At 40.7% G+C, this 72,089-nt stretch overlaps 1 protein-coding gene across 3 annotated transcripts; it reads left to right on the forward strand.

The window, feature by feature from the left end:
- The first annotated feature begins 13,777 nt into the window (after nucleotides 1-13,777).
- Nucleotides 13,778-51,519, forward strand: SLC35B3 (solute carrier family 35 member B3). 3 transcript variants are annotated; one of them, XM_075921276.1, is made up of 10 exons: nucleotides 13,778-13,903; nucleotides 23,337-23,627; nucleotides 25,075-25,196; nucleotides 30,025-30,179; nucleotides 31,960-32,067; nucleotides 34,411-34,508; nucleotides 39,112-39,204; nucleotides 39,599-39,710; nucleotides 49,846-49,915; nucleotides 50,864-51,519. In XM_075921276.1, exons 2-10 carry the CDS (start codon nucleotides 23,427-23,429, stop codon nucleotides 51,012-51,014), a joined length of 1,110 nt encoding a protein of 369 aa, XP_075777391.1. In that variant the 5' UTR covers nucleotides 13,778-13,903; nucleotides 23,337-23,426; the 3' UTR covers nucleotides 51,015-51,519. The 3 variants fall into 3 exon arrangements, with proteins under 3 accessions (XP_075777391.1, XP_075777392.1, XP_075777394.1); XM_075921277.1 differs by having other exon boundaries at nucleotides 13,845-13,976; XM_075921279.1 differs by lacking the exon at nucleotides 13,778-13,903 and adding an exon at nucleotides 14,088-14,106.
- Nucleotides 51,520-72,089: the final 20,570 nt, after the last annotated feature.

A 72,089-nucleotide genomic window follows, 5' to 3' on the forward strand; every position in this document is an offset into this window, starting at 1 on the left:
GGGACTGTCACACTGAGTGCAGTATAAAAGGCAATAAATTTCAACAGATTAATTAACTCTTTGGTTACTGGGGCTCTGTGTCACCTATCCTGGCACCTAATAAAAAATCCTTTAATGCCAAGACATAAAGAAGGGCCTCTTTGGAAATGAGTTATTAACAGCATTTCGTGAATAGATGGAGAAATTGTAGCCCAGCCATTTAAGTGTCATAAAGTGCAGCAAAGGCTGCTGGAGGCCTCTGAGGGACGCCAGGCAATACCATAACAATCAAATCTGAGATGGAAGAGGGATTGAGCTGTCCACTCAGAATTTTTATATTGTCAAAGAGCAGCGAGGAAATAATGTGATCAAGAAGTGAATTAACCTTATGTGTGAAAAGAAGGGGATGATCTGATGGAAAAGGCAGTAAAGTAAAAATCACTCCATAATGCCTACATTGCAGGCAGTCATGAGGGGCTCCTAATGTCTGCAGGCTGTCAGAGAACAGATCCAGCCCTCTAAGTACCATAAACCCATTACCTGCATTAGTTTGTAATTGGAATATATTTTGTCATGCTTTCTAAGTTCTTACAGTCCTGGTGTTGTAAGTCCATAGAGCATCAATTTCTATAAACGTTCTGTTTATAGACATCCTTCTGAGCAATTAATACTCAATAAAGGATAAAAGACTTATGTATAATATAACATTTGTATACATTTCTGTATGATACCATAGCACCTAATCTAATTTCATGAGTGTCAACTCCCTAAAACCTCTCCTGGCATTTCTAGTAAATACTAAGCTGCAGAAATACTCAATATTGGAAATGGAATTGATGCAAACCAATCTGAGCACTGTATCAAGGCATACTAAGCCTAGCAACGTTAATTTGACCTAAATGCCTTCACAAGGCACAAGCACAAGGCAGTGAACATCATGTATTTGTGTCATGTATTTGTATATCAATTTTTTATTACACAACAAAAGAATGTCTTTCCAACACAGCTTAATGCTTTTGGAACTGATCTGTATAGAAAGTGATTATATATAATGAGCACAATCCATCTTTCATATACGCCTGTGTAAATCAGAAGTAACACCACTGAAACCCACTGTAAATGAGAAGACAATCTGGCTTAATGAAGCAGGTCTTCTGAGAACAGCCCATAAAAGAGTTTCTGAGCTTATGTATATGGTGTGTCCATCTTTGAAATTTTGGGTTAGTAGAAAATGTTCCCCCTTCATATTGACACTCTATGTCATCTTGAATTATGTCTTCAGTAGCTCCACAATATCAATGCTTATAATAACACAATGAACTAACCAATGAACATCTACATGGATGATTGTGGCATCACTGCATGCAGAAGCAAAATATATATTTAAAAGGCCTCTCTTTACACATCACTTTCTCAATGATCAGAAGTAACTTGAATTCAGAAAATTGTAGACAAGTTTAAGGGCGACTTAGCAAAATAGAGTAGGCTATTGCTGTCCTGATATGTTTTCATGAGCAGAGAAGAGAAAAAAAACCTTTTGCGCAAGAGCCCTATTCTTCAAAAAATTAGGTTTACAGGCTCTTGCACAAAAAGATTTTTTTTCCCAACAAATGACCCCATCTACACAAGGCTTTTTATCGCACAAACCTCTTCCACATAAAGGATTGGAAGAAGATGTGCAAATGAAAGTGTGAGATATGCAAATGAGCTCTACATTTGCATTTCCTCTTCCGCAAAAAACTCACAGTGTAGACGTAGCCATAGTGATACAACGGAGAAAAAGTACCATCACATTAGAAAAAACATTTGCAAAGGAATAGATCCATGGTAAAATCCTTTCCAGGTTTGCAGAGCTACAAAGATTATCCAGCAAACGTTGGACACAGCAAACTGTAGTGAGCAGTGCCACTAGTCAGTATGTGCAGCTGTGCAAATTCCATGTAGTAACACGTGCAAAAAACATTTTTTTCATCCCAGTGTTGCAATTAAATGATAGATGAAGTACACTACTGTGACCATTGTTAGTAATGCGGTGTTTATAAACCAGTTGACTGGCTAGTGTAATTATTTTTCAGAGCAATGTTAGTTACTAAGAGAAAACTGTATGGGTTAATGATCTCATTACTGTATGGACAACATCCATACTGTATTTTTCACAATCTTGTGTCAGTGATTGACATATCTGATTCTTTACATCACAGATTTTGACATCTAAAGTCAATGTTTTGATTTAGTAATACAATTATCATCATTCTGATTTAATCCCCCCATTAACAGGTATTTGAACAGAAATTAATACTACCATCCATCCCCGCTAAACTTCAGTCATGGCAGCACAGCTTTCATAGTTCTGGTTAAGTCATTAAGTTAGACGAACTAAAATGGATGCTCCTAAATAATAATTTAAAAAGTATCACCCCTAATAATCTTTACATTCCTAAACATTTCTTCCAGAAAGATGACAATCACATAGGGCAAAATTCTGACATCAGTAATGCAACTCTATTAACTTAGGCCATGTGAAGAAATTAGGTCAGGTTTTGTATTATCAACCCCTTCCCACATACCTCCAGTCAAACCCTCTCTGATATGAAGGTGGTCTGACAGAATACATACATGGCTGAATATAGAAGTAAAGAGCTCTAGTACTGGATCTGCCTCATATTGATTGTGTGGACTTGGACCAGTCAATTCATTCATTATCTCATTTTTCAGAAGAAAATACAACTGGATGAGAAATGTGCTAGAAAGATTACTTAAATTAATGTTTGCACCATCTTTTGAAACATGTGAAGTGCTACATAACTGCTAAGTACTATTGTTAACTAGCTGAACATATGTAGAACCCTGCAACTCTGTGGATATCCACTTTATATCCATGGCTCATTTTTGAGGATCTGGATACAAATTTTGTATCTAGACCTCAGTAACTTTGCAGATAACTGCAGGTATCTGCATCTATGGATGCAAATATCTGTGGATCATTTTTGCACATGCAGATGCAGATACAAATTTTAAATGTATTCTGTGAAAAGACAGCACATCTACAAAGACAATTCTTTTAATTTAAGGAGCAAAGCAAACAGAACAAAGTTTTCATTCTTGACTAATGCATATATATAATCAATTGATGGCCTGGATCACTAAGCATCACTGTTCAGAATGCTTATCGCCATCATGTACATGCGTAACATATTACTTGTAGTAGATTTCTATTTTGTCATGTTCTATAATCAAGGAATTTAGACTCTCTTTCAGCTCATTCATTAGCTTGAACAAATAAATATGTTGAGCATCAATAGGTTGAAGAATCCTAGATAAAATGACATGGAGGAAAAAAATTTCAGACTAAAAAAGTCTAAAATACCTATTAGCTTTGAAAGACTGATGGAAATATGCCCAGATATTTCAGCCAACAGCAATGACACTGGTTAATGAACTCTGGAACAATTATATTGGTTAATGAGCTTTCATTCAAAGAATTCCTAATGGAGAAGTTCAGCATGTGCACAACTCCAGATACCTAGTGTCTTCCCATCAATAATGGCCTTTAAAGGTATTTGAAGCATTATCTCCTCCAGGGAAGGGACCAAAAACTGAGCACATTCATAGAAACAGGTGCTCCTGATAGTGCTTTGCACTATAGAATAGTGTCAAAAGAATAGATTGTGATTAATATTTGAGCAATTAACAGAATGATAATCTAATGTGCTCACTAGTCACTCAGCTATGCCCACACCCATGGTCTGAGCTGCTGGTGTTCCTTTCAATGCATCTGCAAAATACACCTTGTTTCTCTTTAATTTCTTTTTTCCTTACAATATAATACATATGAAAAATGGAGACATAGCTGTGCTTCAGGATTTAATGCAATAGGTACACAGTACCTAAACGATACATTTTTCTATTACAGTTAATATTGTCACATGTGGTCTTAATTCTCTCTAGTGAACCCTGCCGGTTCCTGCTTTGGGAAGGCATTTCTGTAACCAGCCTTTGTGCCCCAAGTAATGTTCATTTTTCTCACTAATATTTCTCCTGTTCCAGGTACCACTAAATACTATAATTAATGGAGCCCCACTGTAGTGATTCTGGTAAAGTTTAGCTTAATCATGTTGTTGCAAAGGGATTTGGATCTATAAGAACATACTGAAGGTCTTAGTAGAATGGATCAAATTCCCTAAAATAATAATGCTGTAGATTTAGACCAACATTCTGCCACAGCAAAACCAGGCCATTGGGAAAAAAATGCTAATAATCTTAGAGTAATTATCATGATGTAATTTTACTTGTCTGTGAATATTGATTTATGCTGCTTATCAGGAAAAAAGCTGGATGGAAAAAAGATAGACCACAGGAAAAAAAGACTACAGAACATTGGACTAAATTCAACAGCAGAGTTAGCAATTTATGGACTTGATTTTCACCTTCACAATAAGCCACTAACTACTGCAATAAAAAGGCATTGCATTTTATCATATGGAATAATATTGGTTAGCTACCAAAGGCATACTAAACATGCTTCAAAGAATAAACAATACACATTTACATAGCTGGGTAACAAATTCCCTTTTTTAAAAAGGCATTTTTGTTTAGATGATGTATTTAGCAGACTTTAAGCTGTCTTTAAACTAATGTATGTGGCATTGTTTTCAAAAGCTCTTGCATATGTAATGAGAGGACGAGTATTGTACTCTATATCATACTGTCTTACCTTGATACTGTTGACCTGTACATATAAATTTGTCGTTGGAACAATTTTTATAGTGGGGTTGTTGAAATCCATTAAACAAAACTGTAAACCTGGCAAATGATAGAAACTTCTTTAAGCCAGGGAGAGCTAATACATCCCTAGCACTCCTGCTTCTTTTTAGTCTATTCCCACAGCTGTAAACACGGACTACACCTCTCTGCCGACAGAGAGATGTTTATTAGGCACATCAAAATTGCTAATGAAGCGGGGATTTAAATATCCCATGCTTCATTAGCATAAAAATGGCCACCGCTTTTTTTTCAGCATGGAGCTTTGTCGGAGAAAAGCGGCAGTCTGGAGGCTGATCTTTCGAAAAATAAAGCCTTTTTCGAAAGATCCCTTATCCCTCGTGAAATTAGGTTTACGGGATCTTTTGAAAAAGGCTTTATTTTTCGAAAGATCAGCCTCTAGACTGCCGCTTTTCTCCAACAAAGCTCCGTGCTGAAAAAAAGCGGCAGCCATTTTTATGATTATGAAGCACAGGATATTTAAATCCCTGCTTCATTAGCAATTTCAGTGTGCCTAATCTACATCTCTCTGTCGGCAGAGAGGTGTAGTGTAATCACACCCCTTGAGACTACTTTATGCATAGAAGGATAGCTGCTATTTGACTACAGTGATGAATGTACAAGTGGAAAATTAAAAATATCCCTGCAATTTTCATCCCTTAAAAGAAAGTTGTAAAGAACTGTAATATATTTTACAATATGTTGAAATGGGATTTCACCTACTGTGGAATTAACAATTTAATACAAAATCGTGACCCCTTTTTTCCACTTAGTGTATGAGTTGTTAATAAAAATGAATAAATAAATACAGCAACTCTGATCATTCAAACACATAAAGGAATGCAATGTTTTCCACAATAGTTCAGTCTCAAAGTAGTAACTAAATTGCTATAAGGTTGCAAATTAAACAGTAAAAAGGGGCTTTCAAAGTCAATATAAATAACATCAAACTCCTCTTGAGTTCTGCTCTAATACTAAAGTACTTGCTAGATTTCAGCATCCAAAGCAACTCTGTATTGTATCCTCCTGTTGCATTCAACAAATATGAATATATATGCCATGAATCATGCCCACTGGGATACAAGTCATTCTGCACAGATTGATTTCTGTAGCTGCATGGAGTCTTGGTGAAGTCAATGGGGCTTTGTACAGCATGGTACTTGTTAAGATCTAGGCCAAGAAGCCAGAGGAAACTTTTGGCTAACAGTGCAGTTTTGCCAGCTAAAGTAGTTATAGAACACATCATATTTCTATAGGAACTTTAATAGGTGAGCATGTACCCTCTCAATGTTTCCTGATGGAACTTTGGGAATTAGCTCTTTTCCTGCTCTTTTGCCCTCCCCCCACTGGTGGCATCCCACTCTCTGTTCCTCACCTGTCCTCCTGAGCTGGACAGCCCTTAGCCTAATCACCGATGATAGGACAAGAAGCAATGGGCTTAAACTTCAGTAAGGGAGATTTAGGTTGGACATTAAGAATAACAAACTTGACAGGTAGGAAGTTTAACACAGGAATAAATTGCCTAGATAGGTTACAGAATCTCCATCACTGGAGATATTTAAGAGCAAGTTGGATAGACATCTATCAGGGATGATCTAGACATTACTTGGTCCTGCATGAGGTCAGAGGACTGGACTCAAAGACCTCTCAAGGTCCCTTCTAGTTCTAGTATTCTATGATTCCATGAAAGCAAAGCAATAATTGATTAATTGGTTTTCTCAACCACAGGCATATACAGAATGTCCCTATCAAGCCTATTAAATGCACAAGTCAAGATCAGGCCCAGCCCATGTGAATTTGGTATTCTCTAACCTAATCTTAAATATATAAATTTTTGTCCACCAATACCACCTTCTCAGTTGGCACCCTTACAATGTCAGCAGGGAGACCAAGAAACAAACATGCATATGCAGAGACTGAATTACCCACTTATCTCTTGAGTTGGCATTTCCAAGCCAGGAAAGAGGCACAGACATTAACAGTATAGGAAGTTGAAGCGCTTCAATTCTCCCACTGCCGTTGTTTGCGCTGCAGAATATCCATTTTGTGGCTAAAAAGAGAACTTTGCTCTCCAGAGGTGTGAGTACAGTGACTTTCATAAACCTTAACTTCATTTTAAAAAACTATAAGAGAAAATGTAATTTGCTTTCTGGCTTTATCAGTACTCTGTATCTGTGTTCATATTGCAGACAGCAAAAACATCTGTGAGATCAATAACAAACATTCTACTTGTGGGTCATACTTACACCCAATTTAAAGAGAATGTCTTCCAGCATATGCCTATTTTACCTTACAATTTCCAGTGTGGCTGAAATGTTAAAGTAAAAAAATAGCATGTTCCTAAAAAATAGACAGGGCACTTAAGGTTTGTTCTTATAGGACAATGAACAAGCAGACACATTTATACATTTGATCTAAAATCTACATTAAAAGAATGTTAGGGTGGCAAAGTAAAAAGCACTCAAAGGTTAGGAAATACCATAATTAAGTTTGCTTGAGCATCCCTCCTACTCCCAGTCTCTCCTCTATGCACCAACTCTTATTTGCAATCGGGGCCTGCTTACCTAGCCAGTCCCAATCTCCAATCCGCTCAAAGCTTCGCATCCCAGCCCAGCCACTCCATTTTTACCCCATAACCTGCTACAACAGCTCCCAATCTGCCCCCACAGACTTTCTTCTGCCAATCCATCACCCATTCTAAGTCTAGCTTTTGTCCTCTCTACAACTGCGTGAGAGTTTCTTCTACCACACTGCACTGCAGAGTGCCAAAGGCAGGAGAATTAAGAGCGTGGGGCACCTCAGCACCTGCACCTCCCCAATGAAACATGATTAAATCTTTGGACTCTTATAACACAAAGCACCAGGCAACAATAACTATTGTGGGAGGGAGCACTACCAGTTCCACATAAGACACATTAATTTGTTAGACTTGTTTGATTCAAAGGACAAAAACCTTTTAAAATCTCTCTCCATATATAAAAAAAATTGCTGCGGGATGACAGAGTGACGTCATCATGTCACTCTGCATCCCGCTGCCTGCCTCCACCCTCAGCCGTGTGGCCTCCTCCCTCCATCCCTCCCTCTCCTGTGACCGGAGGGAGACCTGGGGCTGCAACACCACGGCCTTGGTCTTCCCCAGTGCCCAGGGTGGGGGGAGCCAGAGCTGTTGCGGCCTCAGCTAAAGGCCAAGGTGGGAGGAGTGAGAGCCAGGGCTGGCATGGTCTTGGCCCGACAGCCGGGGGTGGGGGGAGGAAGGGCCAGGGCTGCCGCGTCCTCAGCTGAGGCTGCTGTGGCCTTGGCCCGATTTGGGGGTGGGGAGAGCTGGAACTGCCTCAGCCTGGGAGGAAGGGAGAAGCTAGGGCTAGCACGGCCCAGTCCTCTTTGGTGGCCGAAGGGGAGAACCATGGCTGTCTCGGCCCGGCCCTCCCCGGCAGCTTCTGCCTATCCCCGAAAGACGGGGGTTGTTGAGTGTAAGCGAGCAAGGGGCGCAGCCTCGTAGTAACATTTTCAATATAAAAAATAGAAAAATATTTTCCAAGAAGTACAGGACAGTAAGCTACATAATTCTAAAAACAAATTAAGTTCACATTTTCAAACGTATATCTTATTCTTTCTCAAATCAGTTTTCTATTCTAGAGTGACAGCCCAGAAATATATTCTATTCAACACTGCAGCAACTGGTACACTAAAAACAAAACAATACTACTACCATAGTACTTTAATAACAGAGTCAGGTCACATGGCATCCACTCAATATAAAAAAAATTGAAATAAATATAGGGGAAAGACTTACAGGCTCTCTTCCACTTTCATATCACCTACAATGCTTTTCATAATGTACTTCAACCCTCCATAAGGTTTTTGCTTCCATCTCAAGCAGTACATACCCCAGCTTCGACCACAGTTCTCATGTACTTAATTATACCAGGCCAGCACTTCTGTTAGGGTGTGTCTAGACTACAGGGTTTTATCAACTTTTGTCGACAAAACTATAGCTGCGTCTACACTACTGCCGAATTCTGTTGACATAATGTCAACAGAACTTGACAGTTTTGTCGACAGCGGTAAACCTCATTCTACGAGGAATAACGCCTTTTGTCGACAGAGTTCTGTCGACAGAAGGTGTTATTGCATCTACACTGTCCTTTGAGTCTACACTCTCATGTCAACAAAGCAGTTTGCTTTGTCGATAGAACTGGATGTAGTCTAGATGCTCTTTGTTGACATAAGCTTTGTCGACAGTATCTGTCAACAAAGTCTCTGTTGACAAAAGCCTGTAGTCTAGATGTACCCTTAGACATTCCTTGCACTTGGGAAGTTTAACACTGCTGAAGTCACTGAACTTTCCTGTAGGCTATAATGGCATTTGGCCAGAGTCCACCTCTCTATCGCTCTGATAATGCGAGTTCATCTTGGTGCCCAACTTTGCAATTGTAGCTAACGTAACATACTCTATAGACAAAGAATGCCTACATATAACTAGTATTTGAGAACTCAGGACACAAGAAGTAGCAATGTAAACAAAAGCACAAATCCAGTGCTTCAGGTTTCTTCCAAAGAGGTTACCAAAAAGTATGTGTCAGAGAGAGAGGCAGGCAATCAATTCTATAAAATTACCAAAGGGGAAGATTTTAAAACTCAGAACAGTCTCTCTGTATCTTTTATTTTTTCATTAATTTTTTAAAAATGATAATTTTAGTTCTGTTAAGACTAGCCAGCAAGGATTTATGCAGCTTTGGGTCTCAAAGAGGAAAATCAATTCAGATGAAAGAGAAATGAAGATGCTAAGCAAGATGCCCATCTTTGTTTGTTCACTTGAATGTTGGGATAGCTTTCTGTGGCAAAGGAGACAACTATGTGATCCTCAGAATAACAATTAGTAATGAACACTGTTTTAACACAAATGCACAAATTTGTTTGCTATTTATGTATTTTGTAATTCCCTATTCTTTATCACGTTATCACAAGTCTTGTGATTTTGCATGTTTTCTGGAATTAGATCAACTGAGAATTTCATCTTTCATTAAAATAAACTCTTACGTTGCAGAGAAAAACTTGAAAAAGTGACCCCCAAATGCGCTAACATCAGAGAATAAATAAAAATCCAGAATGTATTATTTTTAAATCTCATGATTTTTCAAGTCAATTTTAGGATTGTGTTTTGAATGGTTAGGGATAACTATTCATTACATTTTTAGGACTCCCTTCTGTGAAGTATTAATAACGTTGGAAACACCACTAGTTAAAAAACATTGTATTGATCATAATAACACCAAAACTACCTTGTATTCTCTTTAACTCCCTGGTTCCTTTTAACCTATGCACAAGACAGGCTTGTCTTTTACGAACTTTTTTCCCCTGGCATGCTTTCTGGAGCTAATCCTTTACATTTGGCATAGCTCAACTTCAGCCTCAAAGTACCTATTGTGTAACTTGCAATATCTCTTTCTTTCAGCCAGTGAGAACCAGCTTTGTTTCGTTTTAAGATAAAGTAGTACATTGTCACAGACCTGATGCAAAATGACATCTTGATATGGATTGTTAATATTTACATTGTATATTAATTTTCAAGTAATTCTATCTAATCCATATTTCCCTGTGAAAGTGTTTCTATCATGTTTTGCTTTTTTGTGACAAAGGTCATTCTTCTAAGCAGGTATTTATCTGTTGTTTTGTTATTGTTGCTGTATCCTCAAATGTATGTGCTCATTTGGTTGCCTTTCAGTGCCTTCATTAAATTGCTTTTCAGAGTTTTTGTCTGCATCCACCCTCCCCCCCCTTTTTTTTTGTTCATGTAATACCAGGAAGACTGATGCTTTTTGAACAGCTAATTACCTCTTGTAACTTTTATAAAAACAGCCTTATGTTGGTGATCTATTATTTGTAATAGAATCCTTTTCAATACATTCAAATCTCAAGGGGGATTATCATAACAAAACACTACCTTACTGAAAAACAGCTGAGCCTGTGGCAGTTAGGTAGTAAGTAACTTAACACTTTCCCTCATACTCACCTTCAAAGCTCCATGGGGGTCTCAGAGATATTATTTATTTCCAGTGGCATCCACAACATAATTACACAAAGCAAAGACCTATTTTCACAATCAGTATCTCATAGTTTAAAGCCAAACAAAAAGAAGAAAAGGGATACAAGATGAGATCAAAGTGTTGACTAACTGGTTTAGTGATATACGAAGTTATGTTGACACAACTTTTTAATCAGGAGATATAATCTAGTCTTCATTAGCTTTCAAAAGCTACAGCTGGGGTGTCTTTCCTCCTCCACCAATACATCTCAGGTAATGAGCATGGCAAACTTGACTTTTAGCAGCCATGTTGGTTTTGGGTTATGAAACAAGGTGGCGAGGTAATATTTTTATTGGATTATCTTCTGTTGGTGACCTGAAGAGCTTCAGGGAGGTTGAAAGATTGTCTTTGGCTCACAGATGGCCCAAAAAAAGATAGTATCTCACCCACCATTTCTTTCTAGGAAAAGTAGCTAAATTGAGGTTGGTCTTGGCTAAAATACTAGCAAAATCTGAGCTTAAACTAGACCTTTTTCTTAATATAGTTGCAGAATTATACCTACTTATATTGTATGAGAGAATTGAGCTGAGGTGCACCTATGCTAAGGGTATGTCTTTGCCACCAGAACATCTATTTACAATAGCTATATGCAAATGCTAGTCTAGAGAAGGAAACATGATATAGCAGTAGTTTTAAAGCAGAACCTCCATTTTATGAACTGGAGATTGAAAATTCATAAAAGTGAACACCTTAAAGTTACATACAGTGCATAACTTGCAGTATGGTGCCTGGCATTGCAAAATTCTCATCCTGCACACCATAACAATTTCCAGTGCACTGAAAGAACCAGGCTGTCAGCTTGCTCCTCATAACATCATTTTTGTTATGGGATTCTCCCTGTGCCCCATCTGCTGGGAAAAATGGTTCATGTAATTGATTGCTTATAAGACTGGTGTTTGTAAATTCAATGCCTAACTAGGTGAGGTAAAACATGCTAGGCCTGCCCATCATATATATTTACCTGGACTCATGACAATGAGCTGAACTCAGCCTGTGACCACATCTACACTGCAGGCTTTTTGCGCATGAACAGCTCTTCTTGTGCAAAAACTTGCAGAGCGTCTACATTGTACACGTGTTCTTGTGCAAATAAATATACAGTAAAGCATTAGAAAAGAGGGTTTCTGGCGCAAGAGTTATTCCTCTCCCCTTGTGCAAGAAGGCAGTGTGGATGGGTAACAGGGGGTCCTTGTGCAAGAAACCCCTATGGCTAAAATGGCCATCAAAGCTTTCTTGCACAAGAGAACGTCCACACCGCCATGGATGCTCTTGCACAAAAGCACATCTTTTGCGCAAAAGCATATGGCAGTGTAGACACGCTCTTGCCCAAAACAGTTCTTGCACAAGAAGCCTGCAGAGTAGACGTAGACTGTGATTATACAAGGCGGTGTATCTCCTTTGAAAAAACAACAACAGGTGAACCACCCTTATCTCCCTAATACATGGGGTTGCCTGTATGGAGGCACAGTTGGAGCAAGTGTGATAATACTGTGGGAATCAGCCACCCACCAGGCTGTGTGTCCAGGTACATTGCTAGGGCACTCCCCTGTAAGAGTCAGAGGGGGTTTCCCCATATGGAGTGTTTCTTCTATGGTAGAGCTGCTTAACTTTGGAAGCCCCGGGGCCACAATGATACTCACAGCACAAGCTGAGGGCCACAACTTAAGTGTGGTTACATATATATGCAAATAGCTTATTTCACAGTGATGGGCATGAATACGAAGATTAAGCCTTAAGCCAAGGCGCTGGACCCAAAGGTGGCCAGTGTGAACTAATCACCACAAGGCTAAGCAGCCAGCACTTCCCACAATGCCCTGACTCTCCCACCACCTCCTCCCTGAGGGCTAGAAACACCCAAACACCCTACACCTGTCTGTTCCAGCCAGCCCGTCCACTTGCCTCTTTCAATGCTCACCCTGCCCCCCAAACACACTTGATTGTGGGCGGGGGAGGGGAGAGGGACCAGCCAGGAGGGGGTAGGGCTGGCTGGAAGGAAGGGGGAGGGGGCAGGAAGCAGAGCTGGGGGGGATCGGAGGCGGGGGAGGGCTAGAGGAAGGGGGGCAGGAAGCAGAGCTGGCGGGGAAGGGGAGTGCAGACACTGGACACAGCCAGAGTCCAACAGGCCGTGTCCCTGGCAGGAAATCCCTCTAGTTGCTAGTAGAAGCTGGGCAGGGGCGGGGGCGGGGGTGGGGGAAGTGGCTGGGAGCCACTCTCCCTGCCGGCCTTCTGCATGCAAACAAAAGCTCCCAGATGGGAGGCGGGGTCACGATTGGTGCTAGGAGCCTCCGGTTTTGTGCAGAAGTCGGGCGGGGGGAGTGGCTGGGAATCCCGGCCACTGCCCCCGCCCCACCCAGCTTTTGCACACGACCACAGGCTCCCAGCGCCAATCATGGCCCCACCCCCCAGTTGCTCCCTCGCCAGGCTTCCGTCCAGCACTTAGCTGGCAATTCAGAAAATACCGGACATTGCACATGTCCGGTATTTTCTGAATTTTTCAACCGGACAGAGGACACAAATACCAGACTGTCCCGTAGAAAACCAGACACCTGGCAGCACTGACCCCGCCTGGGAGAAGCAGCCATTGTGGAGCCTGCTCCCAGTGGAGACCATGTTCAAAGGATCCCAGCTGCAGGCCACCTGTTGAGCCCCCACCTGAACCCAAACTGCAAAGAGGGGCCACAGGGTTGAGTGGCCCTGTTGTAGGGGACCCCTCTTATAGGTGTGTGGTGGTCTCCTGCCCTGGGGGATTCCTCTCTAGAGGTCCCACTGCTGGGGGGGGTCCCGTTGGGTGTGGGGGGGAGGGGCGAGGTGGCTCCACGCCTGGGTCCCCGTGGAGGCTCTTCCCTGCGCCTGCCGGGGAGGGGAGAGGACAATGACACGGGCCCAGGGCCGGGCGCAGAGCGCCGAGCAGGCGGAGCTCCGAGTGACTCGATGCGCTCGGCGCTCGCACATTGAACTGTTCCTCCCCTCCCCCCGCCATCTTCGGCGCCGCCCGGGGACGGGAACGGCGGCGGCGGGCGCAGGAAGAGCAGAGCGGCCGCCGCGCCCCCCATCCCGCACCCCCGCGGCGGGAGCAGGTACCGGCTCCCTCGGCGCGGGCGGGGCGGGGCCGCTTCCCGGAAGGCGACGTGGGCCGGGCCCGGCAGCGGGGTCCGTAAGCGAGGCTGGGCCCCGGGGGCTGCGCTGGGCGGGGCGGACACTCTCTGCGCAGGCGCCGCTTGCTCCCAGGAGGGGCCCTGGGGCTTCCCCGCCTCGCGGGGTCCCGCAGCAGCGTTGCCAGGTGACGCGCCCCGCAGCGGGCGTAGGGCCGGGGCGAGGCTGCTCTGCCCCTACCTGGGGTGCACGCGCGTGCGGTGGGAGTGGGCGTGTCACGGTGGAGACGTCGCCCCCCCGCGAAGGTTTCACCTGCTGCCTGCGACAGGGCCCCGCCCCAGGCCGGGCAGCGGGGGTGCGGTTTTTGTTCCCTCCCTGGCGCGCTTGCAGGGTTTGACTCCACATTGCATATTCGTTTCGCTGTTCCCCTCCAAAGTGAAGTCTCTTGGGCTCTGTGTACATCGGTCACACAGCAGCCAGGAAGAGAAAAACGTTTTGAAAAAAATGAGGAACACGTGACTTGAAACATACCTAGACAGGAGGTGACTCAGGAGCAAGTGTATTACTTGCCACTACTTTTTTCTCTGTAATTGACTAAGGCTACATCTGGGCAGCATCTAGTTCTGTGCTAATGAAATGCATCCTGGAATACTCAAAGAGCTGATAGAAGAGGTATGTGAGCCTCTAGCTATCATCTTTGGAAAATCATGGGGGACAGGAGAGATTCCAGAGGACTGGAAAAGGGCAAATATAGTGCCCATCTATAAAAAAGGGAAATAAGAACAACCAGGAAACTACAGACCGGTCAGTTTAACTTCTGTGCCAGAGAAGATAATGGAGCAAGTAATTAAGGAAATCATCTGTAAACACTTGGAAAGTGGCAAGGTGATAGGGAACAGCCAGCATGGATTTGTAAAGAACAAATCATGTCAAACCAATCTGATAGTTTTCTTTAATAGGATAACGAGTCCTGTGGATAAGGGAGAAGCGGTGGATGTGGTATACCTAGACTTTAGTAAGTTTTGATACGGTCTCACATTATATTCTTATCAATAAACTAGGTAAATACAACTTAGATGGGGCTACTATAAGGTGGGTGCATAACTGGCTGGATAACCATACTCAGAGAGTAGTTATTAATTGTTCACAATCCTGCTGGAAAGGCATAACAAGTGGGCTTCCACAGGGGTCTGTTTTGGGACTGGCTCTGTTCAATATCTTCATTAACGATTTAGATATTGGTTTAGCGCTTATTAAATTTGCAGATGATACCAAGATGGGAGGGATTGCGACTAATCTGGAGGATAGGGTCATAATTCGAAATGACCTGGACCAATTGGAGAAATGGTCTGAGATAAATAGGATATAGTTTAATAAAGACAAATGCAAAGTGCTCCACTTAGGAAAGAACTATCAGTTTCACACATACAGAATGGGAAATGACGGTCTGGGGCAGAAAGGGATCTAGGGGTTATAGTGGACCACAAGTTAAATATGAGTCAGCAGTTTGATGCTGTTGCAAAGAAAGCAAACATGATTCTGGGATGTATTAACAGGTGTGTTGCGAGCAAGACAGGAGAAGTCATTCTTCCGTTCTACTCTGCGCTGGTTAGGCCTCAGTTGGAGTATTGTGTCCACTTCTGGGCACCGCATTTCAAGAAAGATGTGGAGAAATTGGAGAGGGCCCAGAGAAGAGCAACGAGAATGTTTAAAGGTCTAGAGAACATGACCTATGAGAGAAGGCTGAAGGAATTGGGTTTGTTTAGTTTAGAAAAGAGAAGATTGAGGGGGGACATGATAGCAGTTTTCAGATATCTAAAAGGGTGTCATAAGGAGGAAGGAGAAAACTTGTTCATCTTGGCCTCTGGGGATAGAACAAGAAGCAATGGGCTTAAACTGCAGCAAGGGAGGTTTAGGTTGGACATTAGTAAAAAGTTCCTGACTGTCAGGGTGGTCAAATACTGGAATAAATTGCCCAGGGAGGTTGTAGAATCCCCATCTCTGGAGCTATTTAAGAGTAGGTTAGATAAATGTCTATGAGGGATGGTCTAGACCGTTTTTGGTCCTGCCATGAGGGCAGGGGACTGGACTCGATGACCTCTCGAGGTCCCTTCCAGTCCTAGTATTCTATGATTCTATGATTAATGGGGAAAACACTTCCATTGACATAATTAACCCATCCTGTTCCCAATGAGTAGCAATAGCTATATCTGTGGGGTTAACTATTTTGACAGGAAAAGCTCACCCACAAACATAGCTCTGTGCACACTAGTACTTGAGCCTGTGTAATTTATGTTGCTCATGGGACTAGTATATTCATACACAAGAGCTGTGTAGCCTTAGCCTAAATATTAAGTTGCAGTGTCCTTTTAATGCAGTTTTATTGTAGCCATGTTGGTCCCAGAATTTGAGAGAGATAGTGGGTGAGATTTTGTGTGTGTTAAAGCAACTTCTATAACTCTTCTTGAACCTAGATGTGAAGAAGAGCTCTAAGTAGCTTAAAAGCTTGTCTGTCTTGCCAAAAGAATCATAGGGTCAAAAGAGACCATGAAGGTCAATACAGTTGGTTCAGTAAGAAAGATCAAAGAGCCTCTCAAGGTAAGAGCCAGTGTCTGAGGTAACCACAACCTGTCATCTGCCCTACCTCACCCCACTGATTTACTTTGCTGCTCAGTGCTCTGGGCACTCAAAATGATATGCCAGTGCTGCTGGGAAGTAGGGAAGTTAAAATGTGTTCAAGTATCTGTGTAGCTATTGAAAATGTCAGCTGTTATGTGCAGAGCAGCTCCCTGTGTGTACTGGTTCCTGCTCCTTCCCCACCCTCCAACCCCGCGCTGCTAGCACTGTATCAGAGGCAGCAGCATGAGGGGGCAGCTCCCCATGTTTATTGGGAGCCTGCATGTAACTGTGAACATTAACCGACGAGCGTACACAGTTACACTTATACATCTCTCCTGGGGAGAGGTGCATGACCATTCTTGCAGCTTCTTATCAGAAATAATTTTTCTGTAGAGAAGCAAAGAAATCTGCGGGGGACATGAATTCTGGGGTGCAGGATTCCCTCAGGAGTAATGGTGGCTCTTAAACTTGAAAGTGGCATTTGTTAAATTGCAGTTCGGTTGCTCCTTAATACATAAGGTGGATCAGTTACTTTGAGTATTTTGAGTAAATGATGAAGAATGACATCATTGCTATTTCGTTAAGAAAAGCAGTTGTGCATGCTATCAGAGCAATATATTTCAGAAAAGTTCTGTCTATTATAGTATTTGGTGAATTTAAGTTTTAAAATTTTTACATCATTTATAGTTTCTCAGCTCAATGTTAGGCATTATAAAATATTCCTTTATGATAACATGTTCTCAAGAAAACAATGCGGAAAAGGAAATTTTACACAGTTGTCTGAAATAATACTATGAGTGAAACAAACACTCTCACTGTTACTCTGGAATCCTTCACCAAAGTTTGCTCTATCCAGGTATTAACATTGCTTATTATACACTATTTTAAAATAGTTGTATCTTTTAATCCAAGCTCAGTATCAAAAACATAGTCTTAAATTATGAGAAAATAAAATGTTTTTAGATCAGCTCCTTCTGTTTACTACTTTTGACCTAATTTCAGGGTTCTTGCAATAGCCAAAGCAGTGTCATTTCTTTATTGTTATAAACATTATACCATCTCATAGAGCTGGAAGGGACCTTGAGAGGTCATCCAGTCCAGTCTTCTGCTCTCACAGCAGGACCGAATACCATCCCTGACAGATTTGCCCCAGATCCCTAAATGGCCCTCTTAAGGATTGAGCTCACAACCCTGGGTTTAGCAGGCCAATGCTCAAACTGCTGAGCTATCCCTCCCTTCTATAGGTAGTATGAGATTCCCCTGGACTTCTGAAATTCTTCTACAGCAAAATCATGCTTGTTCTGATCCTTTATAATATTGTATTGTACGTGCCTGAATAGCAGCGGCAGGTGTGCTTAGTCATACCTCTGTTTGGATGGGACCAAAAAGAAAGTTTTCTGTATAGAAGTAGACATTTGTGTAGTCCACAAATTGCTTGTTGAGAGATTTAGGAAAAAGCGACATGAATGGAAAATTGGACCTTTTGAATTAGTTGAGGATCCAGGATCCACCTGGGCATATCACATCCCACCTGGTTTAACTCTTCCTCCTCCCCCACAACTGGATCATAGAGGATTAGTTTGGCTGCTACTATTCTTGCTGAGAAAGGGGCTATGCACATATTTTCAGTCAATGGAAATGTAGGACTGGAAGAGATCTTAATAGGTTATCTAGTCTAGTCCCTATTCTGAGGCTGGCCAAAGTATTCTAGACCAGTGTTTCCCAAATGGTGTTCTTCGGAACCCTGGGGTTCCGTGAAGTGAAAATAAGGGTTCTGCGAGAAAATTCCATTACAATAACATTTTATGGTTTAAAAAATAAGATGATGTGATTTTTGTTTTTAAATGTGTGCAATTAAACTAAATGTTGATCTCATGACCTTGTTTAGCATTTATTTATTATTATCCTTACTTATTTGTGGTCTACTTTTTCAGCTCCATATATTAGACTGTTATTAGGGGTTCCGCAAAATTCTTTCGAGTTTAAAAGGGTTCCATGGCCTAATAAAATTGGGAAACACTGTTCTAGATTATTTCTAACAGGTGTTTGTCTAGCCTGTTCTTAAACACCTCCAGTGACAAAGATTTTACAATCTCTAGGTAAAGTGTTCAGTGCTTAACTATTCATTCAGTTAGGAAGTTTTTCCTAATATTCAATCTAAATCTTTTTTTTCAATTTAAGTCCATTATTTCTTTTCCTGTCCTTAGTGGAGATGTGAAATATTAACCAGTGGGGACTGAAGCAGCTTCCTGCCTTCTGTGGGCAGGCGGCTGCTCTAGCCCCGCATGGGTCCCACTGCGGACAGGGGCTGCTCTCATCCTGAGATGACTGTGTGTGTGTGTGTGATCTACTCCTCTGGCAGGGGCTGGGAGCCAGGAGCCAACAGCAGCCCCAGTGTGGTGCATGGGGTTTCTCCAGCCAGGCTAAAGCAGACCCTCCCCCCCCCCCCCCCGGACCCTGGTTAACCAGTTAAACGTTAGGTTAACATAACATTTAACCAGTTAGGGTAACTGATTAACTTTGTATAAGAACAATGTGTTACCCATACTTGAAGACTGTTACCCCCCTCTCATTATTCTCATCCCCAGACTTAACAAATTCAGTTTTTCAATCTTTCTTTGTAAGTCATGTTTTCTTGACTTTGTAATTTTTGTTGCTCTCCTCTTTACTTTCTCCACTTCATCCACATCTTTCCTGAACTATGATGTCCAGAACTGTCTGAACTTTTGCAGTAGTATTATATTGGTGACTTAATTAGTTTGTGATCTATATCCTCATGATCCGCTATAACCCCAAGATTCTTTCCTGAAGTACTCCTTTCTAGGCAGTCACTTCCCATTTTCTGTTTGTTCTTAAGTCTAGTATTTTGCATTTTGTCCTTACACAAGAGGAAATTCAGTATTTCAGACCATTTCTCCAGTTGGTCAAGATAAGTTTTAATTCCAGCCCTTTCCTACAGTGGTCTTGCATCTTCTCCCTGCTTAGTATTATCTGCTAACTTTATGGCTGTGTCTACACTGGCCCCTTTTCCGAAAGGGGCATGCTAATTTTAAACTTCAGAATAGGGAAATCCGCGGGGGATTTAAATATCCCCCGCGGGATTTAAATAAAGATGTCCGCCGCTTTATTCCGGCTTGTAGAAAAGCCGGAAAAGAGCGTCTAGACTGGCCCGATCCTCCGGAATAAAGCCCTAATCCGGAGGATCTAGCCGGAAAAGAGCGTCTAGACTTGCCCGATCCTCCGGAATAAAGCCCTATTCCGGAGGAACTCTTATTCCTACTTCAAAGTAGAATAAGAGATCCTCTGGAATAGGGCTTTATTCCGGAGGATCGGGCCAGTCTAGACGCTCTTTTTCCGGCTTTTCTACAAGCCAGAAAAAAGCGGCGGACATCTTTATTTAAATCCCGCGGGGGGATATTTAAATCCCCCGCGGATTTCCCTATTCTGAAGTTTAAAATTAGCATGCCCCTTTCGGAAAAGGGGCCAGTGTAGACGCAGCCTATGTGTGTACTCTCTACACCAGTGTCTCCCAGTTTTATTTGGATACGGAACCCTTTTGAACTCAAAAGAATTTTGCGGAATCCCTGAATGACTGCGCATGCAGCGCTCAGTAGTGACATCAGCATCCCCACTCTTTGGCTAAGCTGGCATTACAGAGAGAGACTTACCGTGGAAAACAAATTAAAATTGTTTTCAATAAAATTAATAAATGAATGAAAATTTCATTCTATTACAATAACTCGTGGAACCCCTATTTTTACTTCATGGAACCCCGGGGTTCCGCAGAACATAATTTGTGAAACACTGCTTTATGCCATTATCCAAATCATTTATGAAGTTATTGCATAGAGCCCAACTCAGGGCAGATCTCTGCAGGACCCCACCTCTTGCTTGACTATGAACCATTTGATAACTACTCCTGGGTACAATTTTCCAATGAGTTGTGTTGTGTACCTGCTTTATAGTAGGTTCATAGGCTATAAACAAACTAGGGAAATATAAGAGCATATGAGACAGTATCAAAAGCCATACTAAAGTTGTGATATCTCGCATTGTTACCTGCGCAGTGTAGGGCACCTACCCCATTATTTCTGATCTTGGTGTGTACCCTCTGCAAGGTGACCAGATCTTTTCCCAGCGAAAGAGCCTTTACAGAGTAATATCCTTAATTTGAATTTATTAGCGGTTGATCAACAGAATACACATGCAAAGCCTACAGGGCCCTCCACTCCTGGTAAAGCAGGCAGTCTCTTCCCAGTGGACAGTGAGAATCTTCTAGTCTGTGGCTTCAACTTCTGCACAGAATGGTCATGCAGAATATCCAAGCAGCTTTGATCTTGAGTTGTGTTTTGGAGTTAGGTTCCAAAGAATTATTGAAGCTCAGTTTATGTTGGCAAACGCTGGTAGGTCCTGCTTATCTAAACCTTAATCAGTCATTTTAACTTAAAGTATTATGAAACCAAGTTCTTTGGCAGTCTTAGCACACTACCTTTTACATACAAGAGTCAATTTAAATTTTGCAAAATCAGTTATGTGGTAGACAAATATTAAAGAACAGAAACAATTAAAGGTAAAACAAAAGAGAAGAATTCAAAACTTAACTATTTATAAAAGAAATTCTGCCAGACAGCGTGTTTTCTTGCAAAGTTTTCCTTTAAAAATTGTAGTCATCTATACGTATACTGAAGAGTTGGAGCATAAGCTTTCGTGGGCAAAGACCCACTTCATCTTTGCCCATGAAAGCTTATGCTCCAACACTTCAGTTAGTCTATAAGGTGCCACAGGACTCCTCACCGCTTTTGCAGATTCAGACTAACACGGCTACTCCTCTGATACTATATGTATACTGTTTGTGTTCTACCAGTGGTTCTCAGTCTTTTACTTTTTGAGCCCCTTCTGCCAGCATGTAATAAAAACTTCATGGCCCACCTATGTCACAATTGTTTTTCTGCATATAATAGCCGGGGTGGGCAATAATTTTTGATGGGGGAGGGGCCATGCCAAGATCTTGGAAAGTGGTGGAGGGCTGCACTCTTCCATGTTGGTAATGGAGGAGGTGCGGCGTCTGGGATGGAGGTTGGGTGCAGGAGGGAGCTTGGGGTAAGGTATTGGGATGCAAGAGAGAGAATAGGGATTGAGAAGGAGTTTGGGTGAAGGAGGCAGTTGTGATCTCGGGCAGGAGATTAGGTTGCCAGATCTGGGAGAAGGGTTTGGATATGTGGAGTAGCGGGGTAGGAGTGGGGGACAGAAGGTTGGGGAAGTGAGGGACTGGAGTACCAGAGGCAGGCTCTGGCCAGGAGACTTACCAGCCTCAAGCAAAAGTGGAGATGGAAACAAAGAGGAGTGGGGAGAATCCTTTCCAATTTTACAGTTAGGTTCTGCATGTAGATATTGATACGTTGATTATGGTGTACCTTGCCATGCAAATAGAGTAGACTGGCCATAATCATAGCACCTCTGCACTAGTACTTTCAGCATGATTTCAGCAATAGGATTGTCTCATTACAATATATTTTGTTTTCATGCCTGAGAATATTGGTATAACCAGGCTGGGTTTGGACCTGTGCCAAGGGTTCATGCTTAACCATACCACCATGATACTGATGTGATGAGTTTGTGCACCATTGCTTTCCCTGTGTAATAGAATAGGGGTGGGCAATAAAACAGCATCGGTTCACCAGGGTTAGCCACTGGTGGGCTGCTGCTATACTTGTGCCTCGGCAGGTACCTGCGATTGCAACACCTGTTGGCCACAGATAGCTTTCAATGGCTGAGAACAGCAACAGGAAGCAGCATGGACTGGGACACACCTTCCTGCAGCTCCCATTGGCCTGCAATAGCAATCCATGATCAACAGGAGATGCATTCACCTGTACCTGCAGAGGTGCAAGTAATATAGCAACAGAGGCTAACCCTAGAGAACAGGTTCCGACCGACAGGTGAGTATTTGCCCACCCCTGCAGTAGACGGGCCAATCCCCACTTTAAACAAACTGTTTTGAAATATTTTAAGGGGTGTTAACTTTTTATACATTTCAGAAGAGAAACAGAATATACCAATAAAAAGTCAGACTTGGGTTTTCAGTTTCTGTATGTGTCTACATTATGGAGGCTATACTGGCATAGCCACATAGTGTGTACACAGTCTACACTGACAGAGGTTTTTTTGTCAGCACAGAAACACCATCTCCCCAAACTAGCTAGGTCAACAGAAGCATTCTTCCATCAATTTAACTCCCAGCGTAAATGTAGTTATATCAGCATTGTTATGTTAATCAGGGATGTACCAACAGAGTTTTCAAATGTAGACCAAGTCTTTGTATAAAGTACTCATGCTTAGCAGTAATGCCACAATGCTGTTGCTGATTCTTACTTTTGCATTAGAAGATCAAGGGTTCTCAAACTTGTAGTCAGAACCACTTTGGAGGTTATGAGGTTATTACATGGGGAAGGGTCCTTAAGCTGTCACCCTCCACCTGAAATCCTGCTTTATCTCAAGCATTTATAATGATGGTAAATGGATTTTAAAAGAGTTCTAATTTGGGGCGGGGGCTGGTCAGTAGCGTATTGTGTGAAAGGGGTCACTAGTACAAAAGTTTGAGAACCACCATCATATCAAATGGAGACACAATGTACATGTACTGTGCTGTTGTGATATCTAGGCATTCTCATTATGTATTGACATTGAGTTGGAAAATATTTCCATGTGCAATTTTGTGTGAAGCAATTTTATTAAATGTCATATTCTGATATTGTTAAGTCTGGAATTACATACTTGTGTGGCCTCTCTCACTTTTAGGGTTTCTTTCAACTTCCTAACAAAGGACACAAAGAGAGAGAGGAAGAAAAAGAAGATTCCAGTGGCCCCAAATGCGGCGAACTAGGAATCATGGATCTGAAATTCAACTCCTCAAGGAAATATATTTCAATAAGTGTACCTTCAACGTCGCAAGCCATGTCTCCTCATATCAAATCAGTAGATGATGTACTAGTTCTTGGCATGAATCTCAGCAGATTTAACAAACCCACTCAGTTTTTTATTTGTGTTTCTGGAGTTTTTATTTTTTATCTAATCTATGGCTATTTACAGGTAAATTCTGTTTTATGTTAGTACTTCTGTTTCTTTAGTTGAACATTATCAGTTTCTAGAAGGACAACATATAGTTTGTTTGATCTAAAAATCTGTCCTAATCTATATATTTAAAAAATACATTAAAAAGAAACATTCAGATGTCAAACACTGAAGTTAGGGGAAAATAGTACATGATCATATAATTAAAAATTATATCATAATGCATATGCAGAATAGGGCCTAATTAAGGATGTTTGGACTACCTTAATTATCTTTCCTTAACTTTTGAGTGCATGGCCTTGTATTTTTAATATTAACATATTATGTAATTTCTAAATTGTACAAAAGCAAATTGAAAAATTACATTATATGGGACCATAATGACCTCCATCTGGGTCTTGTAATGGAAGGTATTAGGCAGCCTTAACAATCAGCCTTGCCTTAGCTCTAGCTAAAAGTGATACATCTACAGAATTCTTTAGCCAGTATCTATCTTTTTCCATAACATGAGACTCTCTTATTTTAAATATCTATAGAGTCCTAAGAAATTAGAATTACCAGTAAATTTGTTTTTTTAAATAAGTTAATGTTAACAATTTGTATTTGAATGTTTTATTGTGAGTTATTTGAGAGTATACTGAGAAAAAGAATTGAAAACAAAGTTAAAAGCAACTATGACGTCTCTGTAATTTGAGATTAATGTTTATGGGCAAAATGTCAATCACTTATGAATCACTTAGTTAATTCAGTGGAATTACACCAGCAATAAATATGGCTCTTTTTTCAGTCTTTAAATACTCTCTCTCCAGTTTTAAATTATGTATACTTCATGTATTTTCTACTTACCGTATTTTCCAGCGTATAAGACGACTTTTTATACTAAAAAACATTCCCCAAAAATCGGGGGTCGTCTTATACGCCGGGTATAAACATACTGTAGTTTCGGCTACATACAGAACGTCCCTGTGCTGATACTGTATGTACCGCGCTGAGCCAATCACGGCAAGCGATGTCATCTATTAATGCATACAAAGCCTGCTCGGATTGCCTGAGTCAGAGAGGCGGGCTATTACAACCTTTGCCAATCCGAGCAGGCTTTGTATGCATTAATAGAATACACCGCTTGCCGGGATTGGCTCAGCGCGGTACATACAGTATCAGCACAGGGACGTTCTGTATGTAGCCGAAGCTACAGTACTGTATTAGGGCACATCCAGTGGGCTGGTGTTATTAAATGGTGTTGCCTTGGAAGGGGGGGTAGTCTTATACGGCGAGTATAGGCCAAAACCTATGTTTTAACTGGAAAATTAGGGGGTCTTCTTATACGCCCAGTCGCCTTATACGCCGGAAAATACGGTAATGCTTTGCAACTTTAAAGTATGAGAATTGTGTACTCACATTGAGAAAATAGTCTGCTAATTAAGTTTTGATCTAACACTTAATATGTGTATGGTTTTTTTTATAGGAACTGATATTTTCAGTGGAGGGATTCAAGCCTTTTGGTTGGTACCTTACTTTAGTGCAATTTGGATTTTATTCCATTTTTGGACTAATAGAACTACAGCTTATTCAGGATAAAAGGAGACGGTATGTATTTTTAAGTGATTTATCCTTTAACACATTTAAGTGATCAACACTTTCTAACTTGCATAACACAATCCGTTTGATGAACTCAACTTTCATCATTTGTGTATGAATGTTGTTATTTCACAGATAACTGAGGAGCAGATTTGCAATTGAAGATATTCATCACTATGTGTTTTCTATCATATACTTGTGATGTGTCTGATCACAGAAATCCTCTTGGGTTTGTACCCCAGTGTGTTGATCAAGCCTCTGACATCCATGTTCCTGCCCTCTGGAGCTCCTCACGATCCTATACTGGAGACAGAAACTCTAGTCTCTCTGAGCCAATGCACAGACTTGGGGACACTGTCCCTCTACCAAGCAACACAGGCATTGAAAAAGTTCAGCTCCAGAAAGGCTCAGCTATCAGGCTTCAGCACCCAGTAACACTGCCACCGAAAAAAGGATCAAAGCCCCCAAATAAATTAGATTTACCCTGTGTAAAAGTTTTACACAGAGAAAACTCAAAAGTGAGAGATGCACAATGGTTGCTCTCCTTCAGATAACAATTGTTTAGCCTGGGCTTGATAATAAGAATGTTTTTATTAAGTATAAAAAGTAGGATTTAAGTGATTACAAGTTACTAAACCAAAATAAAACATGCCGGGTAATCCGGATCTACTAAGAAACTTGCTACATGCAATTTTTACCCTAAAAAGTTGTTCTGAGTATCTCTTTTGCAAGCTAAGCAGCCTCCTAGCTTGGGCCCAGTCCTTCCCCCTGTTCAGTCTCAAATGTTTCCAGCAAGCATTTTAGGTGGTAAGTGGTGAGGGGAGGAGAAAGGGGAAATCTCCTGGTCTCAGCGACTGCCACTATTGTTTGGCTCACTTCCTTAAATCCCTTTTGCCCAAGGCGGGAGTTGTTTTGCTTGGTTTCAATTTTTCTCACCTTGAGTGGAAAAGTACTACCGTATATTCCGGCGTACAAGACGACCTCTGAAGTTAAAAAACATTCCCCAAAAATCGGGGGTCGTCTTGTACGCCGGATGCCCCGCCGCCGGAGCCCCTCCGCGGCTTTGAAAGCCTCGGGGGAAACCGGCGGAGGGGGCATCCCAGGCGCGCATGGGCTGCCCCCCCGCCGGAGCCCCTCCGCGGCTTTGAAAGCCTTGGGGGAAGCCGGCGGCGGGGCATCCCAGGCGCGCATGGGCTGCCCCCCCGCCGGAGCCCCTCCGCGGCTTTGAAAGCCTCGGGGGAAACCGGCGGAGGGGGCATCCCAGGCGCGCATGGGATGCCCCCCCGCCGGAGCCCCTCCGCGGCTTTGAAAGCCTCGGGGGAAACCGGCGGGGGGGGGCAACCCAGGCGCGCATGGGCTGCCCCCCCCGCCGGAGCCCCTCCGCGGCTTTGAAAGCCTCGGGGGAAGCCGGCGGCGGGGCATCCCAGGCGCGCATGGGCTGCCCCCCCGCCGGAGCCCCTCCGCGGCTTTGAAAGCCTCGGGGGAAACCGGCGGAGGGGGCATCCCAGGCGCGCATGGGATGCCCCCCCGCCGGAGCCCCTCCGCGGCTTTGAAAGCCTCGGGGGAAGCCGGCGGAGGGAGCATCCCAGGCGCGCATGGGATGCCCCGCCGCCGGCTTCCCCCGAGGCTTTCAAAGCCGCGGAGGGGCTCCGGCGGGGGGGCAGCCCATGCGCGCCTGGGATGCCCCGCCGCCGGCTTCCCCCGAGGCTTTCAAAGCCGCGGAGGGGCTCCGGCGGGGGGGCAGCCCATGCGCGCCTGGGATGCCCCCCCCGCCGGCCTCCCCCGAGGCTTTCAAAGCCGCGGAGGGGCAGCCCATGCGCGCCTGGGATGCCCCCCCCGCCGGCTTCCCCCGAGGCTTTCAAAGCCGCGGAGGGGCTCCGGCGGGGGGGCAGCCCATGCGCGCCTGGGATGCCCCCCCCCCGCCAGCTTCCCCCGAGGCTTTCAAAGCCGCGGAGGGGCTCCGGCGGGGGGGGAGTGGGGGAGCCCAGGCGCTCCTGGCGGCTTTGCTCCCGGTGCCTCTGGTCTGCTGGGGACCATCTCCAGCAGACCAGGGACACCGGGAGCAAAGGAGGCGGAGGGGCGCTGGCGTATAAGATGAAACCCTATCTTTTAATTAAAAAGATAGGGGGTCGTCTTATACGCCCAGTCGCCCTATACGCCGGAAAATACGGTAGATTCTGGGTTTTAGCTTTAAGTGGCCTGGCCACGTGACTTTCTAGGGCCAACCACAGTTTGGGCTTTCAGGAAGAACACCACCATTCATAGATGATTGGCCTGATCACTGAGCCATTACTTTTCCAGAGCATCAGTAATGGCCCTCATTAGCACATTTAGAATTAAACAGATCCACACTTCATATTTCTAACTTCATATACAAGAATGATACATGCACAAAAATAGTATATACATATTCAGCAGACTTTAACTTTAAAATTGACATGTTACTTGATGCATTTTCCATAAAGTGTCTTTGACTTGTGCATATTCATAAGCCAGTTTTCATAAAGCATGGGGGGGGGGGCATGACATGTATTCTTCATTCCTATTTATTATGCCTGACTCTGTTTTAATAATGAAATGAAACACTAGCGCCGGTGTTTTGATTTTAAAATATACACATACTCTAAAGTCGACAAGTTGTAGGTATAATTAATTTTTGATGCTGTTAGGGACTTTTTAAGTTGATGCTCTCATCTTAATGAATATGTGACGTTCCATATTTGAGTGCCCAGGTTAATATAGTAAGTTATGTTCTGCCTAGGTTTATTTTGGAGATAGCTGAACAAGTACATTAATATTGACAAGTATCAGGGGGTAGCCGTGTTAGTCTGAATCTACAAGAACAAGAAGTCCTGTGGCACCTTATAGACTAACAGATGTATTGGAGCATAAGATGCATGCATCTGACGAAATGCGTCTTTGCCCACAAAAGCTTATGCTCCAGTAAATCTGTTAGTCTATAAGGTGCCACAACACTTCTCGTTATTCTTACATTAATATTGTATGTACTGTACTATGTAAGCAAAGGGCTATTGTTTTAGATTTAGGCCTTGATGTTGCGCAAAAAAAAAAAAAAAAACCATGGACATGCACATGTTTATTTTAAGAACAATAAGTACTGTAGTCCTTTGGAAGTTAGTGGGTGAACACACTGTACATAACACCAAGCAGATGGATACATTTCTGTGGTATCAGGACCTTAGGAATTTTGAAGTTGGTTGGAGATTCAGGTGTCCCTTTTCACTTAGCGTACCCTGTGTTTTTTTCATTGTATTTTTCAGTTTCATTTCAGTTTTTTCATATGTGCTTTACATAAACTATTTCCAATAATTTATTAAATATGACTTAAGTAAGCTTTGACAGTGATCCTGTAGTTATTGTGAAGTTTACACTTATAAGCAGGATTGAAATGTGTTTCATGCTTTTCTGATTGAACTGAGTCTCCTAAGTCAGTACAGTTATACTTTATAGGACAACTGCATTTTCTTTGTTGTTGTTAAATAAAATATATATAAATAGATATAGATATAGATATATTTAGAGAACATTTAAAAATAAGCTCTCTTCCAAATTCTCCCCCTCACACCGCTTTAGTTCTTTGGATATACAGCCTTAGTCTTGCATACACACTCCTTCCTCAGAACAGACTGTTTTGACTTTTTAAAATTAAACATAAGCTATTTTCTTCACATCCCCAGTTCTCACCACCAATGGTGATTCTCACCTGGGAGTCTGTATATTAATGTTTTGTCCATAGTACACTTTTCAGTTAAATTACAAGTTTATGAACATTCATTATATGTGAAATATTGACAGATTCTAAATTGTAGAAAATCTGGACATGTTTCTAAAATGAAGCCAGTTTTATCAGGTTATACAGAAATGTTAATTTGTTAATACCGCTTTAAAAATGAGCTTAATATCTTTGACAAAAAAGTAACCACATATGTAAAAATTAGTGGAATGTCCTTATAGCAGTATTTCAGAATGTTTTGTGAATAAGGGAAGGGTTCCAGCAAGAGGACTCTTCTTTCACTGTTCCCATTTACTGAATTTTTTTTGTATGCACCTAAGTTAGCTCCATGAGTTTTGTGCAGCATGGCCTTTAGGTGCTCCCCTCAAACTTAGTGCTATAATTGTCTGAAATGTACATTTGGGGATAAAGCCCGACATCAAAAACCATATTTACCAAAATACTCAAAAGCACTGCTCAGGGAGGATATTTGAGAGCCAAACTTTCTGTCTTCAATTTCTATGGAGGTATATAAAAAGGCACAAGATTTATTTTATAAACAGGGTCGATATTTTTCCCCATTTTCTGCATACTCTAAAACGGGAAAGCTTTTTGTTTGAACACCATGAAAAATCAATAGTTTGAAAGTAGGCCAATGGGGAGAGATTTCAAAAAGTGACAAGCTACAAAGAATGGGGTGATTGCAAGAACTGTTATGCAATCATGAGAAAAAGGTGGTTAAAGAACAGACAGAGATTCAGAAGACATGGGCACTGTTCCCAGCTTCAGATGCATTCTTTTATAAGTCACTTCACCCTTTGTGCCTGTTTCCCTTTTCTTAAGTAGGGATAATGCTTTGTAATCCTTAAATAGAAAGCACTATAAAAGACAGTTCATTAGACCCAGTTGAAAATATGGAAAATTTTGACACTTTTTACAGTAATTGTTAATTTCAGAGAAGGGATGAAATTTTAGTGAAAAGGTGACCCATTATTCAGCCAGTTCTATTAGTGTACCTTTCTAGCTTCTCCCAGTATGAAAGTCTCACCTTTTAGGAATACAATATGTTCATTATACTAAGAGTCATTCATTTATATTTTGCAGAATTCCAGGCAAAACCTACATGATAATAGCCTTTCTAACTGTAGGGACTATGGGTTTATCAAATACCTCCCTAGGATATCTGAATTATCCTACTCAAGTCATCTTTAAGTGCTGTAAACTGATTCCTGTTATGATAGGAGGAGTCTTTATACAAGGTATGCATTGTTCTTACTATTAAATATTTTTATTACATGAAAATCACAAATTCCAAATCCTGTATTTTATTGACTTTTATGGAAGTTTTGGGTCGAGCTGAGTAGGATATTTTTTCTGTCTTGGAGAAAAAAAAAACCAATGTTTCGAAACCTCTCAAATCGGGACAAAGTCAAATCTTAAACTTTTGCCAGCTGAAAATCCCTGCTGCCCAAACTGTATGACGTATATCAAAATGTTTATATTTCAATTTGATTTTTTATTCAAAATATTTTACTATAAACTTAAATTTTTAAACAATTTAACTTTGAACCAAAACCAGAACTTTTCTTGTTTGAAAAATGTCTAAATGACATATTGACAGGTATCAAGAATCTTTTTTAATGGGAAATTTATCAAGATACTTTTTCCCCACAGAAAGTTTTGGGTTTTACAAACCAACATTTTTTACAAAAAAAAATCAAATTTTTAAGCAGCTCTACTTTAGGGTGCTTAGAGAATACAGGATTTGCCTCTAAAATGGTTTTTATTGTTATGTTAGAAGTGGTTCTGGATGATGAATCTTGCTCATAACTTGGCTATGCAAATAAAATACATAGCATATTTCAATATTTTAATAATCCTTATCATATATATTATGAAAAATTCTCGTTTGTATTGATAGATTTGTTGCTACTTAAAGTCAATAAGGGTACATCCGTACAGCAAGTGCCAGTGAGCCTGAGACAACAGATTCAGGTTCACGCTTTGGCATTAAAAACAGCCCTGTAGATATTGCAGCTCAGAATCTGAAGCTTTGGAAGAAGGGGAAAGAATTTCTACACAGCTATTTTTAGTGCTGTATGCAAACCTGAATCTGTCAGCCCAGACCCTGAAATTTGCTGGCACTTAGTGTAGATGTACCTTAAAAGTATCTACATGGAAAAGGACTATAGAACTGAGCCCTGAATATAGTATCCCTATTACTGTAGCTCAGTGTCTTACAGCTACTGCAGAAAATTAAACTTTTCTGCACTGAGGCTGAAACAATAATAATAAACCAATTTAAAGAAAATCCAGTGTTCAAATTCACTCTAAAAATATTATGCAGTTAACAACTCAGGTCTGTGTCTCAAATCTCATTTAAATTTGGAGCATTCAGGTCTCCTTAGGTAACATAATGTTATGTTAAAGAAAGCTGAGAACATAGCTGAAAAGGTTGGTAACAATTTCTGTCAGCTTACATGGTACACACAGCCCCCCAAGAAGAAATTAAATAGATTATTCAAATAATATTCTCAGGACTTCCAAAACCAAGCTGGCTGCATTCTGAGTTCTAGAGCAATACTTCCCAAACTGGTCATCTGAGCCTTTGCTGGTGTTCTGTAGATAACTGCCTGACCAAATGGTATTGGCTCTTCTTACTTCCTTCTGTAATGTTACATTAAAGATAACTAAAATGCATCCTTAAAATTAATTATCCATATAAATAATTGCTGAGGTTGCCAAAAAGATGATATATTTTAGGAGAGGAGATGTGGCCTTTGAGAGTGGTAACAGCTACTGCCTACAAGATTTCTCTATGGAGATGTGGTATGTACTAGGTTTTGAGAACTGCTACTGTAGAGAGTTGCACCCCAGGTCTTCTATTCAGACATTGGGTCCATATGTGTTTTCGTGGTGTACTGGATGGGAGGTTTTTTTCCCCCCCTTGTCTGCCATTCCTCACCCAAATAAAGTAGAGTTAAAAAATTAAGACCATCACATGACCTTATTCTTTTTGTTGTTTGTATTTTTTTATAGGAAAACGTTATAATATTGCAGATGTGTCTGCTGCAATGTGTATGAGTCTTGGCCTCATATGGTTTACGTTAGCCGATAGTACAGTTGCACCAAATTTCAACTTGACAGGTAAAGAAGCATTTTACTTTATGGTTTCACAATTTTTATTTTGCCTAGAATGAGCATTGCATAAAAGTTTTGGGAGTCTTTGGACATAGTGCCTTGGGATGTCATCGTAAAAGGTCTTACTAGCAACACTATAGCTATAACAAAAGAGACACTTTCATTCTAAGCCTTCGTTCTCAAACACTTATTACTTCACCCAATATTATCCTTAGAGCTGAAATATCTCATGGCAGATGTCAGTCCAGAAGTAAATATATCTTGAAGTTTGATAACATTCTATTTGACCAGATTTGAAATGCTTTAAATGGAATAAAAAGATGGGTATTGTTAATTTTTTTAGACCTATTTCTTGCAGCTAGTAACAAACCTTTTTCTTGACCTCGCATTTCCTGTAGCTTTAGTCAGGTCCGGATTAAGGGGGCGGTTAGCCGGGCAGCTGCCCAGGGGCGCCAACCTATGGGGGGCGCCTGATTGAAGTGATAAGGGGCGCCCCCCCCATAGGTTGCCACGTGGGGGTAGGGCCACACATGCGCTACGCGCCCAGGGGCGGGGCACCCCATACATGTCAATCAGATGCCGTGCGCCCGGGGCACAAGAATGGCTCGGGCTGGCTCTGGCTTTAGTCTTCAGTGAGAACTAGTGCTCTTGACATACAATTTCTTCATGTAAACAAGAAATAGCAGAAGATTTTTTAACTGATGTGATACTTTAACTCTTATTTAAAATTAAAAGGAAAAAACAGTATGTATTCGTAACATATCTTTTTGTATAACTTAGCCAAATCAAAAGGGACTTTTACTGGACCACCAAAAAGCACAGCTGGTTGAATCTTGGGACTACTTTCACATTTCTGCTAAAGATGTTAAGAGGTGGGTAATTGGCTAATTGTGTAGTCGATACAATTTGTATCGACTATACAATTAGTCGATAATAGAAGGTGCTCAGTCCAGGACTATACAATTAGTCCGATAATAGAAGGTTGCACCGGGTCCAGGAGCTGCCCCACTATGGCTCTGCAGTTTAAATGTAGTAGGATCTGGGCACCTACTATGTTTAAACTGCGTGCCCAGCTCCTACTATATTTGAACTGCAGAGCTGCAGCAGGGGTAGGTCCCGAACCCAGTGCTAGCCAGGACTGAACAAGCCCAACTCAGTCCTGGCTCACACTAGGTCCGGAACTGCTGTGGTTCTGCATTTTATTGGCTCTTACTACATTTAAAGTGCAGAGTCACAGCAGGGATAGCTCCTGGACTTAGCAGCCCCTGTGCGCAAAGAGGCCCAGCCGGAAAAGTCTGTGTTCGCGGTAGCAGCCTCTGTCTGTGAGGGGTCCCTCATGAAGCAGCCCGTCTGTAGCGGCCCTGGCTGGCTGTGAACACAGGCTGCTCCGGTAGCAGCCCCTGTCCGTAAAGCTGGGACCTCCCCATGGACTCTTCCGCGAGATGCAGAGCAGCCTCTGCTTGTGGCAAGCCAGGGCCCGCTATGGCAGAGGCTGGTTCGTGGCAGTCTCCCCTGCCCTGCCTTCTTTTTCCCCTTCCCCTCCCACCATGCCTCTGCCTCTTAAGTCAGTTCCCCCCAGCACCAGCTCCTGTTTCTTTCCCCCCCTCCTTGCTGTCTTTGATACAGTCATTGCGCTATCCAGAATTTTTAAATTAGATTTAAAGCTCCCTTAATAGCAGCGAAGTCCAGAATAAGCATTGCTGTGCAAAAGCAAGTTACTTAATAAAACATATCCACTCAGTGTTCCATTCATGCACTAAAGATGATGTTAGCAAAGAAAACAGACATTGACTTTTGCTAATGAAGTCTTTTACCAAGGAAGGAAATATGTTTTAAAGTAGAATTTGATATTTAGGGTTCAATAATGGCTCTTGGCATTGACTGACTGAAGAGATGGAGGAACACTGCTCAAGCAATACTGCTTGGAAGAATCATGCCTTTAAAAGGTCTCATGTCTAGAGTATGGATATTATAATATAACCGTTTACACTTTTAATCAGTAAGCCTGGGCTGGCTGCCATCCTGCGCTGCAGGCTCTGTAGTATAAAACGTATATAGCCGAGCTCCCAATACAGCTGGCTACTCGGGATTGTGGTCAGCTAGCCAGACCTTAAAAGTTTTAATCATAACTACTTATTTGTAGTCTATGAAAGCCCATAAGCCTGTATCGGGATACGATGCCTTATTGTGCCGCATGAATTAAGACAATTCTCATCTTCTAGAACTGAAGCAAAGTGAAAATTGTTTGAGCTAACCTCTTACACTACACTTACAGGGTGAGTGTAGAATGGTATTTGTCACTGTTTTGTTTATTAATTCTGTTTGTTTTTCCTTTTCTTTCATTTGAAGGTGTGGTTCTTATATCCCTTGCTCTCTGTGCAGATGCAGTGATAGGAAATGTGCAAGAAAAAGCTATGAAGTTACATAATGGTTCCAATTCAGAAATGGTAAATACCCAACTCTTTAATCTAGTGTTCCGTCACACAGAACAGTCACTTGCCCCCGACTACTGTACCCCTTTCAGGCATCTTATTTGTCTTGTGTTCACCCTAGTTTCACCTCAAACTACTTGCTTACAAAAGCAGACATAAAACTACAAAGAAGTCTCAGCATATTATTACTGAAAAGTTGCTTACTTTCTCATTTTTACCATATAATTATAAATCAATTGGAATATAAGTATTGTACATATTTCACTGTATAGTATATAGAGCAGTACAAACAAACCATTGTATGAAATTTGTTTGTGGTGACTTAGCTAGTCCTTTTTATGTAGCCCGTTGTAAAATTAGGCAGGTATCTAGATGGGTTGTTGTACCTCCTGGAAGACCTCTACATACCTCCAGGGTACACTTAGCCCTGGCTAAGAACCACTGATATACTATATTAATACATGTGGAGTTGGAATTTTCTCCTATATTTATCAGAGATTCTATCTATCAAGATACATGATTGATCATTTAATGACAAACTGAAACTTAATCTATTTATTGTGCATATAAAAAGAAAGTGCTTTCTTTCAAAAGGTACACATTTCTAGTTCTGAAGTAGCAATAATTCTCTATTTTTGTACATTATTTGTTTTGACAGGAAGTATTTCCTTTGTTCATGCCTCCCTACTGCATAACTGAAATCAATGGAAGGTTTTCCATAGAAAATACTGTAGTTATAATACAAATATTCATTTAGTTTGAATAATATTGTATTTTGTCCACTGATTTCAGTGTTTTAAAAAATTCCACTCAGCACTTACTAAGTACCTTTAAAAATCTGACCCTGACCCTTAGTGACCATCCATATTATAGTGCTGTAGATATAATTAAGAAAAAAATATCTTCGAGACTTGTAACGGTGAAATCTAAAATTGTATTAGCAAATTACATTTATAAGGCAGAGCAAGAAGAGTAAGGCTACGTCTACGCTACGAGTTTTGCCGGATTATCATTTTCTCGTACTTCATTTGCACTAGGGCTTTTTGCGCAAAAACAAGCAATGTGGACATTTCCTTCTTGCGCAAAACCCCCTTTTTTGAGTCATAAGGATCTTGTGCAAAAACCCCTTTTTGCGCAAAAAGGAAACATCCACTCTGCTTGTTTTTGCGCAAAAACCCCTAGCGCAAAAACTGATCGGAAGAGATTATGCAAATGAATCCATGCTTAATTTGCATTGCCTCTTCTGGCAGAACTCGTAGTATAGACATCGCCTGAGAGAACCACATTCCAAAATACGTTCAACATTGAGTTGACAGTCGAGCGTAATTGTCCAGATAATATGGGAAAGAAGTCCCACATTTGATGCTTCTTTTGCATATATGCATGTGCAGTTTCTAACACCTGCTGTAGTCAATTTTATTCAGATCTGCTGAAAAAACTTACGGAATCCTAATGGACTTAACATTGTAATATCCAGAACTTTGAATTAAACTACTTTTTCCATAGCACTGTAAAACACAGATTAAACTCGAAAGTTACTAACTTCGGTTAAATTGAAACCACAAAAGGTACCAACACCCTTTCCTTTTTTTAAGGGTGTCAGAAAAAGAGAGTTCATTTTCTAAATATCAGTGACAGTCTTAAGATTGCCTTCACAAATGTTATTCAGTCGTAGAAGATACAAAATGATGCACAAAGTTTAGAATAAAAAACCAGCAGATGTGGCTAAAAAGTTTTAAAACTCCTCTGAGCTTCATTAAAACTTATATTATCTACAGATATCAGTAGAGGCACATTTATTAAAACTTTACCTCATCAGAATTTAGTAGTCTGTCCTCAGTACAGACCAGAGGCACTTTGACTAACCCCATTAGAAATTACTTAAGAAAATAATCAGAGCTTGAAAATTAAGTGTTTATAATGAGTAGTATGGAATTTCTAAATCCATATGAAGCCCAGAAGCTTTTCATAGCTTTTTGAAGCAGTAATCAACTCTCTTTTTTTTAATCATTGTCATCCTAAATCTTATTGGTAAAGAATGATTCTCAATACAAAACATTGGTACAGATTAAATAATTTTGTTAATTTTATCATTATATATACTTACTGTCTTATAGCCGCATAGGAAAACCATAGCAGAAAGGGGGAAATAGAATCAGCAGGGATATGAACAAGTTCTATCAACTGAGAGAATCTGCAGCTAATCAAACTAATGTCTAGTACTAGTGAAGTGAAAGCAGGAAGCAACTTCATCACTTGTGAGCACAAAAAATAGTTTATTGACAATAAATATACATTAATAAGCAATCTGTGAATCTGTATATCAAAAGAAAAATGTTAAATATGAGTTTAAGAACTCATAGGCCTTTTTTCCTAAGTGTAATTAATACAAGTTTCATAGTAGACAACAAGGCTATAGTAAATGTACACCTTTTTTGGATTTAATCTAATAAAGAAATTTCTATTGCTGATTTTATTCAAACAGATCATAAAAATTGTGATTTTTGGCATTGTAATGTATATGTTTATTGGTTTACTGCAATAGGATATTTCAGTGTGTATTTTATACATTTTTTTCCTTCCATTACATTTGCTTTTTCAAATTGTATTCAGTGAAGGTAGTTATGCTCATGGTTAAAATTCCCTAATACTTTGTGATAGAAACTTCTTCTACTGTTCCTAATAGCTAGAAAACACTCTCCAATAATTCCTGAAATTGAATCCATTTTCCATAGTCACCACATTGTTTTGCTATCTAACACATAGCAAATAGAAACTCACTGGCAAAGTATATGTCTATAAATGCCAGTACTGGCAAGTTTTCATATAAAACAACCACCTTCTACTGCTTACTCAGTTAACTCTAGTGGTAGATGGTTGTGTTTCTATCTTACTAGAGGGAAAGAGGTCAATATGGTTCTACATGTTGATGAAATTTGTTTTTTCTAATTTAAGTTTTCAAAGAATTTAGGAAGAACCATCCAAAAAGATTTTAAGAGCATTAAAGTTGCAAAGTCAAGCACTCAAAAATTATGAAATGGAAGAATTATGTTTACCTGACCACTTTGTACATATGCATTATAATATCTTTTTGATTGCATATTATTTTTTCTACAGGACATCTGCCTTGTTCTGTGCACACATTGGACGATGCTTTGGAAATGGTCCAAGATTATGTAATGTATGCATTTGTTGTCTGTAGGACCTTTGCCTCACTGCTTGAGGAGGTGTTTAGTAAGTGAGACAGGGTTATTGTGGGAAGAGAAAGGACTGTCTCATGGTCCAGACAGTTGAATACTGCACTGGAGAATTGAATTCTGTCCTTTCTGTCACCTGGTTGACAGAAGGAGAACACAGGGAACAAGCAAGCTCCAGGAAGAAAAAAAGAGATGCTGACACTTACTGCCTGCTCTTTGGCCCCTATCCTGGGTGCTTCAGCCCCTCCAGATATTGCTGTTGCCTCTGCCATCCCACACTTTAAGTTTACTGCAGTATTTCCATTGTGGGGATCCTAAGCTCCCACCCCCTGTCACCAGTTCCACCACCCCGCCTGCCTCAGAGTTCCTGTATGAGGCTTGGCAAGTTGCTTAAACCAAACTATTTACTGGGGGGCCTCCAATAGTGTGTTCCATGTTTTCTCAATGTCCAGCAGGAAACCTGTAGGGCCAGATATAATGGAGTGCTTGAGCACTCACAACTGTAACAGAAGTAGAATCTTTGCTATAAATGCATAAAATATTAACTACTCTGAAAAAATCAGGACCTTGGTATCTAAACTGCACCTTCCAAAATTAGTGGAGACTTCTGATAATTTTGTTCTTATTCTCAGTCTCATTTCCTGATCTGGACAGTGGGGGGAAAATACTCACCTCACAGGGGTGTCATGAAGATAAACTCATTAATGTCAGTATCTTGGTTTACTATGAGATTATAGTAGGAAAGCCCTTGAGGAAATTAATTTTGTATTCAGATGATGTGCCTCAAATACACAGAGCTACACACCAAATGACAAAGACAAAAGGAAACATTAAATAGCTTACCAGTTACCAGTACTGAGTACTGTCCATCCTTCTCACTGAATGAGGCAGGAGTTCTGTAGAAAAAATAATGTGGTCATGTAATTAAAGACTGACATGATGCACATGCTCAAACAGACTGAATTAAAGTTTCACAGGCAACCTGAATTCTGGCATTTTCAAATTTATGAATGCTTGGCTTTGCTAACAATATAGACTTGTTAATGTAATTTATAAGTATTTACTTGGAGTTTTGTATATTAAAATAGTTCAACTACTGCATATATTTATAATTGTTCAAAATATTACTTACTTGGAATTCAGGATTTTATTATCTACTACCTCTTAGATCTGTCTAGCCTGAGGATATTAGTAAATGACTTGCTGCATATGAAAAAATATTTTTGTGTGTGGTGATGGTGAAATGGAAAGTTATGATCCTATTACCCACTTTAAGTTTTCATATAGTTACCTAAATACTGAGGATGTTATATGCTACATTTAAAATTGAGTATATTATCATAGCCACATATTGGAAAGCATTTAATTTCCTCCTTTAATTGTTAAATACTACTAGCTAATTTTTATTTGAATTTTTCCAGGTTCTGTATTCTTATTCAATAGGTTTTGTGTATATTTTATTGGGATTGACATGCACTAATGGATTAAGCCCTGCAGTAACATTTTGTTCAAAGGTAAACACTTATTAATCTTACTCCAAAATAAAAATATTTAACTAGTTTTCTGAGTACTGAGGACTCCTCACAGGAAAGATTGTTAATATAGTGTGACAAGACTTGCCATTTTCTTAACTGATCTAAGTACAAGTAAACTTGTCCAATTTAGAAATTAATCCCTTTTTAGTCCTTCATCAACAAAAGTTGAATTTTTTTTAAAAGTGCCATAGCTGAGTGTGTAATTATTTTTCTATTATTTAATAGTTAAATAAGAATCTTTGCATGAATGCATTGTTGAACAGCTTATTATTGCTTGCATACTTGATTAAAGTCTATAGTTTTATTTCATTTTGTAATACCTCAGGGTTTGTTTTGCATTTTCCTAACAGGTTTCTTCTTGTTGTTGTTGCAGCATCCAGTTCAGACTTACGGTTATGCATTCTTTTTTTCCCTGACTGGATATTTTGGAATATCCTTTGTTCTAGCTTTGATTAAAATCTTCGGTGCCCTTCTAGCTGTAACAGGTATGAACAAAATTACATTTTGTATTAATATAAAAAATGTAATACGGTTTTCCAATTTAGGAAAAGCTTGTGAGAATTGGTCTTGCTCTCGTTTTCTTTTACTCTGAGCTAAATCACCTGAGTTCATGTAGCATAACTTCTCTGTTGCAGTAGATTTAGAAACCTCATGGCTCTTTCTAACCCAGTGCCTTCACCTAGAAGGGCTTTATGCACAAATATATGAATGCCAGGATCCCTAGCTAGATACACTAAACAATGCACTTGACAGAGCTGTGGAATCCGAAATATACGCAAAATATAAGCAAGTAAGGTAAGACTTATTTGGGACAAACAGAAAAAAAATGTTCAAATAAAATGGGACAAAGGTGTGCAAAGCACAGTATCATGCTTCTCAAAGATAAAAGCCTAGCCTCTGAGAAATTCCTAGAATCCTTTCTACATGTATTCCATAGACTAAGGTAGCACACTATTTAAAGTTGGATGCTGTTAAGGCAATAATAAATGTACATTGCAGGTTTGGTGTAAAAAAAATGAAAAAAATCAAACTCTTTTCAGCCCTAGCAATCTTGCTTGTTCATCTGACTAGAATAACAAAATATTTTGAGTTGTGGAGGTCAGGTCTTAGAGATACGGGGACTCTTAGTTTTGATTTGTAGAATTTGTTTTATATAAATGCAGAATAAGTACCGGTGTTCTTGGTAACCTTGAAAGTCATTAAAAATACCATTTAAAAATACAGTGAAACCTTTATTATCCGGCACTCTGATAACCAGAAAACTTTAACTGGCATTGCCCCCAGCCACAATACTGTCACATCTTCAGGCACAAAGGCCTGGCTTGGTTTACCATGATTGGCTTAACAATTTTTTATTTAAGAAGTACTAATCATCTTTAACTCAAAATAGAAATGTGAAACCAGCTGCCTCACACTACAAAACTACCTATATTAAAAACTTGAGTTTTACTATTATTGTCCATTGTTTTTTCCTAGATTGATGGGACCCTCAGATAACTGGAATTTTTAGATAACCAGAATGCCCTAATCCCCGAGCATGCCGGATAACACAGGTTTTACTGTATAACAGCCCATCTTCTCACTTCAGAAGTTTAAATAACCACCGGTGAAGTAGAAGCAAAAGCCAGAATACAGGCAGTCCCCGGGTTACGTACAAGATAGGGACTGTAGGTTTGTTCTTAAGTTGAATCTGTATGTAAGTCGGAACTGGCGTCCAGATTCAGCCGCTGCTGAAACTGATCAGTTTCAACAGCGGCTGAATCTGGATGCCAGTTCTGACTTACATACAGATTCAACTTAAGAACCCCAGGCATCCCCAAGTCAGCTGCTGCTGAAACTGATCAGCGGCTGATTCCAGGAAGCCCGGGGTAGGGGCTTCCTGTAGTCAGCCACTGGTCAGTTTCAGCAGCGGCTGACTTGGGGATGCCTGGGGCAGAGCAGCTGGGGTGCTGCCGGGTTGGTCCAGTAGCGCCACCGCTCCTCGGCGCTACTGGACCAACCCAGCAGCACCCAAGCTGCTCTGCCCCAGGCGTTCTGATTCAGCCGCTGCTAAAACTGACCAGCAGTGGCTGAATCAGGACTGGGGCAGAGCAGCTGGGGTGCTGCCGGGTTGGTCCAGTAGCGCCCAGAGCGGCGCTACAGGACCAACCGTCAGTGCCCCAGCTGCTGTACCACAGGCTGTCCTGCTGCCCTTGGGCTCCGCCGCTTTGCTCTGCTTTGCTCCCGTCCCCTGGTCTGCAGACCAGAAGGACGGGGAGCAAAGCGGCTGAACACGCGGACAGCAGACAGCCCAGACGCGTGTCTGGGCTGTCTGCTGCCTGCGTGTTCCACCGTTTTGCTTCCTCTCCCTGGTCTGCTGAAGACCAGGGAGAGGGCCCCGTTCGTAACTGCGGATCCGACATAAGTCGGATCCGCGTAACTCAGGGACTGCCTGTAATCAACTCCTCGTTCCCCACAATGCCCATTCAACCTTCACCAGTTCTTTTTATTTAATTTATTTATATGTGTGTATATATTATATATATATGTGATATATATACACACACACATGCACGCACGCACCACAAAAGCCTGTGCAAACAGATGGGCTTTATAGCATGCCAACAAATAAAAGCTAGCTTAAACCAAGGGAGTGTGTGAATTTCAAAGCTGAATAGCCTGCTTTCAGCTCACTTTTTTCCAAACCAAGGGAATTGCTATTTGATTTCTTAATACAAGATTGAAATCTTACTATGTCAAAGATGCAGATAAACTGTCTAGTCTTCCAAATGCTTTGTCCAATGTTGCAGTGTTACACTTGTTTCAGATACTCCTTTTATACACTCCATTTTCTACTACATGCTTAATGTGGCACATGACTGCAGTAGGTACATCAGAAGACAGTTACACTGTGCTGTGTTATCAATGTACTAAAAATACTTAAGCTAATACTAATGCTTCTAAGAGCAACATATATACAAGTAGAAGAACCTTGCACAGATAGAAATGTCTACCCAGGGATGTGAATATCTGCGGCTAGAAATTGGGATCTGCAGGGCTCTACTCCCAAGAGTGACTGTGACCAGTGGAGAGCAGCATGGACCCATTGCACCCCAGAGCCTATGCCCCATGACAACAGCTCCTCCCAGCAGCTTCCTGGTCCCCAGCTGCGGCGTCTTTTGGGGGAGTTTGTACAGCCATGCAGGGGATGGGAGTAGTAGAGCCATACTACCGGAAAGAGCTGCCAATGTGGGGCAGTAACTCCCAGGAACGAGGGGAGTATGTTCCTCTCTGTTGGCAACAGTAGCTCTGGGGAATGGAGCCTTCAGATCCCAATGTCTATATGTGGATATCTGTAACCCTAGGTAGACATTTCTGTCCACACATAATCTGTGGCAATGAGCCATCCAAAATCCCAACCACTAATCCCATCCCAAGTACAGTTTGAACCTCGCTAATCTAGCACCCTTGGGACTGACCAGTTCCGAACGAGAGTATTTTCCAGATAAGGAGAGGTCAGTGTTGTCTAGCAGCATTACCAACACTTCCACAGCCTACTGGACTATTAAAGGACATTTAGGGGTAAATTAGAGCTAAATAGCAGCACAGAACACTGAGACCCAGGACTGGAGGCTGTAAACAAAGTTTATGGGACCACGGGAAACTTGGCCATCCCCATGAAAAGTGGACATCCAGCTAACTGAAGTCATTCTGGACGACTGATGTTTCTGGACCAGTGAGTTCTGGATTAGAGATGTTCAACCTGTAGTATATCAAGAATATGCCCAGGTATATATTCTGAGTAGTCAATCTCTGGGACAGTTGCATGCATCTACATAAATGTTGAAGTTGCTTAGTTCTTAAGTCCACAGCAGCAAGGAACCTTACCTGTTTATGCATAGATTTTGACATACCACAAGGTTATGTGTATAATAAAAATAGTTCACTGTTAATTGTGTCTTGCAACAGACACACAGAATGTATTTGCAATGATTTTTTTCCCTTCCTCTGCTCAAAGAAGGGGAACTGCAGTTTAAAACAACGAAAATCATCAGTGTTAAACATATCCTACTAGGGATGTTAAATTTAGATTAATTAACAAATCAAATAGTTGATGGGATTTCCATCGACTATTTGATTAGTTAATAAGGGCACCTCCACCTTTGAAGCCTGATACTCCCTGCGATGCCTGAGCCTTTGAAATGTACAAGAGCTCCACAGGAAGTGCTGGGCCAGCAGGGGGCTCCCCACTGGCCCCACACTCCCTGCAGTGGCTGAGCCTTTGAAATGTACAAAAGCCCCAGCCTCTACCTCCCCTGCTGTCTGTGGAGATGGTGCTGGAGGGAACTAGCTTTTAAGATGGATCCCCTCAGCACCAGTTCCTGTTCCCTCCCCCTCCTCCCTGCTGCCTCTGTCTTATAGAGGCAGCAAAGGGTGGGAAGCAACTAGTCGCATCACTAGTCGACTATCCGATAAGCATAAGCTTATTGGATAGTTGACTAGTTGCTTACATCCCTATATCCTACACTGGACACTAATGCTTTTTCCACTAATTTTTCAGCCTGGGGCCTGCGGACTGTTTAAGATTCCCAATGGGATTGTCACCTCCATTTGAAAGACTGCGAGTGAAAGACTGAAAATTGCTAATTTAGTCTATTAATATTTTGTCTGCCTAACGTTTTTAATGGAGGATGATTCCATTTTCAGGAGTAGTATATTTACATATCAGTAATTTGTTTAGGCTTTAAATTGTTTCTAAATTAAATGTATTACTAGAATGGCAGATATGACAAACCATGATTTAGGGATTACGAATCTACTCTGGCATACATCTGCATTCACTCAGCCATCATTAAGGTGGTCATAATATTTTACAACGGTGTTACATTAATGTAGTAAAACTAGCTACAGCAAAATTACATTTAAATGAACATTATTAACCTATATGATCATGACCTTGTAAGTCAGCTATCACAGAAGCTGTTTGTATAACAAGCTTGTCTCTTATTTTGAATGGGAAGGAGAGATTCATGTTTTTTTCTTTCAATATCCTATTTCCAAAATCCTTTTAAAATTAGTGTTTCTTGTCAGTCAACTACCCAGAACAGTTCCATTGTTTTTAAACAGAGAGACTTCTAGATGGTAACATTTCATTTGTAAATGTTTTGCAAAACTAAGTTGTGTTCCTGATCCTCCTGTAGTAACCATCAAATGAGTCCCAATTCTATCATATGATTACAGACCACTAAAAAGTGATAAGTTTTTAAATTGCTTAATTACAAATGCTAGAAGTCTGAATGATAAGATGGATGAACTAAAGTGCTTTATATTAAATGAGGATATTGATATAATAGGCATCACAGAAACTTGATGGAATGAGGTGGAAACTTGGTGGAATAATCAGTAGGGCACAGTAATACCTAGATGCAAGGATAGAACAGGTCATGTTGGTAGGGACGTGGTACTATATGGGAAAGAAATAATATAATTAAATGAAGTAAAAATCTGAAATGAACCATACTGTACCATAGAACATCTATGGATAATAATTACGTGTTCAAATAATAATACAGCAGTAAAAATATTACCAACCACCTCACCAGGATGGTGACAGTAACTCTGAAATGCTCAAAAATGTTAGGGTATAAAAATTAATGGGGATTTCAGCTATCCCCATATTGATTGGGTACAGGTCACCAGTGTTCCCTTTAAGCTGTGCACTTGTGCAGCTGCCTAGGAGAAATTAAAATGCTACCCAGCTGATTTTCAGAGCATCCACAGCCAAGCTGTGTGTTTCTCTTAGTGGTGCACATTTGCATATAAATTTATTCTGCAGATGGATGGAAAAATCCACACAGATAGAAAAGATTGGAGGAAACATTGCATGTTAACTCAAGACATGATGCAGAGATAGTTTATTGACACCTTTAAATGACGACTTCTTGCAGTAGATAGTCCTAAACCCAAAAGAAGAGAGACAATTCTTGATTTAGTCCTAAGTAGTGCACAGAATCTGTTTTAAGAAGTGACGATAGCTGGATAGTTTGATAATAGTGACCTTAATATAACTGAATTTCACATATCTGTGGTGGGGAAAAGACCATATCAGGTTTACACTTTAGCATTTAAATTTCAGAAAGGAGGACTACACAAAAATGAGGGGGTTAAACAGAAATTAAAAGGTATTGTGTCAAATGTGAAAACCCTACAAGGTACATGGAAACTTTTTAAAGCCACCATAGAGGCGCAACTTAAATGTATATCCCAAATTAAAAAACATAGTAAAGAGAACAAAAATAAACCCACCATGGCTAAACAAAGTATAGAAGCAATGAGAGAAAGTTAAATCCTATTAGGAAAAGAGAAGGGTGTAAACTCTAGTAAGTGAAAATATAAAAATGTATTTATGAAAGCCCAAAACAAAAATTTGAAAAACAGCTAGCCAAGGACTCAAAAACCAAAAATGTTAAGTACATCAGAAGCATCCCTGGATGATCAAAATACTAAAGGCACACTCAAGGATGGTAAGGCACTGCAGAATAACTAAATGAACTATTTGCATTCGTCTCCAGGGCTGAGGATGTCAGGGAGATTCCCAAAGCTGAGCCATTCTTTTTAGGTGACACATCTGAGGATGGTTCCAGATCGATGTGTCAAAGGTTTCAGAATAAATTAATAAACTAAACAATAATAAGTCAGATGGTATTCATCAGAAGGAATTCAAATGTAAAATTGCAACTAATTAGGGTTTGTAATCTAATCCTTTCAATTAGCTTTTGTACCAAATGACTGGAGGATAGCTAATGTGCTGCCAATTTTTAAAATTGCTCCAGAGTTAATCCTGTCTATTACAGGCCAATAAGCCTGACTTCAATGTCCGGCAAATTTGGGGGGAAGAGTCAACATTTTTTAAAAGGAAATCATGCCTCACTAATCTACTAGAACTTTTTGAGAGGGTCAACAAGCATGTAGACAAAAGGGATCCAGTGGATATAGTGTACCTGAATTTTAAGAGTGCCTTTGACAATGTCACTCACCAAAGGCTCTTAAGCAAAGTAAGCTGTCATGGGATAAGAGGAAAGGTCATCTCATGGATTGGTTGAAAGGTAAGAGAAACAGAACAGGAATAAATGGTCAGATTTCAAAATGGAGAGACATAAATAGTTATCTTTATTGGGATTTCCTAAATGATCTGGAAAAAGATGTAAACAGGGAGGTGGCAAAATTTGCAGATACAAAACTCCTCAACATGATAAAGATCCAGGTAGACTATGAAGAGCTACGAAAAGCTCTCACAAACCTGGATGATTGAGCATCAAAATGGCAGACAAAATTTAGTGTTGATAAATGAAAAGTAATGCATATTGCAAAACACATGCCCAACTATACATATAAAATGAATTAGCTATTACCACTTAAGGATCTTGGAGTCTTTGCGGCTAGTTCTCTGGAAAAATCCACTCAATATACAGCAGCAGTCAGGAAAGCTAGTAGAACACTAAAAATCATTAAGAAAGGGATAGATAAGACAAAGTATCATAATTCTATATAAATCCATGGTACGCCCACATTTGCAATACTGCACGCAAATGAGTTCACCCCATTTCAAAAAAGATGTATTGGAATTGGGAAAAGTATAGGGGGAAAAAAGCAATACATTATTAGGGGAATGGAATAGCTGCCATATGAGGAGAGATTAAAAAGACTCCCTTCAGTTTGAAAAAGAAGCAGCTAAAAGGAGACAGAGAAGTCTATACAATCACCACTGTTTTGCAGAAAATAAATAATGAAGTGTTATTTATGCCTTCTCATAACACAAGAGCTAAGAGTTACCAAATGAAATTAAGAGGCAGCAGGTGGGAATACAAAAGGATTCACTATTTCCACAACAGACGGTTCACTGGTGGAACTCCTTGCCAGAGGATGTTTTAAAGACCAAAACTATAACATGGTTCAAAAAAGAACTAAGTAAGTTCATGGAGGATAGGTCTATCAGTTGCAATTAGTCAAGATAGGCAGGGATGATGTCCCTAGCTTGTTTGCCAGATGAGAATGGATGACAGGGGACAGATCACTTGATGATTACCTGTTCTGTTAATTCCCTCTGGGGCATCTGGCATTGGTCACTGTCAGAAAACAGGATACTGGGCTAGATGGACCTTTGGTCTGACACAGTATGGCTATTCGTATGTGGTTAATATTACTGTAATAAACTTAAACAACAAATGGTCTGGGTAGCACTTTATAGACTAACAAAACATGTAGATGGTATCATGAGCTTTCATGGGCACAGCTCACTTTCACATGACCGGAGTTTTGAGTTTAGGATGTGGAGACCCAAAATAAATAGGGAAAAAAGGAAGGGGGGCGGGAACAAGGAACAGAGGGTATGGAAATATCAAAGAGAAAAACAGGAAGGCAGACCTGGCAATCAATAAGCACCTGAAGAGTGGATAGTTAAAACAAAGCAGATAAGAATCAACCTTGTACAGACTAACTCGACTACTCCCTGAAATTACTGTAATAGTGTGCCAGACCCACTTCCTCAGTTTTTGATCTGAGGAAGTGGGTCTGGCCCACGAAAGCTCATCATCTAATTAACCATCTTGTTAGTCTTTAAAGTGCTACATTGTCCTGCATTTTGCTTCAGCTACCCCAGACTAACACGGCTACATTTCTATCACTGTAATAGTGTGTTAGTTATATCTTTCTCCCTATGTTTATCCCTTTTTGTAACTACAAACATTATTCACAAGGGATGGGGAGGGGGGGTGGAACCGGAGAATGCCAAGGAACTTTCCTTAAATTCCCTATGCCCCCAAATCTGGTTTCTGTAAGGTTCTTCATGTATATTAGTAGAAGGGAAAAGATGGACAGATTTGACTATATTTGTCTCATTGATTGTAAACCGTTTTAATCAAGTTTTCCACTAGCCTAGTTTGTTTTGCTTTTCTAATGAAATCAACTATAGGTTATTGACTTCAAATGAGCACAGATGAGAATATTTTATGCTTTAAAACCATCTTTAAGAAACATATTTTACTGTATTAAGGGTTGTTACGGAATGCTGTGAAATAGCAAAACCTTCCCATAGATTCCTGTGCTTGACCTTGACAGTCTTAACACTCCAGCCCTTCCTACTTTACCTATAGCAATGAGAAAATGTTTGCAATGCCTCAGAAGAGCATCACATTCATTACTGCTTGCTCACCTCCACCCGCTCCTTTATTGGGTCAGATAAGAGGAAAAAATACAATTTTCATTACATTCTATTAATAGAATGAGATTAAAAGCACTTAATTTAGAAGGAAATGGTCACAAATATTTTAATAACTTATTTGGTGAAGAACTGAAATAGCAATTAGAAAAACTTGAATTCATCTAAACTTTTTAATTAACTCAGTTTTCTTTTTCATTCCCTTAATTTTTCATTTAATTTGATGTGCATAAACTCTTAAAATATAAAAATGACTAAAAAAGGTGATCAGGTGAAGATAAAGCAAAGATACAAGAGAATACCCTAGTTTTAAGGAAAAAATTAAGATTCACCTGATCATCTGAGTGGTGTTGTTGAGTAGTTTCATATTTGACTACAGTATAAACATTTATTACACCTGTTGATTACAAAGAATATCAATATTGGCTAACATGAATTTATGCAGTCAGAACATGACCGTGTATATGGATTGTTCTTGGTCCTGCTATGAGTGCAGGGAACTGGTCTTGGTGATGTCTTGAGGTCCCTTTTAACATTATATAACATTTAAATTCACTATATGAAAGTTGTGGTTATTTGTGGTGTTATCCTGCAGGTTATAACTTTAGCTAAACCTATTAACTGGATTATGTCCTCCTCAGCTACAACTCAGATTTTCTTTAGTGACATGATCACAAGTAGGCAGAGATTAGTGAAATAATACATGTGGCCTTCTGAAGTTAGTAATTGCCTTCTGACATCCATTTTCACAGTCAGTGTAGTGATCAGAGTTATTTCTCTGTATTGATGCCTGCTGTTATGTAAATAAGACTTTAAATAGCTCCAGAACTGTTATGATGCAAATACCTATCCCCTTCAAAATAAAACCAAAAGCAAGCATCCATGCCCGTAGATTCTGTCTGTAAAGTAAGAATGTAATAGTAAGTGCTACAGGATCTAAATCTTGCAGAGTATAAAAATGTTAATAAGCTTTATTTCATTTTTAAAATGTACATAATCTAGTTCACAATTTCTACTGGCAACGGTTTCAAAAATGTTTTATCGCTTTTCTGTGATATCTGGTGACAGTAATGTGAGCACTGGGATAAATGAGTCTTGTTACTTTAGGAGTGTCTATAATCTGAATATCTTTACTGGGTTTGCTACTTTGATGCAAACCTCAGTGCGCATGTGCTTGCCCCAGTTTCAAACCAGGAGAAGCCACACCCCCAGTGCAAGCCCTATCTGACACTGGTCAAGTCATCTACACGGGGGAAACTGAGGGGGGAAAGAGTGGTGTTGCACCCATGAAGCTCATCAGTATAAATGTTCCTCCTATAGACAGGCTCTTAATTACCTTGCATAATAACGTATTTCCTAATAAAAGGTTTAGTTGGATTATAACTAGCTCTCAGTTAGAATTAACCATTGTTTCTCTTTTGCAGTAACAACAGGAAGAAAGGCAATGTCTATTGTGCTCTCTTTTTTGTTCTTTGCAAAGCCATTCACATTCCAGTAAGTATCCAATTGTCAGAATTTTTTTTTGTAGTTTAAGAAAATCTTATGTAATATCTAGCATTTATTTGTTAATTAGCTGTTTGGAGGCTTATTCTATAAAGAACTTTAGCTAAAGAACTTTATTCTTTCTGATAAAATGACGTTTTCTCCTTCTCAGCTTCAAAGTGTTACCCAATATACTCTTTTATAACTAACCTTTTGTTATCATGACATATTAATTTGTAAGTTTGTATCAGCATTATTGACAGTTTTTTATAAGGGGTTTAGAATATTTTCCAAAGCATTTGCATTTGTAAAAAAGATTAAATGATTTACATGGAGCCTGATGACTTCTGGATTGAAACAAAATACCATTTATCTTTATTGCTACTGCACTTGTAATAAGCTGTATTGGAGGACTGTAAGTAAACTTTTCTGCCAAATGCCCAAAATACCTACATGCAATTCAGTTTCTCTGAAAAAATGTGAAGTCTTACCAAAAGAACACAAAGTTTAATGGTAAACAATTTTGATGAGGGGAACAAAAAAAAGAGTGCCGTAATCAGGCAATCCAAGCTAATGATGCAGAGAAAAAAAACCTTGTTTAGGAGCAGTGGTCATAAAACATAGTTCCTATAAACATGGGAATATACGGCAAATCGAGACTTTAATTTTGAGGATATTTTATTCATATAGCAAAGTGCCATTACAATTAATTATAGCTTAATGTTTGGACAGGTTATGTCAACTAAACTCCTTTTTCCAGTCTACATAGATAAGAGGAAGGAAAGATCTATGCTAATACATAGTCTGGGTCCTATCACTTGCTTTTCTTTAAGACCATCTGTTAGATTGTCAGCTTCTTGAGAGACAGATTTTATTTTTGTTTTGTAGAATGCAAGGCACATCATTGGCACATTACAAATCAATGTAATAATAGCATAATTTTCCTCTTGTCTCCTTTAGGTACGTGTGGTCAGGTTTATTAGTTGTCCTCGGTATATTTCTCAATGTTTACAGTAAGAATATGGATAAAATCAAGCTGCCCTCATTACGGGGTCTTTGGAACAAAATTGTGGAAGACAGACAGACAAGGACGTTGTCCCAAACTGTGTAGACAAGTGGTTGTATGCCATGTCTTGAATCTGACTTATTTTAGTGGAACAGTCTTCAACTGATTCATTTTCCAAAGGGAGCATTATTAAAACCAAAGGAGCTGAGGGCATATTGTCGGCTTGCAGGTGGTTTAACATGAACAATTTTATATGAACCTTCTCTTCAGAGCACTTGAATTCGTTGTAGCTGGCGTAGTCCACTGTCAGAAGACATTAACAAGACAATGAAGGAAAGCAACTCCTGGCAGACTGCTGAAAAAACTGTACTCCAAAAAGGGAGACAGTAGAAGATTAATTGGGGCATTTTAATCATATCAGATGTGGTGGATTTGAGATTAGTGGTTCTTTGTTTTTATTGTTGGGGTGGGATTATTTAATGGTAACATGGTATTAACACTTAATGGAAGCTAATGAGCAACTGATTGACCAAATTGAAATTTTAAAGTTGGAAAATATACGGCTTGTCATGATTTTTTCATTTTAAATAAAAATTCAGTTTCAATTCTTGGTGAGCATCTCAACAGTGTACATTTCTTAATATAAATTGGCATTTCTCAAAAATCGATATTTGATTAACTGTTTACATTTGAGACTGAAATTATTTTTCCCCTTTGTTCCTCCTCTCAGCTTTTAAAATGTATTTAAAAGTACATACAGGCATTACTGTTAATCCCAATATGAAAAAAGTACGAAGATCTGTATCTGCTTGCAGAACTAGTTCATCCTCAGAGGAGTTGTCTGCTTTCTACTGTACTGGTGTAAAACAGTCAACTAAGCTTCTAACAGCATACAAGTTAATATATTAATCATATAATTTCCCTTCACTGTCCTCAAATTAAAGCTTTAACTCGAAACATGAGTAGGTAAGTAAGACCAGGTCTACACTAGACCTGGAAAATCAGCTTAAAGTGCGCAACTCCAGCTATACAGAATATATAGCTGGAGTCGGTGAACTTGCAGCCAAACTTCGTGCTGTCCCCATTGTGGGAGCAGGGCCGGATTAAGGCATGGGCTAGCCGGGCAGCTGCCCGGGGCACCTGGCTCCCGGATCGCGGGCTGCAGCAGCTCCCAAAGCCCACCGTGCAGCAGCCACCCGGGGTGGGGACTGCGTTAACCCCCGCAGCGCCAGCCAGCAGCGTCCTTCCCCCCGCGGCTGCGGGGCCCTGTACGGCAAGGCTCGGCCCGCTCCGGGCTGCGCGCCAGCGGCGGTAGCTGAGCTGGGCCGAGCTGGGCACGTGTATCCTGTTGCCGCCAGCTCCATGCGCCCTCTCCCACGTGCCAGTGCGGGGGCGGGGCCGTGCATGTGCCCTCTCCCATATGCCAGGTGGGGGCAGAGCTGCACATGCGCCCTCCCCCAACCTGGGGCGCAATTAACCTGTCTGGCCGGGGCACCGGAATGGCTTGGTCCGGCCCTGTGTGGGAGGCTGATGGGCAGCAAATACTCGTGTTGGCTTCCCTTACTCCTCATACTGGCTGGAGCTGCTCTCAGCATTCGATTTACAGGTCCGTACTGCGTTGCTAAATTGAACACCAGAACGTTGATCTCAGGCCTGGCAAGCGAAGACGGCCCTAAGATTTCTTGTCCAATAGACAGACTGCAAACACAGCATCATGCGGATCAGGATGAGTGGATAAGGAGACATACAGAAATGGATTCAAATGGCAAGTTACAGACTTAACACCCCACCCCATTGTTATCTGCCTGTTCTTTGTCTCATAGCAGATATTTAATTGGGTGCAGTGTGGAATTAAAAGGATCCCACCGTAAATCTCAGTCACTTCTGAATCCTCTCACCCTTCTTTCTCCTTCAAGTCTCCCTTTCTCCTGATGGCATCGGGTCCTTACCAGTCATACATTGCAATAAGCTAAAAATTCTTATTACTTCCTAACATTAAAAGTTCTATTTTTACTGTTTTATGCCAGTCTGTGCCTGTATACAGCTGTGAGAGGCACAAAACTCTCTGCGCTCTTCCAGTTTGTCCCAGTAGGGACCTGATCTCCAAAATAGGTGATGTTAGACCCACAGCATATTGAAAACATCTCAATTTATATCTCAAGTAGAGGGAGAAAATATGGAGCAGCTGTCGCAGCAAGATGGCCTCTAGATGTCTGGGGAGGCTTTAAATTAATGTCTGATTTCTCCCAAATGGCCAATGAATGGCAGAGAAGTCCCTGTGCCCTAAATGCACTGTAAGGCACAAGGAAGGGCTAGGCTCCTGCATTTGAGGGCATCAGTTGTCCCTTTCCTCTCCCAGGAGCTAGCTATGCCATTGCTGTGGTCCTATCATTTCCTTCACTGCAATGTCTTCCAAGACAGGGACTATTTTTTGCATGAACGTCCACTTGCAAACTTGCACCCACAAAAATGGGATGAAGGCATGTAAAATCCTACTTTTCACTGTGCAGTATTTAGCAGTGCTTAAAAGAAAAATAAAATTGAAGTATTAAATCAACAGATGTTCTACTGTTTTCATTCAACCAAGTGATTGTGTAAAACCACTTCTGATCTGGGCTATAAAGACTTTCACTCTTACACACAAACCTACAACTTAAAACAACAACAAAAATCTATGTTAAGGCTATAAATTGGAGGCTTGATCTTGCAAATACATCCTTGGGTCAAAGTTCCCATTTAAATCTCAGTAGGAGATATTGCTAGACTATAGGCTGGAAGGTAGTCTTAGAAACAAATTAAGGAATACAAGGGTTGCACCAGCCTCCACTGGCTAGGGTGAGGTTACTGGTTAGCCAGTTAACCATTAACATTCCTAATCCTGAGAATATAGGGTTTCATGACTGAATCATGGCTAATACCCATTAATGGACCTCTTCTCTAGGAGCCATTAAGCAAATGTTTCCAGAGAACTATCCACTCAAAGATCTTCCTTGAGTGGTGATAGTTAAATTTAGAGTCTTTCATTTTGTATATGTATAACATTGTTTTCAATATACATGACTTTTCACTTAACAAAATGGCAGATGAAATTCAATATTGCCCAGTCACCCAGTTTTGAGTGATCCTCTTGTAGCTCTTCAGCATCTGCCTGGGACTTAACTGTCTTGAGTAGTTTTATATCATCTACAAGTTTTGCCACCTTAGTTTACCTCTTTTTTCCAGATCATTTATGAATATGTTCAAGAACATAGGTCCCAGTACAGATCACTGCTATTCACCTCCTTCCACTGTGAAAACTGACCATCTGTTCCTACATTGTGTCTCTTATCTTTGAATGTTTAGTTACTGATACATGAGAAACCTTTCCCTCTTATCCTATGACAGCTTACTTTTCATGAGAGCCTTTGGATGACCTTTATCTACATTAGGAATGTCATTGTGTAGACGACTAAACGGTTAATCTTGTTGACTGAACACATTCCCCCGCTCCCCCACCTTGCTGCCTCTGTATCAGAGGCAGCAAGGGTGGGGGGAAACTTAAAAGCCAGCTCCCCACAAGCACCAGATTCCCCTTCTCCCCACGCATTGCTGCCTCTATGGTGGCGGGTAGGGGAGGGCAAGAAAGGCTTCAGCCCAGGCTCACTGCAGCTAAAGGCTGCTTCATAGCAGCAGCCCCCTGTCTGCAGGGGGTCTGAGCTCTCTGCGGACAGAGGCTGCTCCACATCTCACAGATGTATCAGAGGCAGCAGCGTGGGACAGCAGGTAGCGGATCTGTGTGAGAAGCTGGTTTTTAAACTGGCTCCCCTCGCAGACTGGCTCCCACCTGCCACCCCACGCTGCTGCCTCTGATACAGTGCAGGGTGGCAGGGCCCTCCCCAGGAGTGGGACTGAGCACAGTGACTGTCAGTCCCATCCCTCGGGACTACCAAATAGTCATGTAACTACTAAGTTTTCATGCGGTTACACGCCTATTCAAATACACTGTATCAAACATCCCTGGTCTACATGCTTGCCAATACCCTTAAAGAATTCTAGTTTGTCACATTGTTGTTGATTCTGCTGATTTTTATTGTGAATCTCACTATTGGATGTGTCTCATTTCCCAGCTACTGGACTAACTCTGTTGGCTGGTTGTGCCACGCATAGGGGCTTAGATGAAAAAAGAGTATGGAGATGAGTGTGCAAGGGCTTGTCTATGTGATCACTTAGTTTGTGGCTAGCTGGGATGGAAGTCTGCCAGGCATTCAGTATCCATGTGGACCATGCTGTTACACACCAATGGCTTCCTAGTGTGCTTTGATGCACCCCACCTTTGATTTACACCCTGTCTTGCCACAGACTTAAGTGATTATGTAGACAAGCCCTGAGGTGCTGACAAAGTAGCGAGTGACTGTGAAAGTGGCAGAGAAGTGAGAGTAGGGCTATGTCTAGACTATACCCAAGTGCCAAAAGAGGATATGCAAATTCCTGCAGAATTTGCATATCTTCCAATGTGACTTTTGAAAGTGGAGCTTTCGAAAGTGAAAGTAGCCAGGACGTGTGTGTGTGTGGGGGGGGGGGGGACCGGCAAACCCCGTCCCTTTTTCGAAAAGCCGCTCTTCCTCAAAAAATGAGGTTTACGTGGCTTTTCAAAAAAGGGGGGTTCCCGAAAAAATGCATCTGCTTTCTAAAGTGAGATCAGAAGAAGAGGATTTGCATATCCTCTTTCGGCACAGTCTAGACGAACCCTAGAAGGCAACATGAAAATTGAGAAGGAATAAGTAGGATTGGACACAGGAGTCTGAAGATGATGGCAATCTTAAGTTTTCAGTCATGATTGAGGCAATCACAAGATCTGAAATAAATTTAGATGCATTTCCTCCCCATCCCCATCACAGCTCTTGTTCCTTCCTCTCTATATAGGCTTTGAGCAGCTATTCTCCAATGCGGGCAAGTTACATGCCAAGTTTGCAAAGGAAGGGGGAAGTTTCCAGGGATCTTAATTTGCAGCTAGTTTTTTTTTGGGGGAGGGAAAGTTTATTTCAGTCTTCCTTAAGAACAGATGAATGGATTCCCTTCAAATTTGATGAAAATTTTTAACCTTTGGGTGAAGACTGAGAATGGAAGAGGTCAGTCCCAAAGGAATTCCGTGAGAAATTGTTCAGCAAGTGAAATTAGAGTAACAAAATCTTAACTGCAGTGTTTGCTGCCTTACTATAATCTGGTTATTAGTGATTTATTAGGTTCTCTATGTGTGTCTTGATTTTTCTATCTGTAAAATGTAAATAATACTGACCTTTGTTAAATTTCTTTAGAGTCCTCATTTCAGAATTGCTACGTACATATTAATTATACCCTTGGCATATTTATACTGTATACCAAGTCAGTCCAATTATAATTTCCAACTGTAATTTTGAAAAGATACTGATTGCAGTGACTAATCATGTTCTTATAAAATCAGCATTTCTCTGAAATTTCACCAACAGTTTGGTATGTTAACAGAATTAAACATTTATTTTTTTATTTTGTACAAGATTGAGTTAGTGGTTCGTGCATTAGAAAATACCGACATTTTCTAGAATTGTTTGTTTTGTATTTCAGGTGTTCTGGTATTTGCAATATTTTCTCAGACTCTCTAAACAGTAATCTTGTTATGGATTAAAGTTGCTAGAGCTAGTTAAAGGGTTTGAGGAGTTTTTTATATTTTCATAGGTGTGAGTTGTAATACTCACTAATCCCCTCTTTGTAACTGAGTTAGGTAAAAGGCAGACTTCACAAAAGTGAGGAAAAACCCATATTTTTCCACCAGTCATGGTCTCTTTCAATTTCATGGATAGTAATCAGAATGCTATTTACACTATGGTGCAGTGACCTTACAAGAATATTCACTTCATGAATTACTGTTTTATAATGAGCTTTATAATGCAACTGGATAAGAAAAATTTACAAACCTTAAAGTGTTTTTTATTTCATGCTTATTTTTGGAACAATCCCCTATATGTGCATGCTATGTAGGCATAAAATGTTTTTTTGACGTCAGGTCACTAAAGCTGATTATTATTTGTATTGCATTAGCACCCACTAGCCTCAGTCATGAACCAGAACCCCATTGGATTTCTCCCTGTATAAACCGATGGTTCCTATCCGAAAAAGCTTACAATCTAAGCATAAAATGAGTGAGACTATTCCCCACCTTCTCCCCACAGAACTTCCATCCCTTTACAGGATTTCTGAGGCAGGTGGAGTAACCCTAAAAAACTACATGTAAATAAAATGGGATTAGTTTATTGTAAACCTGTGGTAGCCTGGATTGTGCAATCAGATCTGCTGATATGAGTGGGCACAGCCCAAGCGCACAGTTCCAGCCTGCAGAACTGAGGGCCAGCTCTCTCAAAAGAGGTTACCTCTGTTCTGGCTTTCCCATGTGAGGTTGCATTGCTGTATTTGATAGACACCTTCGTATGCTAAAAGTTATTGAAGTAACTGATAAACCGTTAACTCATTTCATTCCATCAATCTTCCTATGTCAGTTCTGCCAAGGTATTAACTATTCTAACATTTGTGTGGGTGTGTATAAACCTGTAAAACTTAACTTTCAAAATATCACACATTCAGCATTTTGTGACGCCAGTGTAGATATAATCTCATCTAACGTGTTATTTAATTAGGTCAGTGCCTATGTTTAATGTAAAATGTAGGGATACAAACTCCTCTCACTATTTAGTGGGAGATGATGCATCACTTCAGTGATGCCATGTCTTCTTCTTTAAATCAATCTAATTTTTGCCTTTAAGATCCTACAGAATTACATAGCCCTGCCTATAACTTTGACTTGGTCTCCTTTCACATTTTCTGTTCCATGTCAGTGATGACAGCTTTGGTGTCCTTTCATTCATTTTTCCCTCAAATGTTCTCGTGGTTTGGAATACCTCTCTTTCCTGCTCCCACTCCTGCTCCAAAAAACTTTGTCTCATTCAGCCTTTCCATACAAATCACACTTCTATCATTTTGTCTATCAAACCTAAGGCAGAAGACAATATTATTTTTAAAAGATAGTAATAGACTTTGGCTATTTCTACACTGTAGGCTTCTTGCACAAGAACTGTTTTGCCAAGAGTTCTTGCTCAAAGTTCTTGTGCAAGAGTGCATTCACACAGCCATGTGCTTTTGCGCAAGAGATGTGCTTTTGCACAAGAGCATCCATGACAGCGTGGACACACTCTTGTGCAAGAAAGCTCTGATGGCCATTTTAGCCATAGAGGCTTCTTGCGCAAGAAGTCCCTGTTGCCCATCCACATGGCCTTCTTGTGCAAGAGGGCTTATTCCTTGTGGGGAGAGGAATAACTCTTGAGCAAGAAGCCCTCTGTTCCAACGCTTTACTGTAAATTTACTTGTGCAAGAACATACGTGCAGTGTAGATGCTTCGCAAGTTTTTATGCAAGAACGGCTTTTTTGCGCAAGAAGCCTGCAGTGTAGACGTAGCCATAGAGATGAAAGCCTGCCTCACTGATCTGTGTTGTTGGTTTTTTCTTCCATTGCTCCTATACACAAACCATCCTTTCTTGTGCTTGACCACTGCTTGTTTACTCGTGGTGTTTTTAGAGTGTATGTATGCTTTTCTTGGCCATGACCATGTTTGTTTTTATACAGCCTGAGGAGAAAAAAAAGCCAAACTTTACCAATCAGGTCATTAATTAAAGAAGCTGCTTATGCTTTCTTGAAGTGATTTTTATAGTGTAGGTAACTACTCATAGTTTGTTAGAGGAAAGACTTCTCTTGACTCTTATTTTCCTAATGCTGTATCTTCATTTTGAAGTGTATATATAGTTCCTTCCACTTGACTATTCAAGTGGTTTACCAACACTGTCTCTGTATCATAGTGAGGTAGAAATATCTTTATTTTACTAATGAAGAGGCACAGGTTGTGAGTTGCCCAAAATTCCCTATTCTGTGGAGAATTGGGACTAAAACTAACATGACTCCTAACTATTCCTACAACTTAGATTGTCCTGTGAGAGATTCAAACTCATAACCGAACATCACCAACCTCAGCTCACTCCCATTGTACCTAGATATTAATAGGCTTCCTAAATTACATATAAATGTTTGTACTATGCTTTGAAAAATCCAACTTTAATTCTCCTGATTGGGTCCATATACAGGATGCTAGTTCTTTCACCAAGAAATATACAATAGAAAAATATATCAAAAGGCACTGTATTTCTCCTTCCATCTCCTTGTAAAAACACTGAATCTGGATCATGTTACATAATATTTCATATTTTGAAAGTGGAAAATCTTAGTTGAGGGATTCTCTGGCTGCCTTGAATACACAATTCAAAATTAACTGCCAATAGAGCCAAATTCTTCCCTCAGTTACATCTGTTCAATCCCATTCGGCAGATGTAACCAAGGGCAAAATCTGGATATGTTATGGGAGGAACTTTAACTTTGCTGTTCTACTACATCACCATTCACGGTAAATATCATTCACAGCTAAATACATAGGGAAAAGGAGTTTCAAAGGCAGCTGATCCCTGTTATGAATCATACCTAGTCCTTTCCTGTCCCCCACTTCACACCCTTAATAAGTGAGTAGGCCCTAGCTATACCAGCTCAATATCAAACTCCATCTTTCCTGGTAGTAAAACAATATCAAACGAACAATCCAGACATTCCTGATGTTGCTGAGAAGAGCTATCACTTAGTACTCTTGATGCCCTAAGAACATGGGTAAAGCAGAACCAGATTAATGAAGTCAGAGAGTTAATCTTGCACAGCTGGAACAATCCTTTGCAGATTTTTTAATAACTTGGAAAACGTAATCTGTATGAATGTTTTTAAATAGTAGTGATATTAGTAAATGGAGAACATTTAGCTCTGTGCACCTATAGATTAAAATTATACAAACCACAGGGTTTTTTTCTAAAAAAAAAAAAAAAAAAAGTGGCCTTTTTTTTTAAAAACTTTCCCTGCGTCTAGACTGCTGCCGTGTTCTTTAGAAAGTAAATTGAAAGAATGTGGCAGTTTTTTGACTGCAGAAAACCCCATTTTACGAGGAATAACGCCTTTTTTCGAAAGTGCTCTTTTGAAAAAAGGTGCTATGTAATGCAAACTGTGCTTTTTCAAGAGAGAGCATCCAGACTGTCTGGGTGCTCTCTTTTGAAAAAGTGGCTCGCTTTTTCAAAAGTACTGGCTGTAGTCTAGACGCTCTCTTTCGAAAGAGGCTTGTAGTCTAGATGTACCCTGAGTGGCAGATGTGTATAGAATAAAGCAGAACATCTTGTACAAGACTCAGAGGGATGGCCGTGTTAGTCTTTAAAGTTTGTTACAAATAATGAATGGTCCTGCAGCACCTTAGACACTAACAAAAATATAGACAGTATCATGAGCTTTTGTGGGCACAACCCACTTGTTCAGATGACAATGATATTTGTTAGTCTCTAAGGTGCTGCAGCACCATTCATTGTTTAAAATTATCTTGTACAAGAGTCTTCACGTGAGGGAAAGAAAGTTCATTCTCCACGTGGAAGGAGAACTAAATTACATTATAAAGACATTTCTCTAAATCCCTTTTAAAAATCCATCAGGCTTATAAATTCAACTGTTAGGAAATATGTTATGTTAAAGATTCCTGGCCAAGAGTGTCAAATTCCCAGCTTGGGGCTGAATCCAGCCCACTTGATGTATTATTGTGCTTCTACATCAACATTTAAGGACCATTTGCTATGAACAGAGGTTCAGATGTAACCCTGTACATATATCCTGGCCCACAGACCATAGTTAAAAATGGAATTTGGCCCTAACCATTCCATAAATGAGTTGGATCCTTCTGCTGGAGGCATCGTACGGGGTTCCCCTCGTCCCCGGGTACTCCTCTCCCGGTTTCCCTTCACCAAACCCACTCAGTCTGGTCAGTGTCTATAAGTTTATTACGCTTAGGCCGTGTTACAGATGCGCCGAGGCCAATTATCTCCCGCCCCGATCCATGTCGCCTGGTATGCCGGCTCACTGGGCGGGGAGAGAAGGGGGTTCGGGCCCGCCCTTGCTCCGAACCCCGGCCCAGGGCCCTAAGGTTCGGACTCAGGTCCGAACTAACGGAGGGGGTCGGAAACCCCTAAACTCCTCCGCTCTCAGGGTCCACTCCCCCGTCCTGGGCCACTTCTTTCCTCCTCCCCCCCCCCCCCCCACATTCCCTACCGGGTGGTCAGAGGACTCCCGGGCTTATGTCTTACCCCAAGGCCTCCAAAGCTTGGGATCTGCCTGCCACCGACTCCCTTCTCTGTTCACCAGAGAGCTCCCCTCCCCCTCCCCCCCCCCCACTGGACCGGCTCCTCTATTTAAATTGCCCGCCCGGATGACGTCCCGTCCACGTCATCCCCCCGCGTCACTTCCAGGTCACCTGGGGGTGACGTCCCTGGTGACGTCACTACGTCCGGCCCCTGGCCGCTCCGGCATGGTCCTGCCACCCGTTACCAGCCCCGGCGCTCCCCGCCCAAGACTCTCAGCGGCGTCCTGTGCCCGTGCCACCCCGCCCCTGTCCTCCGGACACAGAGGGGACCACGGGGCTTCTGGAGGGGGCGGGTCTGACCCGCCACAGGCACACAGAGACTTAGATGGGGAGAGCAATTGTGGTGCTACAAACAATCCTTTACTATATTTAGGAGAGGGAGGATGCTAGGAATTATTAAGAAAGGGATAGAAAATAAGACACAGAATATCTTACTGCCCCTGTATAAAACTATCTTGAATACTGTGTACAGATGTGGTCTCCTCACCTAAAAAAAAAAGATATTTTGGCCTTGGAAAGGGTTCAGAAAAGGGCAACTAAAATGAATAGGGGTTTGGAACGGGTCCCCTATGAAGAGCGGTTAAAGCGACTGGGACTTTTCAGTTTAGAAAAGAGGAGACTGAGGGGGGTATATGATAGCGGTATATAAAATTATGACTGGTGGGGAGAGGGTGGATAAATAAAAGTTATTTATTAGTTCCCATAATAGAAGAACTAGAAGATACCAAATGAAATTAACGGGTAGCAGGTTTAAAACTAATAAAAGAAAGTTCTTCACACAGCGTGTAGTCAATCTGTGGAACTCCTTGCCAGAGGAGGCCGTGAAGGCTATAGTTTAAAGAGAAGCTAGATAATTTCATGGAGGTTAGGTCCATAAAAGGCTATTAGCCAGGGGATAAAATGGTGTCCCTGGCCTCTCTTTGTCAGAGGCTGGAGAAGAATGGCAGGAGGCAAATCGCTTGATCATTGTCTTCGGTCCACCCTTTCTGGGGCACCTGGTACTGGCCACTGTCGGCAGACAGGATACTGGGCTAGATGGACCTTTGGTCTGACCCAGTATGACCGTTCTTATGTTCTTATGTAATCTGACCTTGGAGAGGTTTTAAACAGCAGCTTTTAGTGGCCGGGTATTTTAACATCTCTTGCAGTGCCCCACCTTCTGCACTCAAAGTGTCAGACTGGGAAACAGCCTCACACCATGCATTTCTAGCATTCTACATACAGATGTAGCTTGCAGGTTTGCAAGGAGCACAGTTATGTTAAATCTTTGCATACTCAATCCATTTATGAAGCATGCTATTTCTAATATAAAACCCACTGACACATAAGAAGCATATAGTGCAAGTCTGTTCATTTCAATAAGATTGTAATTCCTCCCTACACTGACAGGAAAATAGTCTTAGAATACCAATTAACTACACCACGCAACCCCCTATCTTTGTGATTTCCTCTTGGAACAAAAGAGCTGGTAGTATTATGCAACCCAGGAAGAATATCTGTCCTAAAGAAAAGTAAAATAAAGTTATTTACTTAATGAAGTACTGGAGTTCTATTACCAGCTCATATGCACAGAGCATTTTTTATGCAAATCTTAACAGCAAACTATCATTTTTAAAGAAACATTTTGAATATAAATTGAGGCCCATGGAAATGGCTGAAATACAAATGGCGAAGGATATTAGGAAAGTACCAATCATTCCTCCATAATTAAAGTTGATTTCTGGTTTTCATTTAAGCAGGGTTAGGATTAGGGTCAGCATCTTTGCTTTCCATGAAAAAAATAGTGTATCCTGCCCTGCTTTACAGAACTCTCTCAATACCATTTGATTTTGGGGGAGAATTTGGAAATAACTCCACTAGTTAGTTTATTTTAGAAGTTCCATGGCTTCACACTAGCTTGGGTTTCAGTATTTGATAGACAAAACATGCCACAGCTGCCTCAGATTCACTGCAGCGCTGCCAAACAAACCAAGTCACAAGCACTGGGAAGCCCTTGAAGCACAAAGATATTGAAATTTCAGGACTGGGCTCTCCGTTCACATAACACCAGTCTAGCACCACCCACTACACCAGTAAATCAACTGCAAATTAAGCTGAAGAGTCAAGTTCAACCTGGTTTGCCTTGTTCTTGTAATGCAAAAGAAAAACTGTGAAAAGTATAACCCAGTTTAACCGGCTGGTGTGCATTGGATGACTTGTGCTACCATTTATCTTTTGGTGCCTTTGTCCTGACTGAAGGTCGAAGAGTGTATCTTCTAATCATTAGAAATATCACATGATGGCATTCTCTTTGGGTTTCTTGTTCAGTGTTTGCATTAGAAACTTATTTAAAATACCTAAGGACATTCCCAGACAAAACACTAGTTAAAATAGAAGTAAGGTTGAGATTACACTTGATATTTTGTCACTTAATTACAGAATGATACAGGGAGATTGTGGGTATCCCACTACAAACTCAGATGACCTTAACACTTCCCTCCAATAAATGAGAAAGGGTCTGAAAATGTTAATGGGTGGGTGGGGGGTGGGAGGAGAAAGCAGGAATCTGCCCTTAGAAATATCAATTTAATTTAATCTGGGACCTCAAATACTAAAATGCTTTAATAATATTTGTGTAGTTAGCTTTTAAGACAGATTTACCGGTATAGCAAAGCAATGCACCATTACAAAACAGAGAAGTTTGCTTGGGTGCCTTAATTACATTTACTTTGATTTCATTCAAGTGCAAACGTTCTGCGTTTCCTGGGTTTGTAATGCTTGGTATTGGGATAATATATACCTTTAAAGGATTTCCATCCAATTTGAACATTGTGGTTGTTGCCATTAATTTTATTACAGAAGGGCTGATCAGTCTCCGTGTGGTAGTCCCTATACAAGCCCTATAGTAAAAGGCAGTTCCTGCCCAGACATACTTATCTAAACAAACCAACTGAAATGAAGAAGAGAAGAGAAGGAAATATCAACCCCATTTTACAGATGAGGCACAGAAATAAAAGGAAATCTGTGGCAGAGCTTGGAATTGGGTCTCAGACCCCCCCACCCGCAGGTCCCAGTCTGGCGCCTTAATACGACTGCCCTTCCTCCTCTCATATTGTGGTGTCATTTAGTTAGCTCTTTTATGCTACAGTTTTAGGACACAGAACTGCACGGCTTTATTCCCATCAGCTGAAAGAGGGATGGGAGAATTTCATTAGCTTGATAACCACTCTGAGTATAGCTGATTTAAAATGAAAAATGTAATTTAAAAATACCTTCCAGGGCTGCCCTGGTGGCCCAGAAATAGTGCTCTGAATGGCCGTGCCATAGACCCCAATTCATTTTGCAGCCTTTCAATCCCCCAGCTGCCATGTGTACTGAGAAGTCCCATGCACGCTTCCACAGCAGGCAGAAGGGTGGCAGTGACAAGAACGGAGCGATTACTTTAAAAAAAATGCATGGATATACTGCTTCTGGCTCTGTTAGCAATACTCCTGTGGTCATGACCCGCAGGCTGAGGATTCATGCCCTAGTGAATGAATTATGGCTTAGAATGATCATGGAAACAATGGATTTTATTATAAAGAAAGTAAGTTTCAGAGTTGTAATCCTGTGTATTCAAAGAAATGCTGATTCTACAAGTTCCACTCATCCAATCAGAGAACAAAAATGTATCATATGATCTATGCATCCACTCAAACCAGCTAAAGAAGCTAATACTTGCACATAACCACTTGCAGCTGAACTTCAGACCATGAATTCTTCAGATATTGGACCAATAATTTTGAATAAATAAGTAAGTTTAAGAAAACTGTGTTGCATTTGTCACAATTCATAAATAGAAAAAGGTGAAGTTGATCAAAAAAATTGTCACCAATTATTTGCCTCTCTTTACTGTGATGTGGGACCTTGAGGGAGGGAATAAATTATTTTAACGAGGGATTATGTAAATTCATGATCCAATTTCTCATTTCAAAGAACAAATCTCAACATTAATATGCGTCTATAACAATCTTCTTTAATAGCTAGGTGCCTTTCTTACGCTGCATGAAATGTAACCAAGTTCCCTTTTTAATTCTGTATTTTGAAAAGGACGTGTATAGCCTTTCAGACTTCGTAGTCATTAAAAAGGCCTGTAAACTTTTAACACACAAAAATAGACATTTGCTTAAATCATAAATTACGTAAGGGGAGAGTTTCAAAACCCAAAAGGACAGTTCAGGCCCAGAATTCACAGTGGCTTTCAGTGGGAGAGCTATGCAGCTAACTTCCCTTCAGGTGTTTGAAAATCACCCCAACAAAATATATGATCTAATGGATCATGATGAATGGGAACAGAAACATGGGGTAAGTTACAGTTTAGTCAAAACTTTTTTAGGAAAAAATAAGGGCACAGATGCAAGAATAATTACTTCCATTTTTGTTGTGATATAGCCAAGAGGTTCCAATGATAATTGAGGCCCTATGTGCCAGGTGCTGTACACATAATGGGAAGGTGGTCACTGCTCCAGACAGATTATGGTCTAAGTTACAGATAGACTTAAAATAGATTTAATCTCTCTTACATAGCTATTTGGAAATTTTGTAATGAAACATTTGCTCCTTCCCCTCTCCCCCCCCCCCCCCCCGCCCCCCGATATCAGGAAGTGCCAATTCATGAAAACCAAAATTGTTTGTGGGGGAAAAGGGTCTATTTTGACAAATCTCCCAATTTGAAAAAAAAAATATGGTAAACAAAGTTTAAAAATTTTCAAACAACCCATTTCAATATTATTAAAAAATAAGGGCTTTGAATTAAGAGTTAATTTTTTTAGTATCATGTCCTAAACCTTAAAAAACCTTTTAAAACCATCACAATATTTTGATTGATCCAAACTCATTTTTTTCAGATGTTTCAGGTCCTTATAAACTATTGTCTGACACCAAAATGGGATGAAAAGTCAATCTAAAAAAATTAGAAAATATTTCCTGCATGGCTTTTAAGTTAATTGTCGATTTCTAAACAATACTGCTGGATTAATAATTCATAATTAAAATTATCATAGTCTTTGTTAGATCATGCAGGGCAGGGACCATCTTTTTGTTATGTCTGTACAGCGCCACTAGAATGAGGCCCGGGCCACTAGGTGCTTCTGCAATATAAATAGCAAATATTCCCTCTTTCTTCCCCATACACAGTACTTCTCATCTATAGATATGAAAGTGCTTTACAAAAGAAAATGATTGCACACATTTTACAAATGGGGAAACTGAGGCACACAAATTAACTTCAAAATCCCACCGCAGATTAGTGATAAGTTTTGGAATAAGACACAGGACTGCTGGTCCAATGCCTAAAGGAACCATCAATCCTGTCTCAGTAAATGTGCCTGATCTCAATATTTCCCCAACTCATACTGTATTTTAAAGGGGTCATTTTTAATGGCAGATTTGCAATATGAGAAAGGAGGTAAATATTTCATGGCCTCACATTTTTGTGGATCCTTCATTAATATTTTTAGTGGACTTTTTTTTTTTAAATAAACTCTTCTTTACTGAAAGCAACAAAAATACGGCATCTAGTTTAACTAAAAAAAAAAAGGCTCACATGCTATTCAGGACTAGTTTTTAAACTTGCCTGTTTCTTTTCCCCCTTCCAAGCTGTTATGAACACCCTGTACCATCATATTTTTGCACAGATAGTATACTTCATGATAAGTTAACTTCTAGGAAAATGCAAGAGACACAATGGGGCAGATTCTCTGAGCTATGACAATTTACACCAACTGAAAGTCTGTCCCAAGTTTTGCAATCGACTTCAGTAAAAGCAGGAGAAGGCCCTTTATTTCAGGTTATAATCTAGCCCTTCACTGTTAAGGAACAGAACAGCAGAACATTTCTCAGTATTCCTTGACTTACTATATGTCAATTTAGAGGCAGCACTTGTGTGTTTGTGCCATAAACATTCATCACCTATTCGGTTCAGCTGGCTTGTCGGCCACACACGCACACACAAATACACACACTCGCACGGAGGAGAAAAAAAATGAGCTCCATACACTTCATTCATGTCAGAACTCAACAACTTTAACAGAGCAAATATTCTGCAGTCACTCATGAAAAGAAATTTTTAATAATAAATATCTAACAATTAATGGGCTGGTAGCTGCAGTTGTCTTGAGGGCATAATATCTAATTTCCTTGCAATGTTTCATATCCTTACTTTTCACGCTGCAACAGTCTATCATTAAAACCGAATGCAGGTTTCTATCACTTTTATTTATTTTTCAAATCAACTTATAAATCAGTGCCAGGCCTTGTTACAGATGAGTTCCAATAAATTATCGGCTGTGGACAAATTCTGAATGTTAAACATTTTCAGTTTCCTCCCTCTCTCTTCCACTTACAGTGCTCCCATGCAGCCCCCTGGGCCTACAACCACAGTACTGGCAGGATTTTTCCTCTGAAGTAGAAAAGAACATTGCTACTTAATTACATGCTATTTTAATAATGTAAAAAGACATTTTTCAGAAAAACACAAATACATAAAGGAGCAGTTTTACACTACATGCAACAAGATTTACCTTTCTGAACTTCACTGATATTCCTTTTTGCTAGCAGACAACCATTTTAAACTCCCATCTATTTCTTTAGAAGACATCTTAATTCTGCTATCAAGATGTCCCGTCACCTCCTGGGAAACATCTCACAAGTGTCATAGGCTAATGACAATTTTTACTCGATTGATTCATCACTTTTAAATTTGTATTATTACACTTCACGATTCACTTCTCTTACTGATACAGTGTTCCCCATTGAAGAATACAGTTTGCCAGTAGGTTGAAGTAAGTACAATCTCTTTATGCTAATGGAAAACTGATCATCGTTGTTAAAATTGGCTTTAAATATATCCCAAATTGCAATACCCTAAAGCAGTCACATGACAAAACAATAAATTAGCGTTATCATTCAGCCTGGAGCTACTATTCAAGTATTAGACCGCATCATGATTATACACCAAAATATAGGTCAAGACGCCAAACACCTTTGAGAGGGATACTAAACAACCCAGTATTCGCACCCTACACACTATTGTAATACTCTTTGTTCAAAATAGGCTTTGTGAGGTATCATTTGACAACTAAGTCACTGATCATTAATATTCCTGCATGATATATGGGCAGAAATGTGTACTAAGAGTTATGAATGCATGTTGGGATTACGGCTCAAGCATGTATGAGCCAGCAATATTGGGGAGTTGTTAAATACATTTATCATAAACAAAGGAATGTGTTTACTTCAGTTCACATATTAGCAGTAAACAGACCCATCAAGCTAACAAAGGAAGCAAAGCTCAAACTAACAAGTTGGAGAGAAGACAGTCTGGCGTCTACACCCAGCAGGAAAGAGAAGTCTGGTCTCGGGTTTTCCTTTTCAGAGGAATCCATTTGAAAGGTTTACTGGTCTATAAAGATGAGGGGAGGAGGGATGGGCTGAACCTCCAGTGATAAGCAGAGTCAACTAGTTGTACACAATATTACTGTATTATAAAAGGATGTATGGAGTGAGGTTGTTTCAGAAAGCTAATGACACACTGGTGTGTAAGATGACTGTGAAATGTTAACATGAAAGGTACTATGGATACTCTTCTCACAGCCATCTACCCATCTCCTGTGTAAATTAAGCCTAGTGGAATTAGAAACAATGGAAGCTCTATTTATCCAGAAATCCTATAGGGCAGTGTTTCCCAACATTTTTAATACTGTGGACCGGCAAACCCATTCACAAACTTTTGGCAGACTGGTAATATTTTATTTGTATATTTGATATGCAATTATGAATATGCAAATATAATGTTACCTATCTGCCTTGCCCCAGTCCAGCCCCTTGCTCTCCAGTGCCTAACACCCTTTGCCTCTACCCCCACCCCACTCCCTAGAGCAAAGCCATTACTGCCGTGTGGGCAGGGGGAGTGGCTATTGGTGCATACTCCCTGCTCGTTCACACCCTCTCCCTCCCAAGTGCATCTCCTGCTCCCATGGGTAGGGGGGAAGTGCAGAATCCCAGCCAGGCCACCATTAGGGGAGGAGGGAGGGAGGCACCTCCTGCTTCACCTCCTCCTGCCGTTGCCTCAGTCCCAGTGCAAAAATCAGCCACCATGGCTGCTGGAGTTGAGCCGCCATGAACAGCCAGCTTGAGGTCTGGCAGCCGCCATGGGCCAGCGGTTCACAGACTAGCACTGGTTTACGGACCAATGGATAGGAACCGCTGATGTAAGGGAATGGGAAGCCCACAGGAGGGAACAGCAGCATCGGGTCAGTCCTACCCCTTCAAATGAGGACATTGATATTTGGGAGTCATAAGCAAGAACAGAAAGCCATTTTGGGCATCCATCATTAGAGACACTCAGGAAGCCAGAGCTCTTGCAAGCTGACAAAGATGGGTCCTTCCATCAAGAAAGACTTGAAGTCTCTGGAACCGAATGTAGATGAGAAACATGCTGAGACAAAGATCTTTCACTCAAAATAACCAGGAAAGTCAGCCCCTTGTACTTTTGTGGAAGATGCTGACTGAGGGAAAGGATAGCCACAGCTGAGAAGAATGCCTGGTAAGAGAAGCCATCCTGAACAAAACCTGTATCTTGCTAGATTAAGTTTCAGACTCTCAGGGGGCATACTTTGGATTGTTTTACTCATCTTCATTTCTTATAATTCAACTCTCAATCCTAGATATAGGTATAGACAGGGCTCGCCAAACCGCGGCAAGCCCTACTCTCCAGCCGCGCTGTCCAGAGATCTGCGCATGCGCAGATCATTCTGCACATGCACAGATCACCCAAACCCGGCTCTTCCGGGTTGCAATCTACTCGCCATAGGCGAGTAGATTGCATTATTTGTCAAGCCCTGGGTATAGATATAGACATAGACACAGACTTACTATATATTTTAGAAACTTCCAGGGGTAGCCAAGTTAGTCTGTACATAATAAACTTCAAACACAACAAATTGTCTGGTAGCACTTTAAAGACTGACAAAACATGTAGCTGGTATCATGAAATTCTACATAGACAAAGAATCATTGTTGCCTTCATTGTCTGGTAGGTTGATAATGACCCAGCCATCCAGTATCTTTATTCAAACCATAGTATGAGAATCAAACATGTGAATGAATTGTAGTTCCAGTCCTTCCCTGTGTATTTGGCTTGTGGAATTGGTCTGTAACAAAACGGCTACTTGAAGATCTGTTAGTGCATGCCCAGGAAGATTAAAGTGTTCCCCAACAGGTTTTTTTATGTTCTCTTTATGGATATCTGATTTGTGTCCATTAATTCTTTCCCGTAAGGACGGTCCAATTTGTCTAATATATATTGTAGTGGGGCACTGCTGATATTTGATGTCATAAATTAAATTACTGGATATGCAGTTAAATGAGCCTCTGATTTGGTGGCTTATGTTGTTGGCTCCAGTAATGAATTCACTTGTATAGATATGAGGGCAGAGTTGGTACCATGGCTGATTGCAGGGCTGGGTTCCTGGATGTTTATGATGTAGCTGTGTAGCATGGTTACTGGAAAGAATTTGTGCCCCACTACAATATATATTGGACAAACTGGACAGTCCGTACGGGAAAGAATTAATGGACACATATCAGATATACGTAAAGGGAACATACAAAAACCTGTTGGGGAACACTTTAATCTTCCTGGGCATGCACTAACAGATCTTCAAGTAGCCGTTTTGTTACAGACCAATTCCACAAGCCAAACTACTTTTTGTTTGCTAATTAATGGTCTTTATCTGCCTCTTTTGACTATCCAGTCCTAGGTATTTATAAACTAGTTGTTTTTCCTATTACATTCCAGTTCGGCTTTCCCCTTGATATTTTTTACCCACTGCCTCTTCTTGTTTCCCCCACCCTCACATTTTTCCCCCTCTTCCCCTCCTCCCCCCTTCCCTTCTCCCCTATTTATTTTAGTCCTGGACATCCAACACTCTGGTCATCTGAAGAAATGGGCTATGCCCGCAAAAGCTTATGATACCATCTTCATGTGTTGTTAGTCTACCAGACTATTTGTTTTTTAAGTTATAGAAATGTGCATCTGTCTGTCTGTGCATTCATCTGAGAGTCAAATTTGTTCAAGAACTCCTCCTAAATGGTAATAGCTTGGACCACCAAATTTGATATACAGCTTCCTCTTACAACTTACAACCAAGGTAAGGGTTTGGTTGTGCCAGGAAAGCAGGACATGCCCAGAATAGGATTGTTATGGGCAGGGGGTGGGGTGGGAGAGAAACAGAGAGAAACACCAGGCAGGTGAAAGGGTCTAGCTGCGGGTGTCCCACCTCCTCAGGGAGTACCCCACCCTTGAGCCTCCCACCCCCAGGCATCCTTTAGAGAGCAAGTGAAGACTGAAACTGCGCCTTCCAATTTGTGTATGGACATTGCTGCCTCTTCCCCTTTGTCAGAGAGCGAGGGAAAAGTTTGCTGGATTCCTCACTCTGGCTTGGGAACACAGGGGGCAGATGAACTTCCTCCGTTTGTGCCCACTGGAGCTGCAGTAGCCATGGAAAGATGCTTCTCACCCGGGCCCAAGCTGCCATGGTGAGAGGGGGCTGGGATAGTCCTCTCTCCCTGAGGCAGCCTGCATACTGAACCCCTCATCTCTAGTTCCACTCCTGAGCACTGATTAAAATGAAGAAAAACAAAAAATTAATTGAGTTAAGGACCCAAGCAATGGAGATCTTATTTTGTGAAGGAGGAAACCATCTGCTGGCAAAAGTTTGCAACATATCTACTATATATTTGAGAGAGTAAAACAAAAATTAAGGACCTGAGCAATGCTGGGTAAATCTTCTAGTATGCATATATATGCTGTTAATACAGTCATTCCATTGTACAGTAATTCAATGCTGCCCTTAACAGATAAAGTGCATATACCCTCAGTTAGCTTAATA

This window comes from Pelodiscus sinensis, chromosome 2 (assembly GCF_049634645.1).
Source record: "Pelodiscus sinensis isolate JC-2024 chromosome 2, ASM4963464v1, whole genome shotgun sequence".
In the NCBI taxonomy this organism is placed as follows: Eukaryota; Metazoa; Chordata; order Testudines; family Trionychidae; genus Pelodiscus; species Pelodiscus sinensis.

Bases quoted from the DNA above. Each gene is read 5' to 3' on its own strand.
- SLC35B3 (XM_075921276.1), top strand. From the start codon at position 23,427: ATGGATCTGAAATTCAACTCCTCAAGGAAATATATTTCAATAAGTGTA. The intron at 34,509-39,111 runs GTAAATACCCAA...GAATTTTTCCAG, and splicing joins ATGGTTCCAATTCAGAAATG to GTTCTGTATTCTTATTCAAT. The intron at 39,205-39,598 runs GTAAACACTTAT...TTGTTGTTGCAG, and splicing joins CAGTAACATTTTGTTCAAAG to CATCCAGTTCAGACTTACGG.